The sequence below is a fragment of the Patagioenas fasciata genome, chromosome 1, assembly GCF_037038585.1.
Source record: "Patagioenas fasciata isolate bPatFas1 chromosome 1, bPatFas1.hap1, whole genome shotgun sequence".
Taxonomy (NCBI): Eukaryota; Metazoa; Chordata; class Aves; order Columbiformes; family Columbidae; genus Patagioenas; species Patagioenas fasciata.
Genome location: NC_092520.1, coordinates 207,249,035 through 207,308,017, shown reverse-complemented (window position 1 = coordinate 207,308,017; position 58,983 = coordinate 207,249,035). Strand labels below are relative to the sequence as shown.

At 43.4% G+C, this 58,983-nt stretch overlaps 2 protein-coding genes across 3 annotated transcripts; one reads left to right on the top strand and one right to left on the bottom strand.

Annotated features, from left to right (window-relative positions):
• Positions 1 to 15,405: 15,405 nt before the first annotated feature.
• On the top strand, positions 15,406 to 24,322 carry TMEM243 (transmembrane protein 243). Its single transcript, XM_065839554.2, has 4 exons — positions 15,406 to 15,566; positions 21,517 to 21,567; positions 22,564 to 22,668; positions 23,822 to 24,322. The coding sequence occupies exons 1-4, from the start codon at positions 15,489 to 15,491 to the stop codon at positions 23,942 to 23,944; spliced, it is 357 nt and encodes a 118-aa protein (XP_065695626.1). The 5' UTR covers positions 15,406 to 15,488; the 3' UTR covers positions 23,945 to 24,322.
• A 2-nt stretch (positions 24,323 to 24,324) lies between these two features.
• Positions 24,325 to 55,387, bottom strand: DMTF1 (cyclin D binding myb like transcription factor 1). 2 transcript variants are annotated; one of them, XM_065839543.2, is made up of 17 exons: positions 55,224 to 55,387; positions 48,597 to 48,713; positions 47,980 to 48,099; positions 46,914 to 47,008; positions 46,095 to 46,209; positions 42,988 to 43,064; positions 41,444 to 41,601; positions 40,605 to 40,637; positions 39,140 to 39,249; positions 38,163 to 38,391; positions 36,277 to 36,428; positions 34,568 to 34,783; positions 31,703 to 31,788; positions 30,452 to 30,610; positions 29,356 to 29,736; positions 26,449 to 26,596; positions 24,325 to 25,667 (listed from the first exon to the last, which is right to left on the bottom strand). In XM_065839543.2, exons 2-17 carry the CDS (start codon positions 48,703 to 48,705, stop codon positions 25,558 to 25,560), a joined length of 2,298 nt encoding a protein of 765 aa, XP_065695615.1. In that variant the 5' UTR covers positions 48,706 to 48,713; positions 55,224 to 55,387; the 3' UTR covers positions 24,325 to 25,557. The 2 variants fall into 2 exon arrangements, with proteins under 2 accessions (XP_065695615.1, XP_065695606.1); XM_065839534.2 differs by lacking the exons at positions 47,980 to 48,099; positions 48,597 to 48,713; positions 55,224 to 55,387 and having other exon boundaries at positions 46,095 to 46,259.
• Between the last annotated feature and the right edge of the window lie 3,596 nt (positions 55,388 to 58,983).

The window sequence follows — 58,983 nt, the reverse complement described above, 5'->3', positions numbered from 1 at the left end:
GCAATTAACCTGTAGAACAGATTATTGTTATGTAAATCAGTAGGTGTGTTCATGTTAGTTACTGAAAAAATGTTATTAGTTAGTTACTGAAAAAATGATATTAGTATGTCCTGTCTCTAGATTGTAAATCAAGTGGTATCTAATTTAAATTTTAGGCAAAGATTAGCAGTGTACATTTGACCAGCTGTCTTACAGATATTCTTCTTCCCTGTGAACCTAAGACAGTGGTCAGCTCAAAGTGTGAAACAGGTAATTTACAGCTCCAAGTCAAAATAATTAGTATAGGTGCAATATTCAAAAGATCTTACTGACAATAGGTGACAATGATCTAGTCACCTTATTTAGACTACATGGGAATCTTTAGCTTAAATTTCTACGAGCTGTATTAGATAAATGAGGCAATCAGAAACAACTACGAAGGTTTTTTATTCCAGGAATGTTTTAATGGCATATAAATAGAGAGTTATTGCAATCATAGAAAGAAAGCACTGCTACAATAATTTTCACTTCAGATTTTCATTCTGATTTCTCTTCTATTTTGATTGCTCTGGGTATACTTTTTAAGAGAGGACCTCTTGTATACTTTGCAATCAAGCAGTGGGAAAAGAACAGTTATTGAGATAATCCACCTATTTTGTCACTGTAGGAGAGTGGATGTCACTTGTTCAATGTAACAGATTCCTAAAAATGAAATCTTCCAGTGGACATGAAAAGAGCCTTAAAAAAAATCACAAAAATAGATGTGTTATATACCCAATTCAAATTTATCGGCAGAGATTGCTAACAACACACACAGAATAAGTAAGAACATTTGATACAGCCATTTTCTCATTCTATGAAAAAGACATAGTTGGGTATTCAAGAGCAGCAGCTAAAACTGCAGGTAAGTTTTTAAAGCTTAACTTCTTTTAAAGAAAGACCTCTAAAAAACTGAAATACATGTAAAAGATTATTCTGTGCTTCCCTCCTTCTACCTGTCTACATCTCAGTGTTTTTGCAATACTGCTGGATTCTTTCTTTTGTATTGTACTTTAAAACGAGTGTGCATTTCATACAGCCCACAGAGATTTCGTTTCAAACGAGTAGCATGGGAATTCATGTTCCAGTTCTGAAATGCAGGTTTTGTGTGAGTTGTCAGATGCTTCTCAGAGTGAATTACCTAGATTTTATTACTTACATTTTTTTAGCATTGTCAGTGTGCTAAAAGGTTAAATCTCACTGTAATATTTAAAAGATTAATGGGCTGAAAATGAAAGATGAGCCTTGTAAGTAGTGTTGGAGACCCATTTATAGATGTAGCCTTTGTCAACCTCAATGCTGCATTTGGGAGTTTGCTTACTGCATTAACAAAACAGAGGTTTTGTACTGACAATGAGAGTGTCACTTATAATTGTCCCTTGACATCCAGTTCATACCCATATTTCACTCCAGCTCATGCTGAACTTAAAGTTATTTAAACCCATGTTTTTTTGAAGACTGTAGCTGTGTGTTGGCCCTGGCTATGAAGCCAATGGGGTTCCTTTCTTTGAAAAGAAACAGGTACAGGGGTTTTTGCTTGGGTTCAAATTTGTCTGTGATCACAAAACAAAATTAGTATAAGGATGTTTGCTTGAGTTGATTCTTAGAATCATTGAGTGGGTGGGGTTGGAAGGGGCCTTCAAAGATCACCCAGTCTAACCTCCTGCCATGGGCAGGGACATCTTCAACTAGACCAGGTTGCTCAGAGCCCTGTCCACTCTGGCCTGGAACTCTTCTAATGATGGAACATCCACAGATTCTCTGGACAGCCTGGGCCAGTGCCTTACCACCCTCATGGTGAACAATTCTTCCTTATTTCTAATCTAAACCTACCTTTTTTCAGTTTAAAACCATCACCTGTTGTCCTATCACAACAGGCCCTACTAAAAATCTGTCCCCGTCTTTCTTATCACCCCCTTTTAAGGGCCTTTTAAGGCCACAGTAAGGTCTCCCCAGAGCCTTCTGTTCTCCAGCTGAACACCCCAGCTCTCTCAGCCTGTCCTCCCAGCAGAGCTGTTCCAGCCTCAGATCATTTCTGTGGCTCCTCTGGCCCCTCTCCAACAGGTCCATGTGTGCCCTGTGCTGAGGACCCAGAGCTGGACCAGCACTGCAGGTGGGGTCTCACCAGAGCAGAGCAGAGGGGCAGAATCACCTCCCTGACCTGCTGCCCACGCTCCTTGTGATGCAGCCCAGGACACCATTGGCTTCTGGGCTGCAAGCGCACATTGCCGGCTCATGTCCGATCTCTCGTCCACCAGCACCCCCAAGTCCTTCTCGGCAGGGCTGCTCTCAATCTCTTCATCCCCAGCCTGAATTGACACCGGGGGTTGCCCCGACCCAGGTGCACTTGTCTTGTTGAACCTCATGAGGTTCATACAGCCCCACTTCTCAAACCTGCCAGGGTTTTTCCTGAAGTGGCTTTCGTATTCAACTGTGCTTGTTGAGCATGAAGCTAATACTCAAATACTAACGAGTTTTCTTCTGATACCGTTATGCTGGATGTATCTTTTTCAGTCAAAAAAGCTGTCAACAAATATTAATGTCAGTATTTTCTCTTAATTTGATAAATCTGTAGCTGAAAAGTCTTGTCTGTCACCATGTTTTAAGCATGCTGAGATTTGTTAGCTTATTTGTGTCTTAAAGCCCCTATGTTAGGAAAAAGTATCGTAAGCAATCTGGGGAAGCTATGCTGCATTTTAGGGGTGACACAACAGTTCATATCAAGATAAAAACTTATTTCTGAATGCCATTACAAAAACTTTTTCTACTGAATAATTGTAACGTTAAAGAGATAGAGATAAAATCACATCTCTCCGTTTTATTGCCTGGAGATGAAAATATGTGTCATTTTGCTGATCTGAGTCTTGATAAAAAGTAATTCTGTGAAAATACATCCCAAGGCACTTTTCTTATCTGTCGATATTCCTCTTATCAGGGAACACTCTAATGCTTTCCATGGCTGTTTGCAGCAGCTCAATGAATGGAGCTCCTGTTGCTCCCTGTCAGCAAGCACCTACCAGCTGCCGAGGCCTCAGGTACTCAATCTAATTCTAATTCACTTCATGGCTTTGCACGACACAAGCTCATAAAAAGAGGTAAACCAAACTTTTCCAAGACCTACTTTTCAGGCTTTGTGTTTGACAGCTACAAGTGAAATGGCAAGAGTGCAACTTCTCTGAATTCATCCAGTTACTTTGGGGAAATAAAGGCTTCATTGGCATGTTCTAGTTCAGTTTTCTGTGTTTTCATCCTTTACTTGAATTCATTATGCAACAGTATTGTCTGAAAGTGATACTACAGTTATTTGGGTGCTCTACAGCCCCAGCAGCTTAAAGCACCACACAAAAATGGTATAAGCATTTTAATTTTTGCTTTGGTACCTGAGTGGACACTGTTCTTTCCAAATCTGAAGACACCTGAACCTCAAGCTTTTGGTCTTCGAACACAGTTCCCTTGTTTCAAGGTGTTGAAAATTATTGACGGGCTTCAAACTCATTAAAGACAAGTTTGTAACTCAACAGCTGTTGATGCTGTCTAATTGTCTAATACAAGTGAGGTCTGCCTGAAAGCAGCTGGAGTGGAGTTGTCTTATGGCCTTTCAGGTTCTCTTCTACTACCCTAGCCCCACTGGATTTACATCTATTTGTAGGAGCTGCTTTCTAAGTATCTGGCCTGTGCTCAGCACCTGTTGGCAAGTTCTAATTACTTAACAAAACACATTTTCTTTCTTGCTGCAGTTGAGACTTTGCACTTACTTCAAGTCTGAAGCTCAGCACACTCACAAACAGCATGTGGGAGGGTGACTGGTGACTGTGTGCCAGTGGCTGGCACACAGGATAGACAGTGAAATGATGCAGAAAAGGCAGTTAAGAGTGGGATTTAACAAGAAGACAGGCCAGACTGCAGGGATCAGGGGCAGGGCCCAGTCAGGTGAACGTGAACATCCTGCCCGATCGCCTGCTCACCAGTCTGACCCTTCCAACTCCCTCCTCGCCATCTTCCCCTACTTGTTCCACCCTGATCCTTCCCTTTCTGTGTCTGTGGTCCTTCTTCTAAAGATCCCATAGCAAGTTGTGTGAAGCCACCCAAATATCTCTTAATATTCACACTGTATTTTCTCCTCCTCATCAGTTACAAAATCGAGGCTGATCCTCTCCAAGGCTGGAGTGATTCTTTTCATGGCCCATCAGTGAGTGCCTGATGAACTCTGGCTTCCATTATTATCTCTCTCATCACCTGCTTATTAATATTTGTGTGTCTGTGTGTTTAATTTAGCACTTTCCTCATTATTTCTTCTTTCTATGGTAAGAAATAGTCCTTAACCAAATAACTTACTGAACCCGATGCCAGCATCCCTGAGGCATGTGGCTCGACTGCAGCGTGATGGATGATTCTGTGTTGAGACATCCGTCTTGCTGCTGCAGATGTCCAGGCAGGTGGCAGCTCCAAGGATGTGGAGAGAAAGGGAAGGGAAGGAACACCTTAAAACAGGAGGAGGATGGTGGAGGGAAGGAAAAGGGGCACATCATTTCAGGGAAGGACAAGGATGTGTAGGGAGTCAACCACACAGATGCATCAGCATTTTTCCAGCGATAATATACCCATAGAAACCTCCTCCCTCGCTGGCAGTCACTCAGTTCTCGCTGGCTAGAGAAGCAGGACGTGGTCCCAGCATCTCGCTGCAGATGCTCATCCTTCTTTGACAGGAGCAGCCGAATGCCTCAGCCAGGGGAAGGTGTCCTGCTTGGGCAGATGAGCTGCTGGCAGCTGCTTGGTTTTGCAGGGCGGATGGGGCAAAAAACAGGTGGACTAGATGCGTGGCAGCTTCTTCATTTTTGCCCATGGTTTCTAAAGGATGCCGGCTGTGCTGCACTGCCCCACGTTTGTGCCAAATGCATGATGGTTTTGAGGAACAGACAACACTGGGACACGAGTGGGTGTTAGGAGATGGATGCTAGGATGCTGTGCGTGGAGAGATGGGCGCCACAGGGACATGGTGGGCAGTGTTTCTGGAGGAAAGAGGATGGCAGCCCTGCAGATCTGCCTCTTTCCGTGGCTCTGGTCTCCTGAAGCTACAGACAGCAGAGCTCTTGCTCTGTAGCTGAGGTGAGTAGAACCTGTCCACTCCAATCCCAACCTCACCGATGGATCCATCTTCATCTTGTTCAGAAGGAACTGGAGCCGCAGCCCAGAGGGACCCTGCTTCTCTCCATTGACTCTTCAAGAAGGAGGAGGTCTGTGTACCATGGGCTGAAAAATCACTGCTCATTAAAACCATTAAATATCTCTTTGATAGCCTATCACTTACAACCTTGGTCTCCACAAATGAAAAGGATCACTACATTTACAACTACAGAGATTTGTTTAAAATGTTATTTGATTAATATCTTGTCAGGCCAGAGCAATATTTCAACAAAGAGGAAAAATTTATGTATCTGAAGGATGACTTCGGAAGAGGGGTTTGGAAGAGATATTAACTTGTACTATGTATGGCGCAAGCAGATTATTGAGAATGCAACGCAAAAGAAACAGAAGAAATATAAAAGCCTAAGTATGCTACAGACAGTAAGAAGACATTAACATGACATAGGGAATCTTAGTTTAGGAATAGCTTCTTTGTTATTCACAATTTTACCATTTGTATCCATCAGATAGGAAAAAAACCCACAACAAATGTTCGTAATTCCTGCTTTACCACAATAGGATCGAGCTTCACCAGATGAACTGATTTACCATCTGCAACTGAGGAGGATGTGAATCACCACCTGCAAAGTGGAAACACTTCCAGTTCAGAAATCTGGGCTCATGTAGACTCCCAGTCTTAAGACCAGTAGCTCAGGACTGTCTAACTCTGATTTTTAGATCATAACAAACTTTGGAAAACTGGAAAGGTGCCAGAAGACTGATGGAGGGTCAACATGATCCAATACTTATAAGTACTAGATTGGGTAAATAGATTGTAACCGGGGATAAATTAATGAAGTGGTCACACTAGGACTCTGTCAATAAAGACAAAGGGGTTAGAAGGTATTTTGCTCTGTGCTCAGCTGATCAGATGCATCTTGGCTGGTTTTGAAGTGTCAGCGCTGAGCCACAGGGAAGATGAAGAAATAGGTGCTTTGGAGATTATTATTTGTATTTTCTGGAACATCTTATTTTACTGCCTGAGGACTAACAGAGTTTCTAACCGATATCATCAGTCTCAGCTCGGAGCTGGCAAATAAAAGCAATGACTGCGCTATGCGAGACCCGGAGACAAGAGGTTCACAACTCTCACGTGGGATGCAGCCCTCCGCCCCCTCTGAAAACCATAAACTTTTAGTAAGACAACAGCTCCCCCGTGCAAATAGGATTTAAATTACTCGCTTTTCAATTGAGAGGCTGTAGCTGCCGCAGATTTTTAATTGCACAGCCCGCAGAGAGGAAAAACCCTGTGGTTGCTGGCTGTGCCAGCTGGAAGTATTTCAGCACAGGAGGCAGCAGTCTGGGTTTCAGGCAGGTGTTTTTGTCACCCCCTGGCTAAACACTGTTTAATGGAGCGTGTTCCTCGGGAACACAGAGTTTTGGGAAGGAAAACTCCTCCTCCTGCATGTGCTTGGCTGCCAGGTGGCCCTGAGGTGACTTGCGAAGATGCAGGACTCGCGCAGGTCCTCACGTCTCCTGGCACGGTGAAGAAGGTCTCTCATCTCACCTCTCTGCAGAGATCATCACAAAACCCCATATTTCTAGGGTGCGGTGGTGCCAAAGGGACTACATGCACATAATGAAGAAGGATAAGGAAGATTCATTTTTTCTGTTCATCCTGCTGTGGAAAGCTTAAATGACAAAATAGAAAACCTGCAACACTGGGAGGTGGTACTGTGTCACTTTCTGATTAAAAGTAGTGTTTTTTTTCCTCTTGAAAATACAGTAACGATGCAGATTTCCCTGTTAATTTACTGCCACCCTCCCTGGGCTGACCAGCGATGGTGTCTAATTTGCAAACGCAGCAGATGGGAGGGCTGGTTGGGAGGGCTGGTTTCACCGCTCAGCGGGTGCAGAAGCTCCAAAGGCAGAAACAAGCGGTGTCAGTTCGAGCTCTTTGCTCTTCAAAGGCAGCTTTGGAAGCAGCTCCACAGGTGCTGCCCCGCTTAAAGTCAGCCAGCAACCTCAAAGAAGAGCTGCGTGTTCGTAAACTGCTTATATACATCTCACAGGCTCAGAAGGGAGATTTTCATCATATTGCATATATAAAAATATATATTTTTATTTAAACATTTCTTTTTTTTTAAGATTTTTTTTTTTCTCAAACATAAAAAAATCATGAAAACGTTTTTTCTCTAAATCTTCTTCTATCAAGTGCTGCGACTCAGTTCAGCAGAAGAAGCAGATGGGAAAGCTTCTGTGACACATTAAATAAGATAATGTAAAAGAGGGAGAATCCACAATCCTCAAGAAACTCAAACTGCTGGAAAACCCAAAAGGAGAGCCGAGATTATAATGACTAATTCAGACAATGCATCCCCAACTCGGAATGCTTCAGCTTCTTCACTTGTTCAGTGTCTCATCTGATGTCCAAGAGCTAAACATAAATGTGGAAAAAGTGAAACACGAGAGTTTTGCAGTAGGATGTAAAGCTTGCTGTGGGTATTTCCGGGCCCAGGGGGATGACACAGGCTGGGGCTCACGCTGAATTAGTGAGCTCGTGCCTCCCTCTGCTGACAGCCTCCCCCAAACCTGTCCTGACTGCAAATGATAAAAGGCTGTGACCGCTTTTTCACCTTTTGATGGGCTGGATCGTTGGGCTGAGGCCAATTGTCTGAGGTTCAACATGGCCAAGTGCTGCACTTGGGTCACAACAACCCCAGGCAATGCTACAGGCCCGGAGAAGAGAGGCTGGAAAGTGTCGGGTGGAAAAGTACCTGGGGGTGTTGACTGACAGCAGCTGAACAGGAGCCAGTGTGTGCCCAGGTGGCCAAAAAGGCCAGCAGCATCCTGGCTTGTATCAGGAATAGTGTGTCCAGCAGGATTAGAGAGGTGATAGTGCCGCTGTACTCACACTGGTGAGGCCACACCTCGAATCCTGGGGTCAGTTTTGGGCCTCTCACTACGGGAAAGACCTTGAGGTGCTGGAGTGAGTTCAGAGAAGGGAACGGAGCTGGGGAAGGGGCTGGAGCACAAGTGTGATGGGAGCGGCTGAGGGACCTGGGGGTTCAGCTGGAGAACAGGAGCTGAGGGGAGACCTTCTGATCTCTGAACTGCCTGAAAGGAGCTTGGAGCATGGAGGGGGTTGGGCTCTTCTCCCAAGTAACAAGTGAGAGGACAAGAGGAAATGGCCTCAAGTTGCACCAGGGGAGGTTTAGATTGGATATTAAGAAAAATTTCTTCACAGAAAGGGTTGTCAGGCATTGGAACAGGCTGCCCAGGGCAGTGGTGGAGTCACCATCCCTGGAGGTGTTTAAAAGATGTGTAGATGAGGTTCTTAGGGACATAGTTTAGTGACACAGTTATGTTAACAGTTGGACTTGATGATCTTAAGGGTCATATCCAACCAAAACGGCTCTATGAATCCATGATTCTGTATTGGGCTAATGTTCCTACCCACATCTCAAGCAATGACTGTGACATCCAGGGAGCTGTTTGTCATGGGCTGCTCATTCCAGCAGTGCTGTGTTCCCCTGCATGCCGCCTGCTCCTTGGCTCCCATCACCACTGGAGCTTTCCATTAATACTAAAATAACACGTGAATCCTTTTTCAAGGGAAAATCTCCAAAAGCCTTACAAGGCAGAGGCTCAAATAAAGTTGTTGTAAGGTGAGGAAAGCAAGCAAGGACCTTTGGCTAGAACACTGGATTACAGCTGGAGTATGCTAGAAATGTTTTTGCTGAATGTTGTTTTTGTGGGTTGGGTTTTTGTTTGATTGGTTTTGTTTTGTTCTGTTTCAGTTTGAATATGTCTGTAACACTGCTTGGTATCATTTTAAATATCTCTCAGTCGTTACAAGCCACTACTAAGTAAAACCAACCATGGGAACTGCAAAACATAAAGGTCTTGGTTTCTCTCTTCTCTTCTCTTCTCTCTCTTCTCTTCTCTTCTCTTCTCTTCTCTTCTCTTCTCTTCTCTTCTCTTCTCTTCTCTTCTCTTCTCTTTCTCTTCTCTTTCTCTTCTCTTCTCTTTCTCTTCTCTTCTCTTCTCTTCTCTTCTCTTCTCTTCTCTTCTCTTCCCTTCCCTTCTCTTCCCTTCCCTTCCCTTCCCTTCCCTTCCCTTCCCTTCCCTTCCCTTCCCTTCCCTTCCCTTCCCTTCCCTTCCCTTCCCTTCCCTTCCCTTCCCTTCCCTTCCCTTCCCTTCCCTTCCCTTCCCTTCCCTTCCCTTCCCTTCCCTTCCCTTCCCCTTCCCCTTCCCCTTCCCCTTCCCTTCCCTTTCCCCTTCCCTTTCCCCTTCCCTTTCCCCTTCCCTTCCCTTTCCCCTTCCCTTCCCTTTCCCCTTCCCTTCCCTTTCCCCTTCCCTTCCCTTTCCCCTTCCCTTCCCTTTCCCCTTCCCTTCCCTTCCCTTCCCTTCCCTTCCCTTCCCTTCCCTTCCCTTCCCTTCCCTTCCCTTCCCTTCCCTTCCCTTCCCTTCCCTTCCCTTCCCTTCCCTTCCCTTCCCCTTCCCTTCCCTTCCCCTTCCCCTTCCCTTCCCTTTCCCCTTCCCTTCCCTTTCCCCTTCCCTTCCCTTTCCCCTTCCCTTCCCTTCCCTTCCCTTCCCTTCCCTTCCCTTCCCTTCCCTTCCCTTCCCTTCCCTTCCCTTCCCTTCCCTTCCCTTCCCTTCCCTCCCCTCTCCTCTCCCACTCAACCTTCAGAAACCCCGTGTCCTTGCAGCAGACACATCCCCCTGGCACATGCAAAGGCAAGAAATGTACAATCTCAGCATTGCAGGATTAACTGGAAAAAGTCGTGCCCCTAGCTCTGGGGTGGAGTAGCAATGCTGGAAGTCCTCGAGTTGTTTTTCCCCTTGATGGTGTTGTAAATATCTTGTCCATTTTCTCCTCTTCCGCAGCATTTCCTCTACGTGGGGGCTGTTGGATCATTTGTTAGGACAGAAATGAGTTTAAAGTCCATCGTAACAAAGTGAGTTTGTTAATCAGGTTCCCTTTGGTCTTAAAAAGACATGAAAACAGCTCCTGGGTCCTCCAGAAATTTGGGGTTGTGGAAGCTTTGTCGGAAAGCTCAGAATAAATCGTATCCTTTAAAAATATAACATGACAAATAGAATAGCCAAAGGGCCATCATATTGGGAGCTGAAGGCTGATTTAATGGTGCAAAAACCAATTACCAGACTATAATCACTAACGGCTGTGTTGCAAAGCTGAAAACGCTATGGGGAAGGAGACAGAAGAGCAGTGGCTGCTGTTGCTGGAGCTGCGACTAAGATAAATTGCAGCAGAAAGCCCGTGCTAACAAAGAGTTACGGAATAAATTGACGCATTAGAAAACCTAGCGCATTAGATCATTTGAAAGGACACACAGAGCGTCAGAGAGCCGGGTCGGTGAAGAGCTGGAGACGGCATCGCCTGCACAGATGAGTTACTGACCTGCACCTGGGGACTCACACAGCTGGCTGATGAGTTATAGGGGCAGCAGCATCAGTGACAATGACGAATAATTAGCCTGGGGATATATTAAAATTTTCATATATGTGCTGAATTAAATTTTCACCCAGAGTACAGGAAAAACCACATGATGGCCTTTAGAATAAATAAAATATTAGACAGGGGAAAGCATATATTTTTTCACAAGTCTACAGTGCTGATGTTCTGAAGAGACTCCAAAGTTTTTTGCAATTTATGGGCCAAATCTCTTTATTGGGAGCAATGCCAGGACCATTCTTGAGAAAGGAGAGCTAGAGCTCAGCATGTAAACCTTGGAACTGCTCTAACACTTAGATGCAGCCAGCTATGATAAATGTAAACTGGGCTTAAGAAGAACAAGAGAAGGCAAACTGTGTCCAACCTGAGGAGAACAAACCTTTGCAATGTTAAGCCACCTTTTATGTTATTTCCTCCATTAAAAAGCAGGTTGGGTTTTATTTCAGACCTGAAAAGCGTACATACTTTTCACTGAAGATCGCTATACTTACTTTAAATTGCAGTAAGAAGTGAGCCAGTGTTATGGGTCATCAAAATCGCGGCAGTCATGGATGCAATTGTTTTGAACTTGACACCAGGAGCTTGTCTTTATTCTCAGACAATACAGCTTGATTCAGTTTTTGCAAAACAAAACCCACCAGTCTGTATGAGAAAGAGAACAAATCATCAAGCAAATGGGCCAAGTCATTTTATCATTCGTTGAATTTCACCAGGTAGGAAAGAGGGAACAGAGGGTCCCCTGAACTTTGAAATGTGGCAGAAAACCAACAGTTCTGTTGTACGATCTGTCCCCTGAGGGAGCATCATCAGACACCGAGCGTGGACACCCTGCACACCCACGCTGCATCGCTGCCCAACCAACAAAGATGTGCAATAGCCATGAAGAAGGTTGACAGCATTTTCACTGAGGATGAGAGATGTGTTTTAAGTACTACCACAAACGTTGAGGTGCAGAGGTCTTTAACCACATGTGCCAGGACTAGAGGCACGGTCTCATTTTCCAAGGGAGATTTCAGATGTTTGATGAGCTCTGATGTGAGCTCAATAGATCCTGCATCATAAATCACGTGTATCAGAGGACTTCAGGTTGAAAAGCATGTCTAGCTTCCAATGCCAGTCACCTTCCCCCACCTGATATTATTATTCACAGGTCAATGAAACTCCATCTTTAAAGCAATGTGATCTTCTGCTCCCCACAACTCTGCCTGAAAGGTTGTCCTAGAGCTGCTCTCCTTTCATTGAGATGCCCAAGTCTGACCACATTTGCTCTTGTGCCAGCATAACACATTAGCTTAAACATTTTAGCTCGCTCTCTAGTAATTTACTCCTCCTCATGCTGTGTATAAAAGCTGCAGTATCGCTTCTTGGCCTCCCTTTCTCAGGATTAACCAAGCCAAGCTTTTTCCAAGATATACCTTTCATACCACAATCTTAGAGATGCAGGTGTTGGAGGCACTGATGAGGAATAAGGAAGGAAGCAATGCAAAAAGAGTTTTTGTCAGTTGATGCCCTAAAGAGGTTGAGACAAACACAACCTATACCCCTTGGCCAGAAACCTGAAATGAGCTACACAAGTGAAACACCCGGTGGAACAACAAATAAACAGTTTTATTTATCTCATGAAACCCAGCTACTGTACAGTGTATTTCTGAGTGCTATTGATTGGCATCTTCATCTCATCTACTAACTGTTTATTGGTGTTTATTCTTAATTACTGGTAATTAGTCAATAAAAGTTGAAGAAGGTTGTGTCCTTTTGGCCCTTTGAGCTGTAACTCCAAGCATAAACATAATATACAACCCAGGGGACACCCACATTTGCTCCCCTCCAGCAACATGGTGCTTCCTGCGGGTCCTGGTGGACAGCAGGATGACCATGAGCCAGCACTGGGCCCTTGTGGCCAGGAAGGCCAATGGCATCCTCGGGTGTATTAGAAGGGGGTGGTCAGTAGGTCAGAGAGGTTCTCCTGCCCCTCTACTCTGCCTTGGTGAGACCACATCTGGAATATTGTGTCCAGTTCTGGCCCCTCAGTTCCAGAAGGACAGGGAACTGCTGGAGAGGGTCCAGCGTAGGGCAACAGAGATGCTGAAGGGAGTGGAGCATCTCCCGTGTGAGGAAAGGCTGAGGGAGCTGGGGCTCTTCAGCTTGGAGGAGACTGAGGGGTGACCTTATTAATGTTTACAGATATATAAAGGGTGTCATGAGGATGGAGTCAGGCTCTTCTCGGTGACAACCAATGACAGGACAAGGGGTAATGGGTTCAAACTGGAACACAAGAAGTTCCACTTAAATTTGAGAAGAAACTTCTTCTCAGTGAGGGTGACAGACACTGGACCAGGCTGCCCAGGGAGGTTGTGGAGTCTCCTTCTCTGCAGACATTCAAACCCACCTGGACACTTTCTTGTGTAACCTCATCTAAGTGTTCCTACTCCGGCAGAGGGACTGGACTGGATGATCTTTTGAGGTCCCTTCCAATCCCTGACATTCTGTGATTCTGTGATCCCTCGGGCCCAGCCAGACCTACACAACCCTCAGGAATACGTGTAAGTGCTGAAAAATGGGTGTAAAACCACCCATAAGGTTTCTGTAGGTCACGAGCATTTGTGTGTCAGGAAGCCACATCCTTCCCCCCATGGGATTTTTCTTTCTGAGTAGCTCAAGATGACATGAAGGGTCTTTGCACTGAGCCATGGGGACCCTTCTTCACCAAACGGTGAGTGTGGGAACAAGAGCTGGAGGGTTACAGAAGGTCTTTATGACTTTCCACCCAGTACTTCAGCTCAGGACAAAGTCAAGCTCATCAAAAGCTTGATAATTTTTTGGCCTTACTTGAATTTAATCACTTTCACTTTTGAAGTTGCGGCGCTTTGGTCTTCAAGCGCGCTGGCCACAGGAGACCGAGTGGAGATGAAGTGCGACCGGAGCCCTGTGTACACAGCACATGCCCCGAGGTCAAGCAGCCCCGGCGTCGCTTTGCACCTAAAATGACTGAAACGTTTCGCAAGAAAAGTGACAGGTTTCACTGGACTCTTGTTCAGGGCTTGGGGAGCTCCTACAAAGCACAACCAGTGGCCTAAAGGGGGATCTTGGGTGACAGGGGGTGACCAGGGACTGATCCCCAACCAAACAACTGCACAGACATTTAATACTTGCAGCTGGTTTTGTTCTTTCTGGTCTTTTTACCTACAGATCTGGCCTCTAAGTCTTTTCCATCCAGCAAGAAGGAAATGCCTATGTTATTTCTACTAAATTTCACTGCTATTTAGTGGAATTTGTCTTTCGGGACAAAGAAACCTCCTGGGAAGTCGTGGAGAGGTGTGTGGTGGGGGAGAACAGGGTCGGGAGGAAACATGAGACAGTTTGAACCAACAAGTCAAGTCTATCCCGGGAGATGTGACATTTAGTGCATCTTAACTGGTTTATTTTCACCCTTAAACGCACTTGGAGAAATGCTGCAGTCAGGATGGTCTGGGGGTGTCCAAGGGGAAAGATGTTTTGTGAGACTGAGTGATGTAGAAATAAAACTAACAAAAAATGAAGATGAATAAGATTTAAAATGCATACCAATAAATGTAGGAAAAATAAATAAATTGATGAAAAAAATAAATGAATGATTTAAAATTAATACAAATGAATTTAAGAAAAAATAAAGAAAAATAAAATAAACAAAATTACCTCCCCCAGGTTTTCTTGCATGCAAACCTGTCTTTGGCTCCGGAGAAGCAGCAGCGAGCTTTAGGCAAAGCAGAGGGGGCGCACTGAATGTCACTGGTGAATCTGAGCACAACCTTCGGCTGATGTATAGGGCAGAAATAGGTCACTGCCACCAATCCCAGCCCAGGGGGATGATCACTCCCTTCTGTTTAGTTTATGTAGGTACCACAGGCGGGTGACTGGGAAGACTCTGTGAGCTTGTTTTACGCAGTTCTGCTGCAGTTAGTTGATTAAAAATAAAATACTAGAAAATAAAAAGTAACATAAATTAAAATAAAAATTAAAAATTAAAAATTAAAAAATAAAATAACATAAAAAGAATAAATAATAACATAAACAATAACATAAAAAGTAAAAAATAATAAAATAACAAACAATAACAAACTAAAAAATAACATAAAAATATCATAGAAGTAACATGATAAAAGTCATAAAAATAACGTAAAAGTAAAATAACATAAAAATAAAATGAAAATAAAATGAATAACATAAAAATAAAACAACATAAAAATAAAAAATAAAATAAGAAAATAGATAACAAAAAATAAAATATAATAAAAAATAAAATAACAAAAATAACATTTAAGATAAAAAATAAAAAATAATAAATAACACAAAAATAACACAAAAATGAAATAAAAATAAATAACCTAAAAATAAAATCTAATAAAAATAAAATAATAAAATAACATTAAAAATAACATAAAAATAAAATAACACAAAATAAATTACATAAAATTAAAAGCCCTCATTAAAACACCCCCATAAAATAAGTAAACAAAATAAAATAAAATGCACAATTTCTCCAAATCCCAACATCACCCGCAGTAATGAGATTTGCTGAACCACCCCAACTCTGCCGCCCAGCAAACAACTTCACCGGACAGCGCCCCGGTGCCCTCAGCTCCTCCGCACCCGCAGCCCCCGCTCCGCGCCAGTCCCGTCACAATCGCCCACACGTGCGCCCACGGACACGCTCACCCGCCCCCACCCGCAGGTGAACCGCCCCGGGCGGGCCGTGTCGCAGCCCCCCCCACCTCCGCGGGGGCGGGGCCGGGCGCGGGGGGCGTGGCTGCGCGCGGCGGGGCGCGGAGGGACGCGGAGCGGGGGCGCAGCATGAGGGCGCGGCCCCCGGCGCCCCCCGCTCCCCGCCATGGAGGGATTCGCCGCCCGCAGCTACGGCACCGGCGGCCCGGACAACCGGCCGCTCTTCGGGGAGACCTCGGCCAGGGTAAGGGCTGCGGCGGGCGGGGGGGGCGGCCGGTGCGCGGCTGCGTGAACGGGAAAAAACACCGCCCGGAACCGGACCCCCAGTTCCCTCCCGTCCTCGACAAAATCACCCCCAGCAGTTATAATGCAGCAGGAAGTCCCCCCGCGATGTAAAAGCCCCCCAGTAGTGAAGAACCAGTTTCTCCTCCCCCCCCCCCCCCCCCGCCAATAACGGTGGTTCTCCCCAGGGCTCAGCAAACGCAAAGAGCACCGCGGGCAGCCCCCAAATGGAGAGAAAGCTGCCCAAATCCTGCAAACATTTAAAAAAACACCTATGAAATAAAAAATAATTATACCTGCACACCCCCCGCAACAGCACCAAAAATCAGTAAAGTGACAGCAAAACTGAACCGCAATGGAAAAATGTAAAAGGAGCCCCCCCCAATTCCAAAAGGAAGCCCTCAAACTGCCAGAATTATAAAAACAAAATCAAAATAAAGCAAAACCCGCTCTGATCAGTGCCCTAAAACAAAAATAATCAATCAAAACCACCTCAAACAAACACCAACTGCAAAATCCCACCCCCATCCCCAGAACAATTCCCCGAAGCAAGACCCCCTCCCCGAAGAACAAACTCTCAAAACATCCCCCCCCCCCCCAAAGAAGCAAACTTCCAAATAACCCCCCCAAACCACCCCCCCCTTCAAGCCCTCAGCGGGGCAGCAGGGGCTTGGGGTGTAGGGAGCACCAGGGGGTCCCCTAAAGGGGCTGGGGTACAGAAGGGGGGTCACCCCAGCCAGGGTGCCCTGTCCCGGGGTGTGTCACTCTGCAGCCCCCTAACACAAGGCCCAGCACCCCGAGCCGCATCTCACCTAATTTTGGGGGGTCTTAGCTGGAGATGGGGTTGGGGGCTGCTCTTGGTGCCCTCCTGGTAATGAGTTCTTCCTGTCTGGGAGCGCTGACGTGCGGCGGCACTGACTCTTCAGGTGTCAAATCCCCCTAAGCCGCTCAGCCCGGCAGCTCTGGGCGCTGCTGCGGGTCGGGGTCGGTTTCGGGGGGCTGCGCTGGGGAGGGGGCTCCTTGATTCCCCTCGGGAGTCATGATACTGGCGGTGCGCACCTGTTCCCAGCGGTTTGAGGCTTGGGGGTTGTCCCGTTAGGAGAGGTTACCCATCAGTGCGTGGGTTTGCAGGGCTGCAGGCTGAAATTGTGCTGAGTTATTCACAAAAGTGTATAAAATACATCATCCTCCCCCCAAACACAATAGTTGGAAATGCTGCTAGAATTATAACATTTAATAAAAACGTAGATGAAGTGACACCAGCCAAATTAGGGGGGAGAAAAAAGGATGATGTGAGCTAGGAGGAGGACAGGTGGGACCTCGGAGAGGATGAATTGAGGGGGAACGGTTCTCCCGTGACAGTGGGTGCCAGCCCTGATGGGGAGTGCTGGAGGCGAGGGGACCTTTGCTGGAGTTGTGTTGGCCACTTCTTGACCTGGGATTTTGGGAAGCGTCCAGGGATGGGGACTGCTGGGGACTGGGATGTGCTGTTGGAGCTAGACAGCTATCGCAGCAGGTGAATGGCCAGAATTCCCAGCCCAGGTCAAACCCTCCATTCCTGACCCCCCCATCTCTTTCCGGCTACCGCCCTGCTTGCAGACAAGAGCTGTAAATAATAAACATGTGATGCTGATACCAGTTTCTGGGGTCGAGTGGGGATCTGGTGTCCTGCTCATCACCCTTGCCTATCTCCATGTGGGACCGGTGGCCTCTCCGTGCTGTACCCATGTCCGATGGACAAGGGATCGCTGTGCTGGCTTGGGGTGGAATCCTCCATGATTCACTGGGGTTGCTTGGAGACAGACGCTGGTGAGGTCCGGAGCTGGAAACAGTCCATCTCGGAGATGGTGAAGCTGAACTTTGCCATAAAATAGGAGCAGGTTTGCCAGGAGAAGCGCATCTCCCTGTGCTGTGGCTCCAGTTTTGGGTGTCTGCAAGCGATGGCCAGTGCCAGCAAATTGGGCCCCTCAGCTTGGGCTGGGCACAAGGCCATGGGGAGGGACAGGGGCAGTGCTTCTGCACCAGGGAGCCCTCCGCCCAAACCAGGGTCTGGCACCCTTGCTGGCAGTTGGAGATGGATGTAGAGATGGAGATGCCTTCTCGTTGTCTTCTTAGGCTCTCCTGGTTTCCAAGCTGGTGGCTTTAGAGCCTATGGGGATGAGAGCTGAGCAGCAGCATTGATGATCTTCCCCTGCTGTGGCTGCTCCTGCCAAGCTCACCCTCCTGTGCTGCCTGGCAAACAGAGGTTGTGGGCACACTGGGACCAAAGAGGGCTCTGGTGGGAAGAGGGGTGTGTAGGAAGCCAATGCTGATGAATGCCAGGCACTGTGGATTCAGCTGTGGTTACCAGGGATGCAGCACTGGCAGCGAGCGGGTATGAGATGATGCAAAGCAAAGGCATGAGTAGTAAGGTGGTAAAGAGGAGAGTAAGTGTTGCAGATGCAGGACTTCTTGATGAAAGTAGAAGCTGTTTGGGTTCCCCTGTGATGGGAACATTAAATACAAGCAGCTGGTTGTTCAGGCTGGACACAAGGAAGAAACTTTTTACAGTAAGGGTGGTGAAACACTGGCCCAGGTTGCCCAGAGAGATGGTGGATGCCCCATCCCTGGAGACATCCCAGGCCAGGCTGGACGGGGCTCTGAGCAACCTGATCTGGGTGAAGATGTCCCTGCTCATGGCAGGGGTGGCACTGGATGAGCTTTGAAGGTCCTTTCCAACCCAAACTATTCTACAACTCTCTGAATCTATGATCTCTGGCAGCCTTACACCTACTGCAGTCAGTGCTCAGACACCTCTCTCCAGCCTTTTGAATGAATTTACTTAATGTACTTAATCTATTCCGAGTTGGAAGAGACCCACCAGGATCACCGAGTCCAACTCCTGTTCCTGTCCAGGACTGTCTGCTATTCCATGTAGTTCAATCTGGCATTAGGCTAAGGTGTCCCTGCAGTGGGGCTGGCATCTCGCTGCTGTTGCTGCTGACCATCTGGACTTGCTGATGTAAGGCATAAAAATGGCTCTTCCATCATGCCTGCAGAGATGCCACCAGGTACCCACCCTGCAGGGGACCAGCCCCTGTCCTGGCCGAGCCTCTGCTGGGAGTTTGTTCCCCGTGGGCTCAGCCCACAAGCTGCTGACTTTGTGGATGCAACGTGCCGAGCTGTAATGGGGCAAAGGGCAAAGCTGTTGCTCTGTCAAAGCCCGCGCTTCAGGCATGGTGGTGTGGATACACTGTCAGTCCTGGCTCGGTTTCCCTGTTGCTCAAAGGATTCTGGATTGTGTCCTCCTGCTTTGCGCGGGCTTGATGCTTCCTGGCCTCGTCTCCCGTGCCCAGAGGCAGCTGGAGGGAGATCTCTGCACCAGAGCAGCTCCCTGGGGTCAGTCCTTTGCCTCCAGCCCCTGCAACACCCTCTGTGGAGCAGGAGGAGAGGGCAGAAACCCTCCTGTTTCGAAATACAGCTTGTGCAACACTGAAACACAAAAGTTGGTGTCCATGTGAGAGCGCCCTGCACCCGTGTAGGTGACCTCCAGCAGCCTGCACACTCACTGCTTTGATGTGCACAATGCCTATTTTTTAAAATCTTTTTACTTTAGCAGCTGTCATAATACACAGTCATGCTGGACAGGAATCAGCTGTGCTGGTTGCAAGAGCTCACTGTGCCAGCCAGGTGACATGGCTTGTAGGACACATGGCTCGTCCCAGCCCGTTTCTGTTTGCCCAATATCTACAAGTGTCTGTTCGGGCTGGGCTGCGCGCTCGGACACAGGGCGGAGGTGAAAGGCTCCGTCATCCCCAATCCCTTTAGCTGTCTCGGCCTCTGCTTGTGTATTTTTAACCTTTTTGCTGTGCTAAGCTGCCTGAGGCTGAAGTGTCATCGGGCACCAGGGCATCCAGCCTCTTGCTGCTTTGCCAAGCCTGGGATTTCAGGATCAGTGGCTCTAATCCCTGGATCCTGAAATACCTTCTTCTGCTGGTGGCGCATTTGGAAAATTTTAGTGACCGCGGTTTTAAGCACAGGGAAGGGGATGCCCTGACCGCGGGGACTGGCTGTCACGCAGCCAAGCTGCTCCATGCTGGCATCCTGACCCAATCTGGCTGCTGCCGCGATGTCCATCACTTGGTGGCATGAAATGAGAAGTCCCTGTGCTGCGGGGATGCTCCCATATGCTATAAAACAGGGAGAGAGAAATGCTCCATGGTCACCACTGAGTCCGACCCCTTCGTTTTCTCTTGGCACACCAGTCTCTATTCCGGCAAAACAGGTGAATTCTGCCTATCTTAAAATTGCCACCCCCCAAGTCTGTAATTAATTAGGAAAAAATCGTGGCTGAGTTTCTGGATGGGGTGTTCTGTCCACAGGTGTGTGTGTGACTGTGTGTCCATGCCCGCTGGGCTGTCTGGAGAGCACCCCTTTCATCCCTGAGGAGGTGAGCCCAAATACAAGCTCTGGTCCCCTCTGAAGAACCGCCTCGGTGTGCTCAGCCGGGTCTGCAGGGCAAGGGCAGAGCAAAACCATCATCCTCTCCTGATATGGGAGTTGCTTTTGGGGGTGGTGTCCCCACCGCATACTGTCTAGATTAAAGTTAGCTTCGAGTTATTTGATTAATTTATTTTAGCTTAAGTGGAGGAGCCCAGCGGAGCTGTTGTGATAATGTCTTGTGGAGGTGACGTGCTTGTGTTTCATTTTGTTGCTTCTATGACTTGCCTGGAGTTATTTCCTGTAGATCATTTTTTGGGGTTGGTGGTAGGTACCTCACAGATGGCTCCCAGGGGCTGTGGGAATGCTCTGTGTGCAGAAACGCTGGAGAGGAGAAGTTTTTTGTGCCTGGCTGGCGAGGACCTTGCACAGGGGTGTTGGTGACAGTTTCCCATGGAGGTCGGTCACTTCCCTCTGCTGCAGCCACTGCCGTGACTTGTGGCCTCTGAGCTGTAGGAGCATAAATGGTCTGGTTTACACAGAGGAGTTGGGACTATCAAAAGATGTTATTAAAACTCTGCTGGCTGTGGCCCTTTCCCTCGGGCTCGGAGGGACCCAACAGCCACCGAGGAGAGCACAGCACCCACCTGTTACTTAACCGCAAGCTCCGGCACCTGAATTCTGCTGAGCCCAAGTCAGGGCTGGTGATCTCCCGCTTGGCTCTCTGCCTTCTCCTCTTTGCTCTCTGCTTTTTCCTCCTGCCCCACCGCTGCCCCGCTAAACTTCTTCACAACCTGGGGCTTTTCCCTCTATAAATCAGCTTCCAAACTGTAATGCCAGAGGAGAAGATGAGTGTGTGACCAGGAGCAAAGCCTGGGTTGTGCTGCCCGCCAGCTGGGATGTCTTTGGACAAGATGCTTTCTCTGCTGCAGCTCTCACAAATGACTCTCCTTTTCTCACTGTCTTTTAAGCCTACATTTTAACAACCCCCATTATAATTAATTGAAGTTCTGTTATTTTTTTACTCTCTGCACATATTTTCTATTGTAGCTGTTCTAGTATTTTATTTGGGGAGCCAGTCATTGGGGATGTTACACACACACAAATTCCCACCTAAGACACTATGAAGTTATTCATTCTCTGGCTCTGTGCCTAGAATAAGCTTTCTCCTTTAATCTCCGTCTGTGCTCTTCCACTTCAAAAAGACATTCAAAAAGGATTTGCACAGCTGTAATTGATTTGGATCTGGTGAAGAAGCCAGTTCCAAATGAGCAAACCTGCTGCACAAGGACTTGGCCAGTACAACCTCCCTGAGGTCCATGGAGTCAATGGAAAACTTCAGAGCTGACCAGGGAGCCTGAGTGGTGCTGCTGCATGTGCTGGGGCTAACGTGGGTCCTGGCTGATGTGGTGCTCTCAGAATTGTCTGTTACTGTTCTGTGTGGTTTCTTTTTTTAATAAGGCGTGCATGTAACTGTCCTCTCTCTTCTTCAGGACAGAGTCATCAATCTAGTTGTTGGCGGCTTAACGTCCTTGCTGCTTGTAGTAAGTATCCTCTGTCCTGCGTTTTGTTTCTCTCTTACCTGATGTGGTGAAAACAAGAGTTCCTCCCCAAAACAGGAGGAAAAATTTCACTGACCAAATAGGCTGTAGTTTGGGGCCTGGTAGTCACTTTGGAGCACATTGGTCTTGTGAAACTCTTTGACAACAGGGAAAGAAGGAGAATACTTTTCATAGAATCACAGACTGGTTGGGGCTGGAAGGGACCTCTGGAGATCATCCAGTCCAACCCACCTGCTAAAGCAGGTTCACCAGAGCAGATCACACAGGAAGGTGTCCGGGTGGGTTTGAATGTCTCCAGAGAAGGAGACTCCACAACCTCTCTGGGCAGCCTTTTGTCAAGCCGTGTTTTAAGACCTGGCTGTGCAATAAAAAGCCCCAAGTTTGTGGGCAGGTTGTCCATCCTGGCCAAATTTGAGGCTGTGTGAGATGACAAAGTGCTTATGATGGAGAGCTGTTTTGCTTCTCTTGATTTCCTTCTATTTATGACTTATTTCCCTGTATTTATTTATTATAAGAGAATTTCCCTGGTTTGTCGCTTTGTCTTGAGCTATGCTTTCCCCAAGCTTTAAAGACAAACCCAACGCCATTGTGACTGGAGAGCATCAGTTCTGTGGTCCATGGCGGCAGCATCGCGTGCAAGTTGGGGTACAGGGAGGTGTTGGGAGAGCCCAGGTTTTCAGCTAGTGGGACTCTTGGCTGAAGCGATGCTCTTGCACGGGCGGCGAGCACCCCCATGCCTCTGGCTCTCTGGTGGTTCGGAGGACAGTTTCCAGATACAAGCAAAGTTTTCATCATTTTTTTCCCCACTTCTTAAGTCCACAGTTGTGTCCAAGTAATTTTCCTCCAGAATTCCACATTTCCCTTCAGCTCTTTGCGCGGTGGGAGTTAAAGCGCAGGGAGGGCTGTGCAGAGCCGGACGCAAGTGCTGCGGTACGACAGGGGAGAGCAAAGTCTTCATCTTTGTTTTCCTCCATACAGGTCACTCTAATCAGTGCTTTTGTCTTCCCGCAACTACCTCCAAAACCTGTGAATATATTTTTTGCTTTCTGCATCTCCTTGTGTTGCATTTCTGCTGGCATACTTGTAAGTACCGCCACGTTTGCTGTGCTAGCTTTTGAAGGTATGACTGAGGATTAAATCCAAATAAAATCTGCTTTACGTGGTGCCGCCTTCTTTTTTACACTCTCCTAGAAAGGTGCTCCTGCTTCCATAGAACAAGTTGACTATGAAAGCGTGGGAAGCATTTTCGTGTTTGCTGCAGAGTAAATGTGTGAACTAAGCCAACTTCTGCAGCCCAGCTGTGATGCAAGACTTGTCACCTCTGTCACGGTGCCAACCGTAGCTGCCAGTGGAGACATAAAGTAGGAAACTGGGGAGCAGAGCAGTGAGGGGAACACAGAGATGGATTATGCTGCAGAAGGTGGAGCAAAGCTTTTGAGGTGGTGGGCCCAGATGGGAACTTGGAGGAGTCCTTGACCTTTCAGAGGCTCAAGGGATGAGTTACAGGGGCAGGAAGCTACAGCAGGTGCCACTTTGTCTGGGTAGTAGCAGAGGTTCCTCTAATCAACAGTTGTGGCATCCCAAGAGTTGGCAAAGGGAGCTGGCAGCTCAGAGCTTGCAGAATGGTTTGTGTTGGAAGGGATCTTCAAAGATCATCTCTAGTCCAAGCATCAGTGGCTCCTTCCTCTGCTGTAGCTTTTCATACTTGGAGCATTCTCCTTCCCCCAGCTCTGACCTGGAATGATCGCAGCCCTGAGCTCCCTGGTCAGGACCAGTTTCTGGTTCTACAGCTGGTAGCCAGGATAGATACATCATGTACTGCAAAACCTGACACTGGGTGTCATCAACCTTGTGTAGCCAGTTTTGAATGTTTACAAACCAACCAACCCACCCATCCTCTTCAACAAAGCTGACAAGATAACCTATGTCTTCATAACTAACCCAGCACCCTTGTTTCACAGCCTTGTTTTGGGAAGAAACACCCTTCCAAATTCTTCTTTGTGTATTCCACAAGCATGTTAAGAAAACATAGGTGGTATTTCTCGTTACGAAAATAAGCTGGATTCCACACCTAGTCTTCTCTACTAAGATGAAGCTGGGTTGTTTTACAGAAAAAAACAAAACCAAACCCCACAACCATTCAAACCAACTTCTAGAAGTTGCCAGTTCAGTTACTATAAAAGCTTCCTCAGAAGAAATACCTGGCCTTTTAATACAAACTCCTTCTCTCTTCTAGATCTACTGGTATCGACAAGGAGACCTGGAACCTAAATTCAGGAACCTGATTTACTATATATTATTTTCTATTGTCATGTTATGTATATGTGCCAACCTGTACTTCCATGAAGTGGGCAAATGACAGACAATGGGGATCCCAGCGATGATGCTCCTGGGTCAGACTGCTTCCAGCTCAGCTCTCAGCTCGAGACATTTCAGTGAGGACAATCAGCCTGAGAGGAAAGAAGTGGGTTGTGCAAGGATAAACCAGTACATGATTTTCATGTAAATGTATATGTAATGTCCCTCTTGTTGGGGAGAATTATTGCCATAAGACGTGACATTCTGCTTTTTTTTGAAGAGCTACTGTTGCACTTAATGAACATTCCAGTTGTACTGATGTTTCAGAATGGCACAAGCTTTTTCATTTTGGAAAAAACTGCATTTTTTATTACTGTACAAATAAACTGCAGCATTGCAAGGATCTGTAGCAGTATGAATAAATGGCATCTTACAGTTACGTAAGACAAATACTCTTTATTTCGTTTAAACTGAATATACAATTATTTCTGTTCCCTAGGCAACCATTTGAAACTACAACTTGTTTTTCACATTAACAAAACCACAGACTGAAAAAGACCAACTCTTGATTATGAAGAGCTAATTACAGAAATAAATAAAATAATTTATACATGAGTCTTTAGTTTCTATAGCTTTTTCTCTCAATCCCTAGCTAACAGGCTGCTGCTCAGCCTAGTGTCTGTTCCAATCCTTGAGTGTAGGCATCAATTGGCTCCCTTTGCCTCAGGGCCCTATGCCCAAATTCTCACAGAGCTCCTTCTCCAAGACTTTGCCACCTCCACACCACCCCCAATCCACTAACCTGCTGCATAAATCACCTCTGGAGAGGTGGCTGGTAGTGTCATGTAAACAGCGAGAGAGACAAATGTTCCAGCCTACTCACAACAGTCTTCAAAGAAGTTACAAGCTTGTTGGGGGAGGCTGGTGAGTCCCAGTAGCTTCCCTTTCTCATAGCCCTTCCCTTTTTATTCAGCTTGCTGTAGTGATGAAAGAAAATAAAAAATTAAAAAATCCACAAGTGATCTTTCTGAGCTCTGTCCGTTGCCAGCAACGGAGTCCTCAGGAACAAGCGGACCAGGCAAGTCCCGTAAGCATCTGTGTTTTTCTTCCTATGCTGCAGATGTACTAACAAACCGGACGACATGAGAATACAGACCATTTCTCCATGATGCTGCCTGTGCTCCCTGAAGTCCTCCATGGAATACATTTTCTCCTGAAATGTAACAGTCTCTTACTCCATGTATTACAAGAGTCAGTAAGTGCAGAATTCCTCACGCCTTCTTCATGAAACATGTGCAAACTAATTCTTGCTGTGGCACTAAGAGGCTACGGTCCACAATCCTTCTGTCCAGTTTTCCAGATGTGCAGCTCAGCACACCAGGACCGAGTCCGATCAGATTTGACCACGTGGATCCCAGCAGTGAGCACTGCAAGAGATTCTTTAAAAACACTGAAACACCCTGGCTGAGACATCAGGCTTCGGTTGGCTGCCCTGTAACCCTTCACAAATGAGGTAAATAGCCTGAGCAGAGAAAGTGCACTGTAGTCATTTCAAACTGGAAAGTTCTGTTTAAAGACACGGACCGACTACCTTCTTTGGAAATGTGGCACAGGGTTGTCACTAATTTCACAATGTGAACATGGTCAATAGAAAATAGACACGATGACTGCTTCTCAGTGACAGCTCACTAAATCTTCAACGTCCTTCGAATCTTCCGAGGCGGGACTGCCCAACGATGAGCCGATAATGTGTGACCCATCTCCGTGATGCTGCAGGATAGGATCTGTCAGGAGACATAGTACATTAAAACCAGTATTTACTGTGTCATTATAACAAGATATAAGATACACATTTTGGAGACAGAAAATGCAGTCTGGAATTTTAACTGATTTTAAGCAATGTTGCTCAAACTAGTCCTCAATTTCTAGTTCCAAGGTAAACTGTGACTAATATAGATGCAACTGGTGTGACTCACATTTGGATTAATCAGGTACGACTACGTCAGGCCTAGTGTGGACCCTCTGATGGCTTTGCAAGGAGAACCCTTTCTTGTTAGGTGCAGCAGTGGGAGAATGTGTCTGAGGTGACTCTTGGCACTGGGAAGCGTGGTGCAAGCCCTTCCAGTTGAGTGCTGTACAAACACAGCCCGAAACAGCCCAGCCCCTCATCACAAGAGGCATCAAGTGCCATTTCTGATGCCTCTGGTCTTCACTCGAATAAGAAATTTCATTCAAGCACCAGGTGTGAGGAAACACACACTAAAGAAAGAGTTACTCATTAGCCTGTGTGTACTAATTCAAGGCTCAAGGATGATGGCAACAGCTCAGCAAGTGATGAAGCAGCTGCTGTTCTAACGCTTTTCCCACAAGGTGAAGCGGGACTTTCTTGCACTTCTACAGATGCAAGCAGTGTAACTAACTTGCTTAAGGTTTCATAGCAATAACATGGAAGATAATTTAAGAGAAAGCAAAGACCCATAAAATGGTGTTTAAGGGACCCCAAAGTGCCACACTGCCTGAATGAATCCTAGCTGCAGCATCAACCACATGAAGGGACTGACGTACCTGTGAGAGTTGTCAGGGGCAAGACTGATTCGCCATCGATATCATCCGTTGTCTGGATAAAACCATGAGAAGAAGGAACAATAAGCACAGTCTCATCATCTATTGTAGGCTGATCAACTTGTTCTTCTATCGTTGGAGAACCCAGGTCCTGCAAAACACAGAACAGGACATTACAGTGTATTCTTGGCAGCCTCAACAAAAAAACCTGCTGTGGTCAGCCATCCGCCATAATAAGCAACAGACTCTCTGGATGAATTTTATCTCATTAAATTGAAATGTCAGCATCTGAGCTAGTTTATTTCAGCATTTATAGGGCACGTTTCATCGCAGTGCAGGCATCTAAAAACAAGATGAGAAGAATTCTACCCTGTGAGCAGTATGAGGGCAAGGAGAGAGGAGAGCCTGCTGGGTGGTGATAAAACATCCTCTTGTACATCAAACATTTTGTCTACAAGGAGGAATAATTAAGCTTTGGCAGTACTTGCTGTCTAGACGTTCTGAGATACGGAAGCATTGCCTTTTGTAGTACTTATCAGCTTCACAAACACAATCGATTTACCTGAACTTAATACTTTTGCAATTCCTGCTTCTGTGTCAAGTTTTAACTACCGGACACAGAGCTCAAAAGACCCGTTTTAATTGCTGTGCCTTGCTTGCCCTGTAACTTGCTGACTGTAGGGTGGCTCCAAACATTCTGAGCTGAGCCTCGTTATATAAAAAAGTTAGCAACACACTGATTCCTTCCAGGTACAGACTGTCAACACCCCCAACCCTCTTTCGGTTCCATAAGAGTTGCTGCCTCTGATGGGTCCGGCAGTGCTAGCACTGAAATGACAGTAACAGGTCTGCCTCACTCTGTGTCCCACCACACTCCAGCGGGCTCCTGATTCTGCAAACGCAGTGAAAATACATCCTAGATAGTGCTGCCACAGTAAGCAGGGGTATTTGGATTCCAGTTTTTGTGTGTAACGTGTAAGGTTTGTTTGAGCTCCAGGAATCACTGTGCAGAATGCTAGTAAATGTTGCTGGCAGAATGGGCGGTACCTGGATTTATCCCTGTCTTCAGAGAGAGAGAGTGGGAAATGTCTGGCAGAGGTTAAAGAAAATCCTGAAGTTCCTCCACCTAGTTTTTTAGGAAAACTTAATAGTTTCCCAATGTTTTTGCAAAGGAAACTGCCTGAGAACCCCTTCCCTGGTGCTGCTGGAGAGCTACAGCTCCGTGAATCAGACCTGCTCCAAACTGTACCCATTCATGCAAGGCACACCATGCCTGACCTGCAAAAGCAGCTTTCTGCAGAGAGCACAGCTGAACGGGCCCACGATAAGCAGTGTGAAACTGGGCAAAGGAGGCGTGAAAAACTAAAGAAGCCATTGTGGCAAATGGGCACCTTTCCCAGCCAGGAATAATAACACCCTGCAGCACGACTGCCTGCTTCCCACTGCCCACACGCACAGCGACAACGCAACACTGGCTAACGCAGAAAAATAACGCTGACTTAAAGAAAGCAAAATTTAGGCATGTCTTTCTAGAGTAACTGTTCACTTAGAATCACTAACAGACAGCTCACTATTTCCTAGAATTTAAATACACATGTCAAACTTTGATCTGACTAGAAGTGTAAGGCAAAGTAGAATTACAAACTCTGTATTTTTGTATAGAAAGAAGGTTTTGTACCTCTTTATATCCTGCTGTCATAAGCAATTTCTACGAAGTTTAATTAGGAACTAGGTTTGTAGCAAAGGTTTACTAATTCTACCCTGAGAAGCTGAAATTTCAAACCAAGAGTAGAAAGCTGATGGGCTGCCTTAGTCGTTGAGAATCTTATCACAACTATGTCAACCATGAGACAGGGAAGAAAAAAATGAAAGAGTAATGCCCAGCCTCAGATGTGTTCAGGATCCAAATACTTCTGCAGCAGCAGGCTGTGGAGATGTTGAAAGATCCTCCTCTTTGTAAAACCAGAATGGATATGAAGTGTCAGTTTTTCAAAGACAAAGTCTCAGCATATCAACAATGGATTTTCAAGATGGATAAAGCAGAATTACAACAACTGTAGAGTACAGTGTTTTAGAGAACAGGATGAGGTATTTGAATCTTAACTCATATCTTTCTACAGTATAACCTATTCAAGCTTCCAAGGGAAGAGGTATTTTCTACCCACTAAAGAGAATTATCTTCTTTTTAACATCTCTTTCCTTTGACTTACTCATTATGATAGTTCCAGCAACTGAATGATGGAGGAATTTAGTATAAACAATCCAAATGCCCAAAATCATTCGGATAAACGCATTTCTGCATCTCAGGTGTTGGAGCTGAATAAAACTGAGGCCAGCGACAGAGAGGGCTAACATGGCTAAATTCCAATTTAACAGAGGGTTAACTGGAGTACTATGTGTAATAGAAGTTCTCAAAGAATGGAAACTGTGGTGCACTTAGAAATATGTTACTAGATTTATAGAGCAAAAGCTAACCACTGTACCTGACCTCCCTTGCTCAGCACTCTGTCTACCTGTAAAGTATCTGTGTTGGACAATTAACAGCCTAGCTTAAAGCAACACCATCAAATAGGAATGAGGTGAAGGCAACTGTCTGGTGCTGCCAACATTCCTGCCTGACAAAGTCATCAAGCAAACGTACCCTGAGTAGTGAAGCAACTCCACAGCTAGTGAGGTACTCAGTGCTCCAGACGAAGTTAAATATATGCCTTAGTTTCATGTTAAATCCTGGCACTTTCACAGCCATATTAACAAAGCTCAAGGATAGAAGCTCTGAACAAAATACTTAGAACTATGATACACATGAAATCACTGACATATTCATATAGTTTAACATAAAGGTCCAAGATGCAATTAAATCATTCTCGTTGCAGCAACGGGGAAAATATCAAGTATCACACTCTCCCTTACCTCAGTAACGTAAGTGCTGGGTAAATCTGAGTGAGAATCCTCTTCCTGTTTCAGGTCTGTGTCTGTAATCTCAGTTCTTACTGTAACTCCATCCATCAGTTCAGTTCTATTCCTGCCGCTGAATTTGGAGGCATCATCTTCATTGTAGGCTGACTGCTCTTCGTCACTCAGCTTGGGCGGACGGATATCGCCTGGGAAAGTGTTTGTTTCTAGGGTATCGTGAGGATCTGTCAGGTCAGCCGACTGAATGTCTGAATCAACAGCGAGTTCTGCCTGAGCAACAGAGGAGGAGATGTCTTCAGCAGCAACGGTGCGGATTATGACACTTGGTGTGTGGCACTGCACCGTGACATTGTCACTTGTATTTAACAAGTGCTCTGGCTGGAAGCAGTATTTGCAAAAAGAGACACAAACAAAAAACATCAGAGGCTTTCCTCTAAGTATCTTCAAATCTTTCAGCAAAGGAAAGCAAAAGGATTCAAAGAACTTATTAGTAAGTGTAATTTAGAGTTTTACATATATAGCCTAGGTCATCTGTTGACCTTTTCCGGCCTTGAATTATGAATTTGTAGTCTAAATTTGGTGTCAACCGTTCTATAATTCAGTAAATATGTAATATGAAACAGAAGCAACTGTTCAGGTGAGGATCGCTCTAGATTCAAAAGATCAGAGCTTTTTTTCCTGAATTTTGCATCACTCCTATTATTCAATCTCCAGTTTGCTTCTCCTTCCCTTCCTCTAATAAAACGTAACTCTGTTAGTACTGCACAAGTTTTGTGAATGCCCATATTTGTGAGAGGAACATCAGGAAACCCTGGTGTTTTGTTTTAGTGGGACAAACCACTAGATGGAGACAACACGTTCAGCCACAATATGAACTAAGTCATTTACTAAGCTGTTTTCAACCAACTTGAATCTTCTTTTTAGAAACAGTACAGAAAACTAAATTCTCAGCATCAGTATTTTAAGCAAAATAACATTGTTATGACTTAAGAACCGTTTACAAATTTAACATGCGCACATAGTGACCTGCATTATTATGTTCCAATATCCCCCACTGCCCAAACTCCAGTGTTCTCACTGCTCACATACATACCGACAAGGCATGAACGATGATCTGCTCTGGGGAGGCTGGAGCAGCGGCAGCCGTGAGGGTCATGGTAGGACTCGTCGTCAGCGTTAAAGGAAGGCCTTGGCTTGAGCTTGTCTGTAGTAAGTAGGTACCTGGTGTGCCAGTTGGCTGGAGATGGAAAGACTACAAATGACAATGCAAGTTTAATACCCAAACGCAATGCCTTCCTGGGACACAACAAGTGTGCTTATTTACACAGAATCGTAGAGTAGTTCGGGTTGAAGGGACCTTCAAAGCTCATCCAGTACCACCCCTGCCATGAGCAGGGACATCTTCACCCAGATCAGGTTGCTCAGAGCCCCGTCCAGCCTGGCCTGGGATGTCTCCAGGGATGGGGCATCCACCACCTCTCTGGGCAACCTGGGCCAGGGTTTCACCACCCTCAGTGTAAAACATTTCTTCCTCATGTCTAACTTAAATCTCCCCTCCTCTTGTGAACTAGCCTAACTCTAAGTCCCCTGGAAAACAAACACACAAATCCAATCTCTTGCTGTTCTGCACTCCAGAAGCAGAAAAACTCATCTACAGCCTCAGGCTACCAAGACAAGTATTATGGCTAAGAGTCAAGCAGGGCTGTATTATGCTGTACAACAGCAGGGAAGAAAAGAAATTCAGCTTGCTCTTAACATTGAAATGAAAGAGAAACTTTGCTGTAAATTACAGTGCAATGGGACTGAGGGAATCTTTGGAACAGGCTGCCCAGGGAAGTGGTGGAGTCACCATCTCTGGAGGTGTTTGGAAGACACATCAATTAGGTTCTTAGGGACATGGTTTAGTGCTAGATTTAGGTTATGGTTGGACTCGATGATCTTAAAGGTCTCTTCCAACCAAAATGATTCTGTGATTTACTTGCTGGGAGCTTCCTCTGGCTCTGTTATGTCAGATTTTAACAACCAAAAAAAAAAGAAACAAACCCAAACTAAAAAAATCCCCAACCAACAAAATACCCCCAGAAGCACAAAAGAAAACTTCATAGCACTAGTGCATTAAGACAGATTTAAAGCATTTAACTGTAACTCATTAGGTCTGTGAAGTAAAACGTGAATTACACCTTCAGAAATACATTTTGCTTTGAACTTTGAGTTTTAGATCTTTTCACTTCAGAACTGGTTTTGGTTGGGTTTTTTTTTGATAAATGCATAGTTCCAGAGTCTAAGAAGTAGCTGTGCTTAAAAGAAAAACCACAGAAACAAATTCCAGTTCTCTGTTACTTACTGGAAGAATCTCAAAGGCCTGTAGTGTTCCGCTGTTCAGTGTTATTGTCTCAGAGTCAACAGCAGCAGCAGGGGAATCAGTTGAAGCTGCAAAAGGAAGATAAAAAGACAAAGAAAGTATGTAAACCAAAACGTACAGCCCTGCAGAGGGCGTAACATACTATAATTACCACATAGCGGGGTACTGTTAATTCCAGTAATAAGAAAGAGAAAACTGGCTGCAATCCTAATTACATGGTTTTCTAATTGGTACTCAAGATACAATGCAATTTAAAGAGGGAATTCTACAATCCAAAAGAGCGAATGAAAGTATGGTTTTAGTGCACAGGGATAAAAGCAGAAAAATAAAGTTACCTGACACGACCGAATTACTTTCTGTAATGAGATTTGTAAGAAGTTCTGGTGTCATGATATCCTTTGGATCTTGTATTACTTGCTGTAAAGTGGTGTCAGGTTTAATATGGTCTTTTTATTTTTAACCTTTTCTGCCCCCCTCAGTATGTCCACTGCTGATGAAACAGATGCTCCCCAACATATTTACCTGCCCTGTGTGTCATGATTTTGTGTATAAAAGCTGTAAGCTTTCTTACCACAAGTGTGTAATTATTTAATTATCTCTATTAATTCTAAAACTAAGATAAGCACAGTTTACATATCAGACATTTCAAGATTATCAGGTCCAAACAGCTCTTATCCAAAGCTTTATAAGTTATCAAAAACCTATTCAGAACCATAATTATGATTTTTCAGTTATTCTTCAAAAACTCAAATGCTGCAGGCAAATTCATACTTTGCCTGGGATTATCCACTAATGCCATAAATAACAAAAGGGCAAAAGACCTACATGATGACAGTGGTGCTCTGAGCACTGGAAACTTGGCCTTTTCAGACTCTGGCTTCAAAATAGACTAATTTTGGTCTCTTAGGAAGATAGAAGCTCGATTTTAAAGCTTTTGTTGTTGTAGTGGCATGTCCGAGGTTTCCTGCTGCAGATTTCCTGGCATCAAGTAGCAGACAGCTGTAAAGTGTGGCCTGTCTGTTACTCAGCGATTTATATCCATAAAGATTACAGGAATTATCCCTCTGAAACCTTGAGTATTCTGTCTAATGCAGCCGCAAGTGGCTGATGGGATCAGCTCTCATGGGATTGGGAAAGACACAAAAGACGCAATACAAAACTCACTTGGATTACACGAACAGAAATTCTTCAGCCAAGCAGACTAAAACGGGGAAAAAAGGCTTTTTAGGCAGACCAGGGCAAGCGTCATCACAAAATAACCATTATGGGATTCAATTCAGAAAGGACTAAAGGTTACAGAGTCCCAGCACATCTTGCCTGTTCATAAAAACTCAGTGGCTTTGAACAGCTTGGTTCAAAGTATGTGACCACCAATGTGTTACTACAGATAACAAGTTCTTGGCTTGGTATTGCATGACATTTTATTTAAGATACAAACCAGAGAAAATGAAGACAGCACTTAAGATAGGCTAATATAATGAAATTATACACAAAAAATTGTCTACCAAATGCCTATCTAGTCATAGCCTGAATAATTAGTTCTTCGTCTGATTAGCTAATTTTTCTAATAAAATTAAAAAATGACAAGCAGTGCAAAATAATAGGCCATAGAGATGATGTGTTGCATACAGGATGGCTGGACTGGAGTAACTGGAGTTGCTTCGTAAGATTAGTTACAAAAAAACCCAATAAGCACTACCATCAAAGTAGAGCTGGTTATAAATGTTTGATAATGAGCAAAGTTCATCCTTAAGAGGATGGGAAGCACCAACTCAAAAAAATACAGTGGTTAGAGCAGATCATCAGCTGAACATTGAAATATTTTGGTTGGAAAACACCTTTAAGATCATTGAGTCCAACCGTTAACCCAACACCTCTAAACCATGTCCCTAAGCACCACATCTATGTGTCTTTTAAACACCTTGAGGGATGGTGACTACACCCTGGGCAGCCTGTTCCAGTGCCTGAGAACCAACTAATTAATGCTCTTCAGAGTGTCTGTGTCTGCATAATAAAGAACACGGGTAGGAAAAACATTATATACCTTCCTGCTTAAGTGTCCTTCATCAGAACTCTGGCACAGAGCAAGGAATGTATTACACAAGAGGAGATATTGTCCATGACCTTATTGAGGCCTTTCAGTACTTAAAAGTGGTCTGTAATAAAGATGGGGACAGACTAGCAGGGCCTGTTGTGACAGGACAAGGGGTGATGGTTTTAAACTAGAAGAGCGGAGATTCAGGCTGGACATGAGGAAGAAATTTTTTACACTGAGGGTGGTGAAACCCTGGCCCAGGTTGCCCAGAGAGGTGGTGGATGCCCCATCCCTGGAGACATCCCAGGCCAGGCTGGACGGGGCTCTGAGCAACCTGATCTGGGTGAAGATGTCCCTGATCACGGCAGGGGTGGCACTGGATGAGCTTTGAAGATCCCTTCCAACCCAAACTATTCTATGATTCTATGTTCAATGCTCTAGACAAGAGCTACCACAAGAAATTACAGAAATAAGCATATATTTTGCATCTCTATTAAGATACCTGTGTACTAAAGCCTCTTCAAATACCACGTTATACAGCAAGTTCTTGTGTTCATGCACACACACAGACACCTACAACCCCCTATGTCCAGGTGCTCCAACTGCAGCTTCTTGGTACCACTGTCACAATAATATCTGCATTTTCCTAACCTGGCAAATGGCATCCAGAAATCCTTAATCTGAAGTTATGGCAAGATCGAAGCAGAATTATTAACATTCTTTAAGACATGCCCACTCCTCCTTCACCACCTTAACATAAGAAAGCTTTATGTTTCATTAGAGGCCAAAAGCCATTCGTTTCAGCTACTTACAGACATGTGTGATCTGGACGGGAATCTGCAGAGCTGCCACGGTGCTGGGTGTGCTGCCTGCGCTCTCCTCCAAACGAGCCACTCGAATCTGCACGTGCTGAACCCCCGAACTGGAATTAGTGTTTGGTAATCCACTTCCAGACTTGTTCTCCGAAAGCTGGTGCCCCGGATTGTTTTTTTGGTTCTCATGGAGTTGTTTAAGACCCTTTATCAGCACTGAGAGAAAGAATACTCATGCTAAAGCATGCTGAAGAAGAACATTTAAAATGCTGTGTGCGAGATCTATCGAAGAGGGAAAAAAATAACCAAAATCCTTCTGAATTTGGAATCTAAACAATTTATAGAAACATATCAACTAGAAATTTAGCACATACATTAATCACATTTATAGTCAACTACTGGAGTGAATTTGATTTTGTCGAGGAATCTGGATATTTTGCAATGCTTGTAAAAAGAAAAAAGCTCATAAAATTTTGGACCTCTCTAAAAACATGTATGGTATATCCCCAAGGTACAATCAAGTGCCAGTATCATAGCTGTATAATGCTGCTAGCAGAAATTAACTCTCCAATCTTACAAAACATGGAGATGAGTTTGTTCAAGAGATTGACAGAATTGTCACTGCAAACAGAGAGCCAGAGAGAATTAATCTCGCAGTGGCTATACTACCGTTCTTTGTGCAAGAAGTGGCTCATTGCTCCAATAAAACTGCCCAGGTTTCTTCCCTATGATCACTTTGGTCCCACTGAGGAAGGGGTTGACATATATGAGGTTACAAAAGTTGAGGCTTCTGCTTTTCCAGGATTCAATACAGCAAACTGCTTAACCACCTCCCACTCCTGGCAGCATGACATTTTGTCTGGGCAAAGAGAGTGGATCCTCTTGATTCAGTGGTGTGTTTATATTATTATTCGATGCAACAACTGTCTATTAACATACGGTTTATACCATATTAACAGGGCTACCTTCTCAATTGCAGCTGTCAGGTATGACTAATATATAACCACAGTGATGGCTGCAGCAAAAGTGTCCATTAAATTACACCTTGCATTATGATGTTAACAATGTCTCTGTTTTTTTTTTTTTCCTATTCCAAAGGCAGAGAAAAGGAGGATTGAATGACAAGTCACAGAGACTGAAACACCCTTTGGCTCAGGTGTTGCTTTCTCTGACCAGGAATGAGAGCTACGAGAGATGTGTTTGGAGAGTTTTATACTCCCGATTCCTCCCCTTCTCACTGTGCAGCTTGTAGTAGATCTACCTTCCTTCTACAGCGAAGATACAGCACCTCACGCAGATTACATTTTAACAAGTTAAAGGTAACAGATCTAACCTGAGGTGATGTGTTAGGCTGCAGATACACATCCTCTTCCACCTGAAGAGGTCACTGCCCTCCATATCAAAGATCATCATCTGAGATCTGTCAGATGAGCTGTTTATATACAGCTCTCACTTCAGCCAAAGTGAGGGGACTTGGCAAAATCTACCGTTTAGTTCTGTACATCAGCTTGGCTTGTTTCGACTGAAACACTTAAGGGTTGTTCGTAGAAGCAATTCAGCCAGCAGATCCAAGGGGCCAGTAACTTCCAGCAACGGAGCAACATGCATTTTGGCCAGCAGTGATTTAAGTAGACAACAAAACGCAGCCTTATTCCTTTGACATTCGTGAAAGCAGCTTTCAGAAGAGAAGTGTGCAAGTAGTACATTACCAGGGAATGAAACATCTTTGTGGTTTGCAATCTGTCTTTTAATGGTCCACCATTTACTCCGAAGCCACTGCGGTGAGCGGACACTACTCCATCCTTCAGCTAGTAAATCCCAATTGATGTCATTTTCATCAGAAACTTCAAGTTCCGCTATCCTGGCAGGATACAGAAAATATTTACGTGTTAGAAACTACCCTCCAGACTGGAAGGGGTGTTGCACATCTCTGGTCTTGTCACACGTAACAGCAGCAAAATGGCATGCTAGTGAATAGTCCACCAGAGCTCATGAATTGACACGGGCTTCCACGGCTCCACGCTGCCACAGGTCAAGCAGAATCATAAACAACAGAAGATGGACTAGACCTGTTACATGATCCAGTCCATCTCCTTGCCATGCAGGATTATTCTCCTTATTTACATACACATTAGGTGTTTGATCAGATTATTGTGAAGCATTCAACATGATGGTGCTTGCATCTTTTCTCCTTGGAAAACCATTCCCCAAACACATCTCCAAGGCAGGAAAACTTACTGAGATTCGCTCTGAACTTTCATTTAATTAATTTCATGTTATGGTATTTACTCCTGTTTTCTCCTAAATAATACTCATCCATCCTTAACATAGAGTTTTGCCTCCTCTCAGGTGCTTCTTAGCCAAAGCAGATGAAATTAACTACAGTATTAAACAGTTCCTCATAAATTAACTCCATCGGGCTCTCCAGACAATCTTCACGCTATTTTGGCAGATGTTATGCACACAGGATTCTACCAGAATCTGTCTGAATACTATAAATATCTCTGAATTGCCTCCAGCTCATCTGTACCTGGAGCATACGAATGAGAGGTGAACAGTGAGAGGGAAAAGATTTTGTGAAAGTTAAGAAGGGTTCTCTTCACAAAGCAAGAAATAGCACTGAACACTCCTGCTAGCTAAAAAGCACCCACAAAAACACCCCCTCCCCCCCCAAAAAAAAACAACCCTGAAACAAACAATAACAAAAAAAAAAAAACCAAAATGGAAAAAAGAGCTCCCAAAACCAACCAAACGATCCTATAGGATGTTAAGGATATCTGGACAGACCCGAGCAGGTATCATCTGTAGTGGAATATTAAGAATTATAACCAGATAACCAACACATTCTGAAATGTGCAATCAGGTTCCTCATTTTCAGTTCAAGTAAAACAGCTTCGGCAAATTAGTGAATATTGGTCTGTAAATAATGTTTAGATTCCCTGTATGTCTTTGCTTTTTATTCCCACCCAAAACTATCAACCCCTAAAAATCCACTGGCTAAAAAGCCTGAGTTAAAGGCGTTCAAAACGGGAGGAGGACTGGAGAGAGCAAAAGATTTCCAAAGTTACTACCAGGCTGCCAGTTCAAATATAGTCAAAGATGCTGATAACCAATCAGTATCTGGTGGCCTACATGAAATTAATTTGCAGTCTTGGTTTAATTCTTTGTAGACAAGACGTCCACATCACAGAAACCACCACCACACTTGACCCTTGTTGGTCGTCTCAGCAGAGAGGCCAAGGACTGAACGGGCAGGGAGACTGAGCTACCCTCCAGTTAAGGGTTAAAGCGCATCGGTGGGGCAACGTGTGGGAAGCTTGCACGGTCGCTGCCTGTGCTGTACCTTTTCTGTGGAATAAAGACTTCAGTCTCCAGGGTTTTCAATCTGACACCTTTCACGAACACTAACATTCACTAAAAAAACAAACAAACAAAAAATATGTTCAATAATAAATCTCTGGGAACTGTAAACACAGCAGTGATTTTTGGAGGGTTCTAGAGTTTTTAGTGTCTAAGAAACCAGCAAAAGGGACCCCAATGGAATCCTGCTAGCATCATGTATCATGAACCTTTAAAAGTAACTAAACCAACAAACCTCAAGATCAGATTTATTTCATCTTCCTTGGTCCACTCAGTGCCCCCACTTTGTTTCCAGTTGAGATAGTTGAGCCACTTAGAGCGACATTGCTTTTCAGAGCGTGTGCCAACCCGTTCTGCTACAGCAGCCCACGATACACCTTGTGTGACAATGTCACCTGGTTCTGTGCTGGTCAGCTCGTGCACTACTTCTGCGAGTCTTTTTTCTTCTTTCTCTGTCCACTTTCCTGAAAGAGAGAAGAGCCCCTGACTTAACTAAAAGCAGATGCCCTCTGTTCTGATCTGTAACATGTCAGACATTTATCTTCAGTGTCTAGCACCTTATTCCAGATGTAAACACTGACTTGTGAAGAAGACAATTCTTCTTACTAACGATTTACATTATATCCATTCCTGATTAACAAATGCATAATTCCATTGTTTTGCAGACAAGTTTCTTTCTCTTACCTTCCTCTCGCAAGTAAATTAAACCACATGGAACTTAATCAAAATACTGATACAAAGCAAATTGGTCCAAGCTACCCAAATTGTATTATTTGAAGTAAATTAACCATACAACAATTTAGTATACACTAATTACATGACATCTGACTAGATTTTTCTTCCATTTGAAAATATACACTACAAAATAAACAATACTTTACTTCTAAAGTACATCTGTCTCTTAATTGACACCAAATATACAGTGTATGTTTATAAACGTTAAACATGAGGGAAAGTACTTCTAAATCCACCCCAATAAAATATACTTCAGTGGCATACATGTATGATGGATAATGGACAGTAAAAATAAGCTGATCTTTAGGAAGTGAAACTGGAGAAACCTATACCAAGTCTGTTCTAAAAATGTCTGCATATTTCACATTATAAGTCACTCAGTTCAGAGTTACACATCTCTGAACAGACCAGTGACAAGGGCAGAGGTGACACAGTTCTAACGAGAATATCCATTACTCACATCAACATTTACCTCACCTGTGTTGCAGGTATCCTTCATCAATCTACACCGATCTTTTACAGACGAAGCGCTTCTCCCCAGTGCAGCTCCTATTGTGGCCCAATCGTTACCATGCTTTATTCTCAGCCTAAATAGAAACATGCTCATTAGCACTATATCCAGTGAAGAGATTACCAGAATATCAAATACGCTCTAATAAAACGAGGATAAACACGCAGTTTACAGGCTTAAAGACAGAATGGGGAGTCTCTTTGATACTACAGTATTAACATATTTTCTGTCATTGCTGCTAATTTTTCTATGTGTTTCTAGCAGCCTTTTGGGCCAGCTAACCCACATGACACTCACTTATAAAATGTTTAATAACTAACTGTCTTGTAGGAATGCTTTGAGGCTTAATTACTGTCTTAAATACAATATGAATGTTTAGATAAGCAGCCAACATCCATTCTGCAAAAGTTCCTCAAGGATTTTCAGGGGGTATAGAGATAGAATCATTTTGATTAGAAGAGACCCTTAAGATCATCAAGTCCAACCATAACCTAAATCTAGCACTAAACCATGTCCCTAAGAGCCTCATCTGTGTGTCTTTTAAACCCCTCCAGGGATGGTGACTCCACCACTTCCCTGGGCAGCCTGTTCCAGTGCTTCACAACCCCTTCCAGGAAGAAATGTTTCCTAATAGCCTTGAGAAATCTAAATAATGCCCGAAGAAAACCCAGGCATCCTACAATTTAAATGAGGCAAACCCCTGCATAATCATGTTCATAATGTTAACTATGATCTTCCTCCCACATATGACAACAGGTTGCTGAATATGTTGAGCCATGACTACTTCAGATACCTCTGGAACCATGGGCATCTTGCGAATGATACACACCAGCTAACTAGATCCCAACATATCCAGCAACACAATGAAATATATTCCCTTTCTTCCTTCAGTCCAACATGGTTTGTTCCAACTGCTCAACCCTGGAAAGCTGCAAGAGGAGATAAATCTCCAGTCCCCTCACCCCGCAACGTCTCAAGTTTACAGACAAAATCAAAGAGCCTTCCTGACAATTTATGTCTCTCTCTAATATTTCATAAGGGAGATCCTATCCTTGACTTGCCATGTTCTTTAGAAATATCCTTTGCTCAAGTTTCCTAAAGAAATAGAATTCCTGTTTTTCAGAAACATGACTGCAAATGTTGACTGTGCTTGTAAAAATCTGAAATGTTACTGGTTTCAATGGAAGGGTTGCTTTAGAACTTCGTTGCTTATTGCTTATGTCCTGAATACACATTAGATAATATAAAAAAAATAATCCAAATGTAGTTTCATTTCTCTTCAGGTTAATGAAGTGACCACTGATTGCTGATAGAGTTGGAGCAGTCAAATTTACTTGTAACTTTTCAGTGATTTCATACAACACTTGTGAAAACTACTCAAGCTGCTAAATATAAACAAGGTAGTGTGACCCTGCTAATAAAAACACTTACTCTTTAAGCTTTTCAATTTCCTCAGGAGTATACCTAAGAAACAGGTAAATAAAAAGGCATTACTTTCAACAGAAATCGTACAGTACAAATACTTTTGTTTTACTAACCACATGGTAAATATTTAGTTACAACAAGATACTAAGGAATTTCAGCTGTAAGAAACAATCCGACTGAATGCTTCAAAAGAACAGGAAGAAATGCCATTTTCCACATCAGTGCATTTCTAAGGTTAGCTGGTCTAATATCCCTCTCATTTGTCAGCAAAATTCCTCATTCTTGGTGATCGTACTAAGAGCAGAATTAGAATTTTGTGGATTAGCCTCTAAAATAAACAGCTATTAACATTTTCTTCCTTTCCATCTCAGTTCGCAATCACCATCAGGATGACTTTCCATCAAAAACAAATCAACATTGAGATGGCTTTTCTGATTTTCAACTACCTTTAAAAACGAAAATCTAACATCCTTTTCAGCACTGCTGGATGGCACCATAACCACTGCTTTACAGACTGGCAAGCTAAGGGTAGAGGGATGAAGGTTAATTCGCTCTAGGTCACAGTTCTAGAAATAAACTATATCTCAGCAGATCCATGCTTGTGTCAAAAGTCTCCTAATCGTACCAGAATCCTCTCTGCACCTTTTATTTTAAGTTGTGGATACCATCAATTTAACACAACCATTGCCAAGGTTGATATACCAGAATTCAGCAGAGGTGACATGATTAGGAGGAGCCAGGTGTGTTTGGCTAAAATCCTCTGTCTCACATATAAAATGTCAAACATTCAATACATGACCCTACTCATACCAGTAAAACCATGCAGCAATTAGAGGGTTTCATACTTTCCAACATGGTTTCTGTCATCATACATGCGAAGAACTCTTCTGTAGACAGCAAAGAGAGGCCGGTTCAGACCCCAAGCTATCGTCCTGTAGAAATCTTTTCTTTCATCTTTTGACATTTCAAATATAATTTCAGTGGCATCTTTTATTCCACGAGCCTAGAAGAAAGCATTAAACAAAAATTAAAGCAGCACACAAACAAAACACCTTGGACAGTCTCCTAGAAACGAAGAACACTTAAGAACTGAAGCCTAGCATACTATTATGCAATTTCTATGTATCTCAAATACTACAGCCCAAAAGATAAACTGAGTGTTTATGAATTAGCTACCTCAAATACAAACACTTGAACACCAGGATTTTTTTACACTGGAGTCAAGGTAGACATGGAAGCTTTAATTTTCATCTACACTAAAAAAAAACCCTGCCCAATGTGTATTTTAAGATCAAACATTGAAGTGCCATTTAGAACATAATGGAAAACATACTGTGGTGGAATTTTCCAGGGGTTATACAGTGGAAGGTTGCTAAAAAGTGCTATATCCATTCATTACATGCTTTTAGATATTTTTAATCTGAAAGCAATTTTTTTTCAATTAAACTACTCTTCTTATTCTGATGGAAATTAAAAGCAAATTTGATACAAAAACATTACAGTTAACGATAAAAGGAAAGTTTTAGTTTAACTTCACTTTAAACTAAAAATCACTACATTTCAGTTATCCAAAGCAGTACAACAGAACAGATAAATCGGAAAATAATGAATCAAATGAGTTATCAGTAACTCAAAAAAATTATTTAGCTACCTTAAAAAAGCTTCTCTAGACTTAAAAAGTATTACTTATGATTGATTTTGTGGCAGAAATTCTAATAGGGTTAAGGGGCAGGCACACCTCCTATGATGAATACTGAGGGTTTCTTTACCAATGAAGACTAAATTCAGAGCTTTTTTTTGATTCACAAATGAAGGCGGTTGAACCCGTAATATCCAGGTCATACATTCTCAGCTCAAATATTCTCAGCTGTAAGCCAACCACCAGAATGAATTACGGGCAATTATCACTGTCAGCACGTTAACTGCACACTTATTTTCACACTTAACTCTGACTATGTATTAACTATGTATTAAGGCGAAGAAAGCCAACACTGACATCCCGTTAGTGTAGCAAACAAATACAGATAGAGCATCAAAGAAATGTGGAAATTGTACATAAAGCTTTGTAAGGAAAATTATCTCTATTCCTAGAGCAATTTTTCTTCTGCCTTCACCAAAGACATGACTGATGAATATTCAGAGAAAGAAATTAAGCCACTTAAGGACACCGACATGAAATTTTAAAATGGGTTATTATCAGTACACAAACTAAAGGCAATGTTACATTCTGGGTTGCATACAATTATCTTACTTATTTCAAATGGGTAATCATCATTTTCACTATGAACCAATCAGAATCACTTATTGCACATGCTGGGAAGTACTAAAGAAAGTTGGTTTCTAGCAGGGGCTGCATCATCACGTTAATTAGCAGATAATTAATACATACCTTTAAATAACGCTCAATGTTACTCATCAAAATGTCAATCTCTTCCTTCGACCACATCCCTTGCTTCCATTTATGGCCTGAAATACAGAAATGGCAAACTAATTACTGAAGTGAAAGTTAGCAAAACACAACAAAAATATCAGAAAAAACACAACCCTCATTATTACAACTGACAAAGAAAATAGTAGTTATTTTAGCTACTTACACTAACTAGAAATGATTTTAAACAGAACATGGATTCCTCTGTGCTATCAAGACACATTTTCAGGCTTTCTCTTCAGCCACAGCTAGAAAATTTCTGTCTTTAAACCAACAGCTGAAATTTCCATGTACTCACATAATTCCAGAAGCTGGGACTTAAAATGCAACTCAAAATGTTACCTGAGGAATTGGCAATATCGTGGGGTTCTCTTGCATGTCTTATCACTTCCCGACATGAGAGTAGTGTTACCTACTGTGAGTGCTTTTCATGGACATAAATGCTCTACCCAGTTGATTTTGACAAGCTGGTCCCTCTCTCTCTCTTTTTTAATTGGGAATAATGCCCAGTGGTCACAGTCAAGATAAAGACTCCTGCTGAGTGTTTTATTTCCCAAATAAAAGTGGCAAACCAATAGAAAGAAACGTTACGTTTTGTGCCTCTATGCCCTTAGTAACTACAATGCCAGCTGAGCTTTAAAAGCAAAACCAATCAACTTTATTCAGAGAGAAACTTGCAAACCTGAAGTCTATCAATAAAACATTAAAACATTCCTACCCTGAATTTATACATAGATTCCTCTTTCTTCCCCTCATGCTCACACCATACTTCATTTTAATGATCACTTATAATTAAGATTATGCTGGTGACCCAGTTTACGTACTGGTGTGTGCTGGCTACCTGCCCATCTCTGCTCAGAAAAATCAGTCTATTTCTTTCTCAGCCTGCTAATTATCAGAGCTGAGAGGCAGAACACACCAAAGAGACTGTTTACTCAAATCCAATTATAACAAAAAGTACAGGCATTATTACTAATTCTGTTGGAACTGATGAGAGAAAACTCTTCCCTTGTGTCTGATGGCTTCAATCTCCTCTTCCAAAGCTACAGAGAGAGAACAATAACCTGCTGCTGTAGCTGCCATTCACACCTCTATCCGAGCATCCAAACTGACTTAAAGGGACACCCAGCTATATTAGGAAAGGCAACGTATTTTGCACTTCATCTGTCTGCATACTCGGTGCCAAGATTATTATATTATAACCCACAGGTCTTCAGAGAAAGCATTATCAGGTGGAGGCTGCTATAAAATGATAAGCTCAGGCAACACATGTTGAACTCCCAGCTACTGTAAAAGGAGATGCACAGTGGGGTTCTTTCACAGCTGATCTCTGTGGCAGCACAGAGACCCCAAGAAAGGTTCAGCTAGTATGGATTCTCAAACACATTTCTAGATATATTTCTAGGTGTTTAAAAGACATATAGGTGAGGTTCTTGGGGACATCGTTTAGTGCTAGAGTTACGTTATAGTTGGACTCGATGACCCTGAGTGTCTCTTCCAACCGAAATGATTCCATGATTCTATATATTTTCTTGGAAATGTCTTCCTCAAATTATTCATGCCTTAATTAGAATCATCAGATTTAGTGCCCTCATCCATTCAAAACTGTAAATGCCACTTGTGATGTGCGGTCACTTGATTCACCTGTGATTCGGCTACAAAAGGAACAAAAGGACTCAGCAGTGTTGGGTTAGCAGTTGGAGTTGATGATCTTAAAGGTCTTTTCCAACCAAAACGATCCTATGATTCTAAATGCAGGAAGTTTCTAATATGCTTAACAAGACATGCATCAAACATGAGACCACCAAGTCATGTGAAAACAGTAATTTCTATGCCAAATCACCAGTACGTGGTCCTCCAGTCACAGCTGAGAACGTGCTGCTCCCAACCAAAGTCCTTCATCACCGGCTACTGGAAAGATCATAATCTCTGGGCTTCTTCTCACCATGGAGCACAGCAACTCTAGCAACAGGATTTCTCTTTACTTCTACCCAGCTGCCTCAGTGCTGTGATGCAAAGGGATCTCTCTGCTATCCCATCTCCGCCCCAGTTCTTGCACTGAATACTGAATACTTTTGAAGCCCTATAGATCTAACAAATAAGGACAGAGAAAATGGGGAGAAATTATTTCTTGGCTGTTAAAAGCAACTGTCAGCGCACACTTGGGATTAGTGAGTGAAATGGTCAATCACAGAGTTGCTCAGCTCCCTTTCTTTGCAATTTTCACATCTAACACCTGTGTGTTTCACCCACATTTTTTCACTCACTCAGCAGTACACTCGGCTCTCTGAAGCAGAACTCAGTAAGAGATCATTTACTTCTGTGAAATAAAAGCATTACTTCTTTTCCTCAAGTTTTATAATAAAAAAATTAGTTGCTTTGGACTGACTGTAAAAGATTTAAATTATTTTCCCTTTGAAAGAGGTAAATTCAGGGTAGAAAAATAGCAGAGAGGCTGAGGAAACTGGAGAGACAACATCTTCATTTGTCAGTAAGATGTTTCTCTAGGTTTGGAAAGGCATTTCCCCTGGGGGAAAACAAACAAACAATCACAAACAAACAAACACCCACAAACAAACAAACAACCACAAGAAACAAAACCCCAAACCTCTAAGGTTCAACAGCTACTTCATGATTACACAGACACATTCTGAAAAGGAGGAATGCCAGTGGGGAGGCAGTTTTAGAAGTAGTGGTGATTATTTCAGTAGATCCTGGCCTACAGAAACTGTTTAATATGAATCACAACACAGCCGCCAGACTAATAAGCCCTATTTGGAGGAAGATGTATTAACCTGAGCACAGATTAATTTTTTTTGTACCCCTTTCTGACTGCAGCTTCCCATCTCCTAACCAGGTAGAAGTGCAAACGGAACAAACACAAGCCTAAGAGGGAGGGTACACACTTAATTCACTCCATCTCAGCATTTTTAGAATCAGTCTTCTCAAATATCTTCACTAAAGAAGCCAGATTGGACATTACTTTATGCAACCTGCAAAATGTTCAGAGAGATCTGGAATAGCTTACCTTTTTATAGCACAGGAGAACTGAATTTGAAATAACTTACCTTTATTTGTTAGAGAATCCTTATCCTCTTTGGTTGTGAACCAGGCTTGACTAACAGCTGACACTTCTTCATTGCCCATTGGGGAGATTTCATCCAGCTGCTCATTCTGAAGAATCTTGAAAAGACCAACACGAAATCATCCAGTAAGATCTTCAGTTCTATCACCTTGCATTTAACATGGAGGCATAAATTGAAGGAAAATGAAAGCAGCACACTTAGTTACCTTGCTGACTGGTCAGAAAGTGCCACTTTTTAGATATGGCATTAAAAGTACATTCACCTTTCTTAAGACACCTGAGTAAGATTTAGCATCTTAACATATAGATTCTGTGAGAGTTAATTAGAGAACATTCTTCATCCTGTTTATTGAACAGTGAATAGGAAGAGTCTCACTGGCTTTGGTGGAAAGAGAACTATGTCCAGCATCTCCAATCTGGAACTTTCAAACACAGTAAACACACGAGAACTGCACGTAACTGCTAGGACTGGTGATAAGACAAGGCATATTTAGGCCTGTTATAAAGCTTAATTTATAATCAAAGAACGACAGAAATAACAGGTGAACTTGTCTTCTATGCAGATCACCACAGAGCAAGTAATTATCAGGATTACGTCTATTAATGTTTGCTGTTTTGTGCTTTGGGCAGTAAGTCACACTACAAATAACCTCTTTCATATATAAAATGATTCAAATGCACAACATTTTACAAACAAGATCCATGCTGAAATACAGTAGTTTCATACTAAAAATGATCTCTTTCTCATTTCAATTTGTATAAAATGTATATCAAATAGGTCAATTTTGAAGTTTTACTGTACCTGTATCTGAGTAACGGTTCCTTCATTAATCTCATCTTCAGCTACCTCAGTGGTAGCAGTCATGGTCACCTCAAAGCTCTGATCATTTTCTGAAACTTGAGAATGGGTAAGTTAGTTGTATACCTTACTCTTGTAAGATTTTTTAGGCAGGCTACACCTTTTGTAAATTGCTTCCTTTGCACTGAAAATTTTAAACAGGTATTATTCTGTATTTATTTGTAGACACAGTAAAATCATCAAAATTATTATCAACTGTTCCTCTTCATAAAATTTAACTATGGGTTTTGAAACCTTCATTTTTACACTTGACTGTAACTAGAGGCCTAATGTGATACATATAAATAAAAGGTGTTTGATTTGGTGCAAACATTTGGTACGGTATTAATGATTCCCTTCCAGCCCTGTCTTTGGTATTTTCCAATTACTAAAGGACAATGTTCAAATCTTTCAACTGCACTCTTTTTCCCCAGTTTTCCTTCAACATTATAATGCCTTTACTTCTAAGGCATTTCTACTAAGTTCCACCAAATAAAGAGACATTCTAGGTATTGTAAATTGGTGTTTTAACTTGCTAGATCCGGTTGTTCCTCCCTTATATTAAACTATTTATACTGAATATATTGAACTATCTAATACTGAATCAACTTCCTTAAGCCTAATCGAGTACTCAGCTTACCTTTTGTACAACAATCTCTATCTTAGGAAGACCATTCATCTCAACATTATAAAACACGAAATACTACCTATACTGTTTGATCATTAAAAAGCTTATACTGTCTTTGCAGAAGGAGAGCATCTGGTTTGTTGTTCATTCACTTATCCTTCAAGTTATTCAATGTACCAGTGCCTGCAGTTCTCTATCAGTAAGGCAGGTTTACTTTGCCAGTACTGTCTAGATAACAATTGCTGCAAAATCATCCAAGGCTCTGAGAGGTAAAGATTATACCTTAGTATATTAATGAATTTTTTTAAATAAAACATGCAAAAATATTCTAAGGTGATCCAAAGAGTCGACATTTAACTTTTACTAACAGAAAAGTTTGTACATAAACTCAAAAGAACTTACTTGGAACTGCAACAACAGAAATGCAGGGAGTGGAATCATCAAGGCTTTGATCATCCTCTGATAAGCAAAGCCTCTTGTGTGGAGGTTCGGTGCTGTCTTCAGAGTCTACTTCATCAGTTTCTAACAACAAAAACATACGCAGGTTACTTTCTGTTAACTAAGTGGAGCTTTGGACCAAGATCTGTTAACAAAGGGGACCAAAACACAAGGTAGAAGCATATGTGATAGGTTGGTTCGGTGTTTTACCGCTGCCCAGGAACTTGGTCTGAGTTATGGGCAGTAACAATTCACATGCTTTCTTCAACATAGATTTTCTTTGTACGTTCCATCTGCAGCTCATTAGATCTTTAAGTCTACACAAAATTGGGTACATGCTTGGTTCTAAGAACCCATTTCCACTAAAAGAAATCAGAATAGCTGTACCTTTGTTGGGCATATATATACATAATTTTGTGACTGACACCTAATTTGACACTTTATCCTTCTTTAAACTGAAACAGAACAAATCGCATTAGTAAGCAGAATCCAAGTACCTCACAGAATTTGAAGGCAGGGAAGTACGATGGGTGGATCAATGAAAAAATAAGGAAAAAATACTATGCAATACAATTCCATACCATTTTGAGGGCAATGAAGTATAAGGTTCCCTTCAGTGTCCTGAGTCAAAGTCACAGAGTTCACGGTTTCTACTGTCACTGTGTCAGACTCTTCTTCAACTGTGCTCATACTCAAACCTGAAAGAGCAACACACAGGTTAGTTTTCTGCACTCAGACTTTGAGCATAATGCTGCATCCCTTATCTCAAACAACCAGCATGAACTCCTGCAGAGAATTATGAACGTCTGTCCTTTCACATGAAAAAAACCCACTGTTTAAGACATTCACCCACCTTTACTTTTCCTGCATACTTATACATTGCAGAGAGTCACATCAGATAGCTCCAAATCTGCTTTTCCAATTAAAAATAGTACCTAAACTCCCTATTCAGGGGCATTTGTAATCTACTATGACCTTTTTTTAACACAAACCTAGGCTATCACTTCTTCAGCATTTCTAAATTCTCCTCATCTGATATTTTTTGTCTCTCTAATATTTGTTTCGCTGCTCATTTAATAATTTTACTATTGTGTAACCTACAGCTAGTCAGGACTGAGTACTCATAGCTGGACTTACAGATTGCTTAGTTGTGAAGTTTTATTCTCTTTCCATGCATATAACCAACTTGTGAAGCAAGTATTTTTTCTTCACCATAGAAGCAACAGAAAAATTGGGTGTGGGTAACCACCAGTATAAAAAATGACTCAGAAAATAAGTTATCCAGGATAAGCAGTACACACTGCAGTCAGTGAATTAGGGTAATAAAAAATACTTCTGATAATCTCATTTCCACTATAAAAATACCACGAAGAAACCCAAGGCTTATAAGAATTTCAATGTAAACTAGCACTATTACTAATTTTGAAATAAAACCCCACAAAATAATTGCAATCCATCAGATATAAAGAAATCTGCTGCAGAAGCTAAATGAAAATACATCTAAAATATCAAGAAGCTTTGCAATGATTTAATCAGTTCTGAGCACCTGTGTTTGGTGACTGTATTTGACAGAGATTTGTTAAAAGTATCACTTGTTTCTCTTTGAAGTGCTCAGTGCTTTGTATGTGTTTTCTCTCACGTTAACAGGAAAAAATGACTTGTAACTTTTATTTTGAAGCTAAAATACTGTTATCAACAATTTTAACCTACATTGTTAAAAAATCCACACATTACAAAGCTTCCATGTACCAGGCAGGGATACCCCACTATGTAAGCGGAACATACAACCAGGATTCTAAATCCCCCGTATAATGTTAACAATATTGCTTCAGCAGGAAATGATTAAATTTTTAATCAGAGAACATGTTCCTTCGTATTGAAGATTCCCAAGAGCAGTGTTTTTTTGGGAGGATAAAACTGCTGCCAGTCTTTCAGTGAAATTACTTATCACCTCTCGAGCTCGATGAAGATCTGGCACATCTCTAAGCACATGTAGTGACTGATTCCTAGACTGAATGTGTCAGAAGTTTCAGATACCGTTGACATTTTATATCAGAGGGTTCTCAAATTTTCTTTCGTATCTACCATCAGCCATAGCTCCTTGCCACGTACAAGTGTAGAAGGCAATAACTTTCCTGGGATTCATCTGTGTTTTACTGCCTCTGCCCCATCCTTCACTAGAAGCGATGTCGGCTGCACTGCTGCAGTCCTGATTTTTAAGAACCACAAGAAGCACCCTTAACTCTAAAACATTAAGAAAGAAATCAAAAATGTTACAGCTAAATTAGAAGACTGTAACTTCTTCAACTCAGTTTGGAGTTATTCGTTTAGCTTTTCGGGAGTGAAGAAACTGGATCATTCTGGATGGCCAGAAGAAACAGATTCTCTTTTTCATGTTCATATGTACGTTCTGAATAACTTTTACTACACGGAACGCTGTAGCAAAAATTCCCAATGTTACCTAAAATGCCACTGAGGATTCTTCTTTAATTTTGCATGAACAGATAGTGATAACATTCATTTTTCTTTAATCAGATGAAAGTACCCATTTTTAACCTCACCACTATAAATGTTTGAAAGACACGAGGTTTATTTTTACAAAACACGTTGTGTCAATCACACGCTTCACCTAAAGCTGATCTAGAAGCAAAGGAAACGACAGCATCGTTTGCAGAAGACTGTTCCTTCTTTTTATTGAAAGAATACTGAAAACTGAACACAAAATACTGAAAACTGAACACAAAATACTGAAAACTGAACACAAAATACTGAAAACTGAACACAGAGATAGCAAACCAGGGCCATTTGTTCATCAGTTATTCAGGACTTGCTGAGAATCAAAGAACATGATTATACGGTTAGGCTTCCAAGTCAAAACCACAGAATAATTAGCGTTGTCCATTTGCTGGTTCGTCACATTAGAAGAGGACGCGGCATAAATGGGGTCCATAAATCCAAACCTGGCACTTCCATCAAAGGTGGGGAGGAAGATCCACCAATCAGCAGCTGCTATCCTGGCACTTCAGACAAACAGCTGTAACAGGACTAAACAAGAATGTTCTGTGACAGATACTTGAGATTTAGCGTATTTCAAGTTTTCTGAGCAAAGGCACTAATCATAACCAAGCTTTGATAAGAAGGCAGGAAGAGCCAAATCCTTGATTTGACTGGAAAATTCTCATCAACGTTAATGGATACGGTCTCAGACCTCAACTGAAAACTGACTGCAAAGAACATGAGGAGTCAAATCAAAGTCAAATGCATGTTTTGGACATTGTTTTTTATTCATTAGACCACACAAATACAAAAAACCTGAAGGAAACAAATTTGTTTTTTCAAGCTACATTTACCCAGGACAGGGGCACTAACCAATAAACACATGAATTAGTGAACAAAAGGTGAGAAGAAAAAAAAAATAACAGAATAACTGTGGTGGTTCTTCAGTGTGAATAGGAAACAATCTCCAGATCTTATGAAAATCCCCGTTTACACTTAAATAATGACGAAACTACCGTGTATGCTGAAGATATATCAAATATGACATATGACAGGACCACCTGGGGCTGACGATGAGCTCAGTGGAGGAAGCACAGTGAGCACAGTGCTGCTAAAGGGACAACGCCGCTACCGCAGCTTCTTTAATGGGGCTGCAGGGACACTATACCCGCCCGACGTCCCTGATTTATCACGGGGTGACAGCCGAAGCCGTGCCACTGCAGGGGTCTTTTAGGACAGGCCATGCAAATTCTTAATAAAGACACCTGCAAACCCACTACACACCTACTCTGGAATAAGTTAAACACAAAGTTAGTGACAGCCAATGTTTCTTAATCAGTGAGAATTACGACACGAGTAGTCACATCACCTCTAAAATACAACTGTCTTTTCACAGCTTCACTAGGTATGCTTTTGAAAAGGCATTGCTTTCTACTTAAAAAGCTTGCTTTAATTTTAAATGCATCACCTAAGGCTTTTCTTTAATCCTTGATTCAAACAGTCTTTATAAAGATACTAATCTATCACCAATATTTTATATTCTGAAGGAGGTTGTTAGCTTGTGGGGGAAAGAAACGTTGTATGCACATACTTTAACAGTATGGATGTGTATGATGAAATACAGTGAAGATAATGTAATCTTAAACTTCTAAGCAGCTTAGAAATCAGTGCAAATTTAATAAGCACTTTTTGGCTTGTTAGGTTTTTGGATGCATTCACCAAATCAAACATTTTTAAGAGTTGCATTACAATTTTAAACAGGTTTCAACATGCAACCAAACAGACAGGAAAATACTTTGCCTACAACAATAATTTAATATAGAATTCCAATATAAATTTTCCACTAAAGCCACATAATAGGGCAGTTATTTATTTGGGAAACATGCAGCAGATTTAGGCAGAAACCTCCTTCCCCACCAATCTGTCTTATACCAAGTTACAAAGAAACTGAACATTTTTATACACAATTACTGTAATTCTAAATCATCTTCATCAGGCAGATGGGCTCAATTATTCTGTGGGCAGTAGAAATTAAGCACTTATAAGAAATAGTATTTTTACCCTTGCAGACAGAATCCTGTCATTATGCCTAGTTATTAACTGAATGTTATGTCTAGTCTTCTGTGGACTGTTGTAAATCTTTCCAAATTTCTACATGAAACTGTATTAAAGGCTGTGTTTTCTGCACTGCGCGAAAAGAAATAAAGCATATTACACTAAGTACTGTAAGAACCAAAACTGAAGTTTATTTAAGGGAGACTTCTGGCTATTAAGGCATTTAATGGGAACAACCACATGGGATGCACTGGGATTTTAAGGCATTAATTCAAGAGGAAACAAAGTCATTACAGGACATATACCTCATATTCAAGGAAGCCTCAATGTTTAGTGTGTTCCATACCATAGCTCTTATGTAGTCTATACTTAAACTACATGATTAGGAGTTTTTACTATTCAACTAGCGCCAATTCTAAGATTATTCAATAAAAAACCTTTTATACACACTAAGTGGGTTCCACTCAGATCTAAAAATCCACCACATGGAAATAGTCTTCAACAGCTGCAACAATGGATTTACGAGAGAACCAAACTGGACAGACATCAAACAGAAGGAACCAAATACCTGAGTTCAAGACACACAAAGATTTATTAAACTGTATCAGTATGAGATCACTTATACTCATTAGGGGTATTTAAAGAAATGGACCATCACAGAAGCAGGGAGACACAATGGGACAAACTGTTCACATTTGCATCGATCCAAATTTGGCAGAACTCCATGATTTCAATTCCATCCATTGATATTTTAATAAAAAGCACTGAATGTGCTTTAAATGTCACAAGGGGGGGGGGAGGGGGAAACAAAAAAAAACCAAACCCCAAATCCCAGCTCTTTCAGAAGAAAAAACCACAGAAAGCTGTTAGCTTCCTTTTTCAGTAACAGAAAATGGCTCTCAGGCACAGTCTTACGACTACGGATAAAAATCCTGATAAGACTGATATGTACTAAACCAAATATTTTCTTTCATGTAAATCCAGCTTCATTCTAAGAATTCCAGTAACAACTTCACTTTTGTAAACAACGGGCAGAAATTTAGTGTACAATAAAATATGAAAAGTTGATTGCTATCCTAATTGCATGAAGCGTAAGATTGATAAACAAAGCCACGGCTCTGCTGCTTTCCGATGGCCATACGAGCACATAAATAAGGGATTATTAGCAAATGTAAAATACAGTACAGGCACACGGAGGTTTTTGTCTCTTATACATCCACCTTTCATAATTTTAAGTGTTTAAGCCAAAAATCAGTTAATTTTAGGTGTTCTATTTAAGGAGTTTTAATTAATGTTCAATATTTTCAGTAAATCATAAACATCATCTAGAAAGCTTCAGTAAGTATCTGGAAAACAAGCATGAAGTTCTTGCTTTTATTATATTCATGTGGAATGGTGGAAATCAGAATGTGACTCTGATGTGTCCATCTCACTCCAAAGCCACCACCTCCTGGTCCTGCAATGGGATTTTAACTACGCTGTCAAGAAGCCAACTTACATCAATGGCCAGGAAAGTGCTGGCAAACAAAACGCATTTTCTAGATTACTTAAAAACGTAACTTACAACGTGCAGGTGGGGCCAAACAATGGGAACTCTTTGTGAATAAATACACACAAATACTATCTGTCAGCTAAAGAGGTAGCTAGAACTGTAAGACACTTCAGTGTGTCTAAGTCCACAACCAAGAATAAAGAGATCTCTAAAAAGAGATAAAAGAAAAATAAAATAAAAAATAAAAAAGGGGGGGCGGGAGGCCTGTCCAACCAGAATCTTTTATTTTGGCAAAACAGGGAGGATAACTCTAGTGCAGAAAAGCCTGGTGCTGCTTTTAGATTAAAGTCTTGATCTTGGCAAAGTTACACATTTCAGACTCAAAAACAAAGCCCCAAGCAACCTCAAATCACAACTCTCGTTGGCAAAAAAAAAAAAAAAAAAAAAAAAGAATAAAACAAACCAGATAAAAGCCACAAGCTCAGGATACCCCAACCGCAGACTCAGCGAGGAGAAATCGGGAGATTGAAACGTGTTCATGCAGGTGGTCTTTTATTATAGACATCAAGGTAAAGGGAGTTTAAAACAGAAATAGCAAAAAGAAAAAACAAAACAAAACACAAAACCAAACCAACCCCGCACGCCTCCCTTCTCCTGCCCTCCCAAGGGAGTTGAGGTTTAGTAATTTGCAAGTTTTCCCTATTTCGCTGCACACACCCCACCCCGCTTCCAAATATTCTCCCTGCGCAGCGCTGCCGGCAGCGCCCGGGGACACGCGAACCGGGGACACGAAACAGGCACCGCGGCAGAACCGGCGGGACACAGCCCGGCCCCAGCGCCCAGCTCTGCCCCGGGGCGGAGGCCGCGCCTCAGGGCCCGCCTCACCCCCCAGTGCCCCCCGGCCGCCAGCGCCGCCATTTGGTCCCGGGCCGCCTCCGCCGCCATTTTCCCGTTCTCTCGGCGGTCGGCGGCGCCGGACGAGATCGCTGCCGGCTCCGCTGCCAGCCCAACCCGGCCCGGCGCAGTCCGGCCGGCGGCTGAGGCGCGGGGCCGGACACGGCCGCCTCTCTCCCCGCCCGCCGATCCCCTCATCCCGCCGCCGCGCTGCGCCGCCCCGGCCCGGCCGCTCCCGGCCCTGTCAGCCCGCAGGCCCCCGCGCACTTACTTCCTGTTTTGGGTCCGGGCACTTGAGAAACCAGGATGGAGATCCCAAGTACCAGGATGGAGGCGCCGAGCGGCAGCGAGCGGCGAGTGGGGGAGGCGGAGGCAGCAGCGGGGCGAGGCGCAGCCAGCCCGCCAGCCCGCCGGAAGGGCCCGCCGCCCAGCCCAGCCCGTCGCTTCCGCCTCGGCCGCGGCGCCACGAAGCGCACGGCGCGGGGTCCGCCGGAGCGGTGGTGCGAGAAAGCGCACGGGGGCTTTGCCGTCCCCGCTGCCCGGGAAGCGGGAAAGGGTCGCTGTGCCCAGCCCTGAGGGAAAAGCTGTAGTTTCCATCCGCGCTTCACAGAATCGCGGATTCACAGAATGTCAGGGATTGGAAGGGACCTCGAAAGCTCATCCAGTCCAATCCCCCTGCCGGAGCAGGAACACCCAGATGAGGTTCCACAGGAAGGTGTCCAGGCGGGTTTGAATGTCTGCAGAGAAGGAGACACTATAACCCCCCTGGGCAGCCTGGTCCAGTGTTCTGGCACCCTCACTGAGAAGAAGTTTCTTCTCAAATAGCAGCGGAACCTCTTGTGTTCCAATTTGAACCCATAACCCCTTGTCTTACCATTGGTTGTCACTGAGAAGAGCCTGGCTCCATCCTTGTGACACCCTTTACATATTTATAAACATTAATCAGGTCACCCCTCAGTCTCTTCCAAGCTCCAGAGCCCCAGCTCCCTCAGCCTTTCCTCACAGGGGAGATGCTCCACTCCCTTCAGCATCTTTGTTGCCCTGCGCTGGACCCTCTCCAGCAGTTCCCTGTCCTTCTGGAACTGAGGGGCCAGAACTGGACACAATATTCCAGGTGTGGTCTCACCAGGGTAGAGTAGAGGGGAAGGAGAACCTCTCTGACCTACTGACCACCCCCCATCTAATCCACCCCAGGATGCCATTGGCCTTCCTGGCCACAAGGGCCCAGTGCTGGCTCATGGTCATCCTGCTGTCCACCAGGACCCCCAGGTCCCTTTCCCCTACGCTACTCTCTAATAGGTCATTCCCCAACTTATACTGGTATACTTATATATACATTTACACTTATATTCTCCTCTTCCCTCCTGCCAAATGACCTGCGGGAAAAAAAAAAAAAGGCATATTAATCCATAATGAGCTTTAAAAATGAGAATAAAGAAATGTCTAGTGGTGTGTAGTTTGTGGTGCTCACCACCTCGTGGGGTTGGTAAAAATAAAGGCACTCGTTGAGCCTCCTCGCAGAGTCACCGGGTACATCAAGGCAAGAGAGTGAGTGGAATCCCCTGCTTGTGTTTTTATGTGTAAAAATCTCATTGCATCTACATCACAAAGCTGCCTTTTGGCTAATTATGTGGTGAACCTTCAGTGTCATTGTCCCCCAAACCTTGAAAGCTTTTAAATATAGCTTTTACATAGTGGTGTTGTTCTAGGATGTGTTGTAGTGAGATATGATTATGATAAACTTTGTGACTGGAGCACTGGGAATTATATGCCACCATCCTATATTTTAATCACAGATCTGCAAGACTTTTTGCACAGTTTGGTGGTTATGACCTCTCTTTGTCTGCCATTCCCTGTTTTTTGCAATGGAAATCACAGAATCACAGAATGGTTGGGGTTGGAAGGGACCTCTGGAGATCATTCAGTCCAACCCACCTGCTAAAGCAGGTTCACCAGAGCAGATCACACAGGAAGGTGTCCAGGTGGGTTTGAAAGTCTCCAGAGAAGGAGACTCCACAACCTCTCTGAGCAGCCTGGTCCAGAGCTCTGGCACCTCAAAGGAAAGAAGTTTCTCCTCATATTCAGATGGAACCTCCTGTGCTTCAGTCTGTGCCCATCGCCCCTCATCCCATCACTGGGCACCACTGAAAGGTGGTGCCTCACAGATACATTATATGACCACACATGGGAACATTTACTTTATATCAAGTTGAAGGTATCTGTAGCAAAAGCGGTGACTGCAGTTCTCTGGTGTTTCGTGAACAGAATGAAATCATACTCTTAATGGATTCTTGTTCTGTGGAGGAAATGAGATTGATGCATCCTGAGCTGTGTTAAGGGAACAATGACATGCATATAATATATATTGCTATGGACTTAACAATCCATTTTTTAAAGTAGCAGTTTGTTTTACAACCATCCATACAGTTTTCTTCCACGTGTCTCTGCTGGTATGTGCTCTGGGACCACCAGTTGCGTCTCAGGGATGGAACTTTTCTCCCTTTGCTGCAATGAAGTTAAAGCTAAATTAGCATTGCCCTGTAGGTACAGAACACTTGCTCCTCATCAGGTGTTAGGGGAAAAGTGAGACTGTGGCACTGCTTGATAAGATGTGAGACTGAGAATCACCAAGCTGTTGACTCACCATAAATCCTTAAAGAAAAGCATGTATTTAATAATCCTAGATCTGATTACATGCATGGTGACAGAAACTATAGAAGACTGAAAGCTTGGTATAGATCCTTTTTCTTAATAGAAGGAAAAAAGTTTTATTCTACAAGATTCAAGAGAAGAAATGCAAAAAGTAGAAGTTAGAGAAGGCCTTGAATTATATGTATTAAATACTGGGAGGTGGGCAGGGTGTATGATGTACAAGATGACAAGAGGTGTGTCTGGCCTTGATTTTGAACTGCCCCATAAGGGTGTGTATGATTTCGATATGAGGCAGGTGACAGAGAGGAGTAATAATCCATATTGGAAGACCTGAAGCAGATTTTGATGTAGCTAGAAAATAAAATCTTAGATCTCGGTTATATTGACAAATCCACAGGCTGGGTTATGAATTCATGGCATACTGCCTTCTGCCTCTTGGGTTAGGGAGACAGGCACCCCAGGGTGGGAGGATGGGTTGGGGGAGCAGTTGCAGGGACGGCTGGGTGGCACAGAGGAAGTGACACAGGGATCTCCCTTCTGTCAAGTCAAAGCAAGGAGCAGAGGTGCAGGAGATATTTTGCACAACCCTCCATTTCTGTCTTTCTCGTGTTAACTGTCTGGGATCAGCGTACCTAAAACCTACGTAAATTGTTTTAAACACTGAAGTGCTGCGGATCCCAGTGGGCAGTCCAGACTTATGCTTCAGATTGGCCTACCCTCTTTGGGCTCCCCTGTCTGGGAAGTCCCTTAGGCTCCTAATTTAATTTCCCATGAAGTATTTTTGTTCCGAGACAAACAGCCACCTCCCATCCTCAGCTCCACTGAGATGCACTTTCAGAGAAACATTTAAGGTGAAGCTTCTCCGTTCCTGTCCCAATAGGTAAGCCCTGTCCTGCAGTAGAGGGGTACAGGACCATTCCTGTTCTACCCTATGCTGGTGTGGCCTCACTTGGAACACTGTGTGCAGTTCTGGGTGCCACACAATAAAAAAGATATAAAGCTACTGTAGAGTGTCCAGAGAGGGCTATGAAGTTGGTGAAGAGTTTGGAGGGGAAGCCATATGAGGAGCAGCCAAAGTCACTTGGTTTGTTCAGCCTGGAGAAGAGGAGACTGAGGGGAGACCTCATGGCGGCTCCAGCTTCATCACAAGGGAGGAGGAGGGGCAGGAGCTGAGCTCTTCTCTTTAGCAATCAATGACAGAACCCAAGGGAATGGCAGGAAGATGTGCCAGGGGAGGTTTAGGTTGGACATTAGGAAAAGGTTCTTCACCCAGAGGGTGCTGGACACTGGAACAGGCTCCCCAGGGAGGTGTCACGGCCCCAAGCCTGACAGTGTTCAAGAAGAAACTGGATAACATTCTTGGACAAGTGGTGTGCATC

Coding starts and splice junctions, on each gene's coding strand:
- TMEM243 (XM_065839554.2), top strand. CDS start 15,489: ATGGAGGGATTCGCCGCCCGCAGCTACGGCACCGGCGGCCCGGACAAC. Junction 15,567..21,516: donor TCGGGGAGACCTCGGCCAGG/GTAAGGGCTGCG, acceptor TCTCTTCTTCAG/GACAGAGTCATCAATCTAGT. Junction 21,568..22,563: donor TAACGTCCTTGCTGCTTGTA/GTAAGTATCCTC, acceptor TCCTCCATACAG/GTCACTCTAATCAGTGCTTT.
- DMTF1 (XM_065839543.2), bottom strand. CDS start 48,705: ATGAGCACAGTTGAAGAAGAGTCTGACACAGTGACAGTAGAAACCGTG. Junction 43,065..46,094: donor GGATTCTCTAACAAATAAAG/GTAAGTTATTTC, acceptor TCTGTATTTCAG/GCCATAAATGGAAGCAAGGG. Junction 38,392..39,139: donor GAAGGATACCTGCAACACAG/GTGAGGTAAATG, acceptor TCTCTCTTTCAG/GAAAGTGGACAGAGAAAGAA.